At 36.4% G+C, this 60,948-nt stretch overlaps 1 protein-coding gene across 1 annotated transcript; it reads right to left on the bottom strand.

The window, feature by feature from the left end:
- Positions 1–21,609: 21,609 nt before the first annotated feature.
- LOC114290276 (aspartic proteinase Asp1) lies at positions 21,610–29,557 on the bottom strand. The gene is made up of 9 exons (XM_028234150.2): positions 29,313–29,557; positions 25,645–25,771; positions 25,287–25,525; positions 24,585–24,830; positions 24,311–24,455; positions 23,897–24,091; positions 23,533–23,599; positions 22,259–22,346; positions 21,610–21,995 (listed from the first exon to the last, which is right to left on the bottom strand). The coding sequence occupies exons 1-9, from the start codon at positions 29,492–29,494 to the stop codon at positions 21,938–21,940; spliced, it is 1,347 nt and encodes a 448-aa protein (XP_028089951.2). The 5' UTR covers positions 29,495–29,557; the 3' UTR covers positions 21,610–21,937.
- Between the last annotated feature and the right edge of the window lie 31,391 nt (positions 29,558–60,948).

The raw sequence follows: 60,948 nt of genomic DNA, 5'->3' as shown, positions 1-60,948 counted from the left end.
TTTACTAACAAAACCACAAATTTCTCTGGTCCAAAACTAGAGAAATTCTCTCCAAACTAGACAGATCAGAGAAATTCTCTCTATTTACAGCAAAGTTACATTTTTATGAACAAACCTTGGTGATTGTACATTGATCCAGGAAATTTGTACATTGATCTAGCACCGGTGAACAAACAACAATGATGATGAACATCAATGATGATCTAGGAAATTTCGGTTGAAAGTTCCTGTAACAAACAACAATGATGAACAACAAATTCAAAACCCAGATTTCTTCAACAAACCCAGATTTCTTTAATTTAAATATTCAAAAAAAGATTTCCTTTTATAAAAAAAAAAAAAACAGATTCGAAACAAACCTAAATTTAAAACAAACCTAGATTCGTAACTGATTTCAACAAGCACATATTTCGTCATTTTAAAAAAAAAAACCTTGGATTTAAAACCCAGAATCGAATCCCAACTCTTTAACAATAAATTCTTTCAAGAAATAATTATTCAAACCAAAAATAAAAGCCATGGAATAATAATAAAGAACCATGAGAATACGTATTCTGTACGAGATACCCAAAGCTGTGTTGTACAAACTTGGTGATTGTACATTGATCTAGCACCGGTGAGCACTGGTATGGTTTGAGGTCGACGCGGATGACCGCGACCGAGCTGAAATTGGCGAAGCAATGCAAACTAAGAGGCGCATGTGAGCTAAACCGCAGCACAGCAGCAGTTGGAGTAGGTCAACGACGCAATGTACTGACGGTCATGAGCGAATTGATGAGGTTGGAAGGATGCGCTGCTGAGTTGTCACGATGTTGGCGAGTAGGTCGACGAAGACAGTGCTGATTGGCGAGCTGGTATGGTGTCGGTGTGAGCCAACAGCAACTTGGGTCGCGGTGTCGGTGTGTTCGAAGTTACTGCGATGGGCGGTGTGCAAACAATGGTGATCCTCGGCAACGGTGGGAGATAGACGAAGCACTGGTTTGATGTAGGGGGGAGAGAGAGAGAGAGAGAGAGAGAGACCAAACTCAGTTTTTGAAGTCCTTTCGTTTCTTTTTAAATTTCTCTGTGATATATGAGTTTGGGGTTGAAGGACCTTAGACATCATAAAATAACATTGTGGATCTCTTCCATTATTAAAAGTGGGAGAGAGACCTTAGACTAATTTTTCCTTTTTTTAAAGTGTTATATTTGAATGTTACGTTTGAGAGAAGTACAGTAAGAAGCTTTTTATATGTTACATTAGGGTATTGCACTATGATTTTTTTTTTTGAGTGTTATATTGGAATGTTACGTTTGAGTGTTACATTGGAGTATTACAGTTTGAAATTATACATTTTGCCAAAACTTACCAGGTAGTTTTTATACTCCTTTTGAAATATTTTAAAAATCTCACATCCTTTTAAAATGTTTGAAAAATCTCATATTTTAAGTCATTTTTATATTCATTTTGAAATGTTTTCCATATAAAAAAGATTTTTATATAAAAATTCATCCCAAATTTGATTCTCATATTGTTGTGTACTGTCACGACCCAAACCCGGCCCTATGGGTTTAGCACCGTAACCGGCCAGTAATCCGAGATTACCGAAGGCCTGCTTAACAGAAATACAGTAAAACAGAGTACAGGGCCTGGCGGAAGCCAATACAATAGTTAAACAATGTCCAATGAGCTGTGATAGTCTGTATGCAAAAGATTTTCCATGCATTCATACATAAACGGTACAGAACAGTATGCACAATATTCACATCCATTCAAACTAGGGACTCAACCCTACATAACAGTACAGAAAACATTCCATCTGTACAAAACAGTACGGTCTATACAAAATTTACAGTCACACAGTACAGGGACCTAATCCCTGTATAACAGTACAGTAAACAGTCAGTCTATACAGAACAGTTAGACAGTACAGAAGACAGGCGGGGGAAACAACCAAAACACCCCCAAGCCATAGCATGGCAACTCGGAACCTCGCAGTGAGGCGCAAAGGCTGGCTTGACAAAACTGGAGTTACCCTGACGCTCCTAGCTCCGATCTGGTGCCTGTACACCTACATATATATATGAGCAGTGAGCTAAAACCCAGTGAATAACATAAAGCGTAAAGGGGTTTAGAATGAATGTCCTTACAGTAATGAAAACAGTTCAATTCAATCAGTATTTCAGTTGTTCAGTACAGTAAACAGTCATATGTGGTACATCCATTAGCACAACAGTAACAGTAGGTCTTAAAAGACCGAACAGTAATGATGGCCATCAGTCAGTAAACAGTAGTGGCTCCATGAGGGAACCGACAGAGATCTCTGTAACAGTAACAGTCAGTAACAGTAGTTGCTAAGGATGCCACAATACAGTTCAGAATAGAGGACATACATTCATTCAATTAACAGTAACAGTTCAGAAAGCAGTACAGTTCAATTGTTCAGAAGATAATCATTTTGAACATATCTTTACATAGTTGTTACTCACAGAGTTCTGGGCTACAGTATGCTAGAGCGTGTCTCCCCAGTTGCCAACCCTACACAGTTCACAGGTTGAACACACTAAGCTACACAGTTGGGAAATCTCATAACTTAATCCCTAATTTGCCTTGGTGTGTTCTACAATGATATCCTCAACAAGATGCCTTAAACTAGGCCTAAGAATGCCTAGGATGGGATGAGGATGCAAAAATACACTTAGAAAATATTTCGCAAAGTTTGCTGAAAATAGGAGCCTCGCTCGAGCGAAACTTTCTACGCTCGAGCGTAAGTCCAAAATCAAAGGCTTCGCTCGAGCGAGGAATCCTTCGCTCGAGCGGTCTGCAAAACAGTAAAAGTACTAGATGCTGAAATTTTACGCGCGATGGTCGCTCGATGGTCGCTCGAGCGGAGCCCTGGACAAAGGTGCTCGCTCGAGCGGGGAATCCTTCGCTCGAGCGAGGAAGCCAAATCTGGAATTTCCAGATCTGCCTCCCAAGCTCAAACCAAGCATTCAACCACTCCAAACTCGACCTCTTGGGCCCAAATTCTGGAAAACATAACTAAATTCAATGTATAACAAGTTTCAAAGCTCAATTTATGAATTCAAGCCCCCAAAGGTGAGTCAATTAAAACCACATTCAAACCCATTTTCAAGAACAACATTCAAACATGTCATGTATGAGTTTTAAACCAAATTAAAGCTCCAAAGCTTGATCAAATGAGCTCATTTCTTTTCAAACCAGTTGGAAACATGGTCTATAACAACAATATGAGCATGCATGTAACATTTTGTCATGAAAACAACTCAAAATCCATCAATACTACCATGCATGCAAAGATTGGGCTTCAACTCACCATTAATGAACCAATTCATGACAATTGGACATGAACCATGCATGAATCAACTTAAACACAAGTCAAAAGGATGAAATTCATACCTAGGTTCCTTGAATGCAAGTCTAGAGGTTCAAATTAACAATCCACACTTCAATCTTCAAGCAATTCTACCAAGTTCCAAGCAATGCAAGATGAAACTCACTCTCTCCCTCTCAAGGTCGGCTAGAGCAAGGAAAATGGCTGATCAAAATGTGTTTTGATACAAGGTGTAATGAGGCTCAAACATGTATGTTGAGTGGGCCACTAAGGGTGGCAATATGGTAATTAAGCTTAACTCTTTAATTAGCTTATTTAATCTAATTTAATCATACCTAATCAATTTTCAGATAATTATACCATAAAATCACATTAAATATGAGGGTCACGGAACATCAATCGGTTTCTAGTTCGGCCGCCGATAAGGCCTTCAATTAGCAGTTTAAACATATAAACATGAACAGATAATCAGACAATCAAACAGATAGAATGCAATTAACTAACATATACTCAGTCAATTCAGTTTCAATTTCAGTCAGTCAGTTCAGTATTTCATTCAGTTCGATTATCAGTCAGTTATCAGTTCCGTTTAGCAGTAATCGGTGATTATCGGTAATCAATCAGTCCTTAATCAGTAAATAGTATGAGGGTTGTTACAGTCTCCCCTCCTTATAAAGAGTTTAGTCCTCTAAACTCGAGTTACCTTCATTCTGGAAGAAAACAGGATTCAGTGGAAACAGTTCAGGATATCTTTTGGCCATGTCATCTTCCCTTTCCCAAGTGGCATACACGCCACCGTGGTTTTGCCAGTCAACTTTCACTAACGGGATCTCTTTGTTCCTCAGTTTCTTGATTCGTCTGTTTACAATCTGTATAGGCCGCTCCTCGTAAGTGTAGTCATCACTCAACACTATCCGAGCAGGCTCAATCACATGGAAGGGATCCCGGAGGTAGTCTCTCAACATGGAAATGTGGAAGACGTTATGCATATGCTCCATTTCAGGAGAAAGCGCAACTTGATACGCCACCGGATTGATTTTCTCAATGATCTCATATGGTTCGACGTATCTCGGTGCTAACTTGCCTTTGACTCCAAAACGAGTCTGGCCTTTCATTGGTGTCACTTTCACAAAAACGTGATCACCCACTTCATACTCTCTGTCCCGTCTTCTGACATCTGCATAACTTTTCTGTCTACTCTGTGCAGTTTTCAGTCTTTGCTGTATCAGTTTCACTGTCTCAATTGTTTCATACACAATCTCGGGCCCAAGCAGAGGCCCATCTCCAACTTCTGCCCAGCAAATTGGAGATCTACATTTTCTGCCATACAATGCCTCAAAAGGCGCCATATCAATACTCGAATGGTAGCTATTGTTGTAGGCGAATTCGGCTAATGGCAGATGACTTTCCCAGTCTCCCTGAAAATCAAGGACACACATTCTCAGTAAATCCTCCAGAGTTTGGATGGTCCTTTTTGATTGGCCATCTGTCTGAGGATGGTAGGCACTACTCAGCCTCAATTCAGTACCCAATGCAGTCTGTAGGCTTTGCCAAACCTCGATGTAAACTTCAAATCCCTGTCAGAAACAATAGACACAGGCACTCCATGCAGTCTTACAATTTCATCAATATAGATGACAGCCAATTTGTCCGCATTATAGATTGTCTTGACAGGTAAGAAGTGAGCAGATTTGGTTAGTCTATCAACAATAACCCAAATTGAATCCATACCCTTTCTGGAGCGAGGTAATCCAACGATAAAATCCATCGTGATATGCTCTCATTTCCACTCTGGTATGGGTAGGGGTTGCAATAGTCCGGCAGGTCGTTGATGTTCAGCTTTGACCTGTTGGCAATGAAGACATTTGGATACAAAATCAGCAATTTCTTTCTTCATTCCCGGCCACCAGAAATTCTGTTTCAGATCTTGGTACATTTTCGTATTCCCCGGATGGATAGACAATTTCGAATTGTGGCCTTCTTGCAGAACTCTTCTTTTCAGTTCAGTATCATTTGGTACACACAGTCTTTCTTGAAATTTCAGTACATTATTCTCAAATTTGAATCCCGGTCTCGGTTTAGATTCTCTTTCTTCGATGATCTCCTTCAAGAAGTCATCCAGTTGCTGTTTCTCTTTAATCTCTTCAACCAGTGCCGGTTGAGCAGAAATAGCAGCTAAGGTTCCACCTTGTTCTCTCAAAACAATTTCTATTTCAGATTTTTCAAGGTCACAAAGCAGCTCTTTCTGTCCGGTGAGCAAACATGCTAAGTTTCCAATCGATTTCCGGCTCAATGCATCGGCAACGGTATTGGCTTTTCCCGGATGGTACAATATCTGTAGGTCATAGTCTTTAATCAGTTCCAGCCATCTCCGCTGTCTCATATTCAGTTCTTTCTGTGTGAAGAAATACTTTAAACTCTTGTGGTCGGTGTATACTTCACATGTCACCCCGTACAGATAGTGACCCCAGATTTTCAGTGCAAATACTACTGCAGCCAGTTCCAGATCATGGGTCGGGTAGTTCTTTTCATGTGGTCTCAGTTGTCGGGAAGCATAAGCAATAACTTTCCCATTCTGCATTAAAACACATCCCAAACCCTTATGAGAAGCATCACTAAATACAGTATAACCATCCGTACCTGAGGGTAAGGTAAGAACTGGTGCAGTCACTAATCGAGTTTTCAACTCCTGGAAGGCAGATTCTCTTTGGTCAGTCCAGTCAAATGATGTCCCCTTCTGAGTTAACTGAGTCAATGGTAGGGCAATTTTGGAGAAATCTTTGACAAATCTTCTGTAATATCCAGCCAATCCCAAAAAGCTTCGGACTTCAGTCACATTCGTTGGTCTAGGCCAGTTCACTACAGCTTCAATTTTCTGCGGATCAACAGAAATTCCATTTTTGCTAACAACATGCCCCAAAAACATAACACGGTCAAGCCAAAATTCACATTTAGATAGTTTAGCATACAGTTTCTGTTCTCTTAAGGTTTGTAGGGCAAGTCTCAAATGATGTTCATGTTCTTCTATACTTTTGGAGTAAATCAATATGTCATCGATAAATACAACAATAAAGTCATCAAGGTACGGTTTAAAAATTCTGTTCATGAGGTCCATAAAAGCAGCAGGGGCATTCGTGACTCCGAAAGGCATAACCAAAAATTCGTAGTGTCCATACCTTGTTCTAAAAGCAGTTTTATCAATGTCTTCCGGTTTAACCTTCAGTTGATGATACCCCGATCTGAGATCAATCTTAGAAAACACTTGTGCACCCTGTAACTGATCAAATAAATCATCAATGCGTGGCAATGGGTATTTGTTCTTTACAGTTACCTTATTCAGTTCACGGTAGTCAATGCACAGTCTCAGTGAGCCATCTTTCTTCTTGACAAACAAAACAGGAGCACCCCATGGCGAAGTGCTAGGTCTGATGAACTTTTTGTCTAACAGTTCTTACAGTTGCACTTTCAGTTCTTTCAGTTCAGTTGGAGCCATTCGGTAGGGAGCTTTAGAAACTGGTTGTGTTCCGGGAATCACATCAACGGTAAATTCAATCTCCCTGTCAGTCAAATCTCCTGGAAGATTATCTGGGAAAACATCTGGAAATTCTCTGACTATAGGAATGCAATTCACATCAGTTTTAACGCTATCATCAGTAGACACAGTCAGTACAGAACACAGATATCCTTTACACCCCTTTCTAATTAATTTAACAGCTTTCACTGACGAAATCAAATACGGAGGAGGTACTACTCCACTCCCATTAAACACAAATTCAGGTAAACCCGGTGGACGGAAAACAACTTGCTTGGTCACACAGTCAATAGTGGCATGATATTTTTGTAACCAATCCATCCCCAATATTACGTCAAAATGATCAATGTTCAATGGCAGTAAATCAATAAACAGATGCATATCCCCAACAATGATTTCACATGCGGGGTACATATAAGCACATGTCATGGATCCCCCTACGGGTGATGATACGGCTAGCAGATAGTTCATAGGTTCTAAGGGTCTATTCAATTTCCGTGAAAAAGCATGCGATACATAAGAATGCGTAGACCCCGAATCAATCAATACATATGCATTTTGTGTACAGATAGAGAGGATACCTGACACAACGGTCTCAGTATTTTGCACGTCTCCCGGTACTAGGGCGAACACTCGGCCCTGCCTCATGGGCTCTTTCCCGGTAGCTCTGGGGTTAGGCTTTGGTGCTACAGTTGATGCTGCTGCGCTTGGTGCAGCTTTACTACTGGCTTGTGGAGCAGAGGGGCAGTCTTTAACCATGTGGCCCACCTTGCCACACCTGTAACAGGCTCCAGATATTCTGTAGCAGACCCCCTTGTGCTTCTTGCCGCACTCAGGACAGGGTGGTATGAACCCACTCCCTTGGCTGGGGCTAGTCGTCAACCCCGTGTTCTGTTTCTTGTTGGCTGGGTTGTGCTTGCCTTTCTTGAATTTGAAACCCTGCCTTTTACCATGCCATTCAGTTATTGGTGTTTCAGATTGTTTCACCGCTGCAATGTTCGACTCGGCCATCAATGCCCGGTCGAGAACACCCACAAAAGTCGGTAATTTCAAAACATTTATCCGGTCAAGTATTGCCACATTAAGGCCACCTTCAAATTTTCTGGCCTTCTTATATTCAGTATCCACCATGTGCGGCGCATAACGGGCAAGTTCAGTAAATTTTGTTTCGTACTCTGCAACGGACATTGTGCCCTACTTCAGCTGTTCAAATTCAGTCACTTTCCTATCCCTGACACATTGTGGGAAGTACTTTTCAAAGAAGGACTCCTTGAACTGAGCCCAAGTCATAACGGTATTTGTATCACGGATTAACATCCACCACCTTCTAGCCTCTTCTTGTAAGGTGAAGGTAGCTAACAGTACTTTGTTCGCTTCTGAGCACGGAAACACTTCGAATAATTTTTCTGTTTCCAGAACCCAAGCTTCAGCTTTTAACGGTTCAAGGCCTCCCTGAAAGGATGACAGTTTCATCTTGCTGAATTTATGGGTGAGAGCAATAATATCCCCATCATCCACATTCGCATTAGGTTCCAGCTGTACCGGAGGAGGAGGAGGTGGGGGCGGTTGGTTCTGTTGTTGTTCAAGTCTAGCAGTTATCAGTTCTATCATTCTTTCCATTCTTTCCATTCTTGCCTCGGTAGACGAGGATTCAGGTTCATTTGCATTGTCCATTTCACTATAAGTAGTTATAACAGTTTTAAACATAAGCAGTCATTTGTTTAACAGTTTAACACATTAGCATGTATTCAGTCATAACACATTAGCATGTATTCAGTCATAACATAACCACACACTTATCATGCTCATGAGATGCCCTAATAACTTTTCTAGGACACCCTATAGCTCATTTGGACACGTGTGTGCGGTATAACTCGTGGTTAAGTATCGCTCTGATACCACTCTGTCACGACCCAAACCCGGCCCTATGGGTTTAGCACCGTAACCGGCCAGTAATCCGAGATTACCGAAGGCCTGCTTAATAGAAATACAGTAAAACAGAGTACAGGGCCTGGCGGAAGCCAATACAGTAGTTAAACAATGTCCAATGAGCTGTGACAGTCTGTATGCAAAAGATTTTCCATGCATTCATACATAAACGGTACAGAACAGTATGCACAATATTCACATCCATTCAAACTAGGGACTCAACCCTACATAACAGTACAGAAAACATTCTATCTGTACAAAACAGTACGATCTATACAAAATTTACAGTCACACAGTACAGGGACCTAATCCCTGTATAACAGTACAGTAAACAGTCAGTCTATACAGAACAGTTAGACAGTACAGAAGACAAGCGGGGGAAACAACCAAAACACCCCCAAGCCATAGCATGGCAACTCGGAACCTCGCAGTGAGGCGCAAAGGCTGGCTTGACAAAACTAGAGTTACCCTGACGCTCCTAGCTCCGATCTGGTGCCTGTACACCTACATATATATATGAGCAGTGAGCTAAAGCCCAGTGAATAACATAAAGCGTAAAGGGGTTTAGAATGAATGTCCTTACAGTAATGAAAACAGTTCAATTCAATCAGTATTTCAGTTGTTCAGTACAGTAAACAGTCATATGTGGTACATCCATTAGCACAACAGTAACAGTAGGTCTTAAAAGACCGAACAGTAATGATGGCCATTAGTCAGTAAACAGTAGTGGCTCCACGAGGGAACCGACAGAGATCTCTGTAACAGTAACAGTCAGTAACAGTAGTTGCTAAGGATGCCACAATACAGTTCAGAATAGAGGACATACATTCATTCAATTAACAGTAACAGTTCAGAAAGCAGTACAGTTCAATTGTTCAGAAGATAATCATTTTGAACATATCTTTACACAGTTGTTACTCACAGAGTTCTGGGCTACAGTATGCTAGAGCGTGTCTCCCCAGTTGCCAACCCTACACAGTTCACAGGTTGAACACACTAAGCTACACAGTTGGGAAATCTCATAACTTAATCCCTAATTTGCCTTGGTGTGTTCTACAATGATATCCTCAACAAGATGCCTTAAACTAGGCCTAAGAATGCCTAGGATGGGATGAGGATGCAAAAATACACTTAGAAAATATTTCGCAAAGTTTGCTGAAAATAGGAGCCTCGCTCGAGCGAAACTTTCTACGCTCGAGCGTAAGTCCAAAATCAAAGGCTTCGCTCGAGCGAGGAATCCTTCGCTCGAGCGGTCTGCAAAACAGTAAAAGTACTAGATGCTGAAATTTTACGCGCGATGGTCGCTCGATGGTCGCTCGAGCGGAGCCCTGGACAAAGGTGCTTGCTCGAGCGGGGAATCCTTCGCTCGAGCGAGGAAGCCAAATCTGGAATTTCCAGATCTGCCTCCCAAGCTCAAACCAAGCATTCAACCACTCCAAACTCGACCTCTTGGGCCCAAATTCTGGAAAACATAACTAAATTCAATGTATAACAAGTTTCAAAGCTCAATTTATGAATTCAAGCCCCCAAAGGTGAGTCAATTAAAACCACATTCAAACCTATTTTCAAGAACAACATTCAAACATGTCATGTATGAGTTTTAAACCAAATTAAAGCTCCAAAGCTTGATCAAATGAGCTCATTTCTTTTCAAACCAGTTGGAAACATGGTCTATAACAACAATATGAGCATGCATGTAACATTTTGTCATGAAAACAACTCAAAATCCATCAATACTACCATGCATGCAAAGATTGGGCTTCAACTCACCATTAATGAACCAATTCATGACAATTGGACATGAACCATGCATGAATCAACTTAAACACAAGTCAAAAGGATGAAATTCATACCTAGGTTCCTTGAATGCAAGTCTAGAGGTTCAAATTAACAATCCACACTTCAATCTTCAAGCAATTCTACCAAGTTCCAAGCAATGCAAGATGAAACTCACTCTCTTCCTCTCAAGGTCGGCTAGAGTAAGGAAAATGGCTGATCAAAATGTGTTTTGATACAAGGTGTAATGAGGCTCAAACATGTATGTTGAGTGGGCCACTAAGGGTGGCAATATGGTAATTAAGCTTAACTCTTTAATTAGCTTATTTAATCTAATTTAATCATACCTAATCAATTTTCAGATAATTATACCATAAAATCACATTAAATATGAGGGTCACGGAACATCAATCGGTTTCTAGTTCGGCCGCCGATAAGGCCTTCAATTAGCAGTTTAAACATATAAACATGAACAGATAATCAGACAATCAAACAGATAGAATGCAATTAACTAACATATACTCAGTCAATTCAGTTTCAATTTCAGTCAGTCAGTTCAGTATTTCATTCAGTTCGATTATCAGTCAGTTATCAGTTCCGTTTAGCAGTAATCGGTGATTATCGGTAATCAATCAGTCCTTAATCAGTAAACAGTATGAGGGTTGTTACATGTACCTTACCTTTCTAGCGTGCACACACACACAAAAAAAAAAAAAAAAAGAAAAAAAAGAAAAAAAGAGAAGGAACATAATAGAAATAAGAGTATAACCGTAAATCTAATTTTTAAATAATATATTAAATCTACTTTTTCAAAATTAATGGAACTAATTGGTTTATAAGAAAATCTTTAGGACTAAATGGATCACCATTCCTCAAGATGGGATTTATAGATAAATTTTCCTTTATTTTTAGAAAATTTTATTATTTTATTATTTGTATTTTTATTGATTTTTTTTAATATTTTAATTATTTTTTGTTAATTTTTAGATATACCTAACATAAATATATACTTAAAAAGTATAATATTTGTGAAAAAAATCTTTGAAAAATTCACTAAATACCAAAAATATAAAAAAATATAAAAATTCAGTACATTTTTCATATTTTTATGTATTTATAGTTTAGATACGGAAAAATGTGTTTGGTTTTAATTTACTATTTTACTATTTTTTTAAAATACCAAAAATATAAAAAACTACAAAAATTCAGTACATTTTTCACAAATAAGAATAGTTTAGATGTAGACTACCAAACAAATGGTGGTAGTTCAATCTTGAACTACCACACTAGATTTGGATTGCGAAAATATATTTGGCAATGGTGACAGCCGCTTGGGAAAGGTAGATCATCACCTTCGGTGACCCTTTGTGGTCGTGATCGCAATCTTATGAGAGAGATCACTATCACCGTTGTCCCTTTGTAATCACAATTTTGCGTGTGTATATATGTGTGCACGAGAGAGAGAGAGAGAGAGAGAGCAGTTGGTGAGGATGAGGATGGTGGTTATGGTGATGTGTAGAGATGATGAGGGTTGTAGACCAGAGCTGGTGATAGCAAAGAGAGGCTGCTGATCAAAATGGAAATGTGGATCAGTTAGGGTTAGAATTTGGAAAGGTAGGGATAAAAATAAATTTATGATTTGATGTTAGGGTAAATTTGTAATTAAAAAAGTTAAAGAAGTAGGCGGTCCAAAAATAAATATTAAGGTGCTATTAGTTTCACTCTTTATTCATCAGTGATTTTATTTCTACTCACAATTTTTTATGACTTCACATAATTTTTATAAAGTTCGAATATCAACTAGTAAAATTATATAGTTCAAAAATCAAGGAAAACTATGGGATTGTAGACATTCTATTTTTGATCGCCTTTAAGACTTGGACGCCTCATGGTGAACTCTCAATGATGAATTGGTACGTTGTACAATCGTTCAATTTCATCAGCAAAAGGCTTCGATTTTTAATCTTTAGAGCCCAAACCTTGTACCTCATTCGGACCAAAATCTAATTTTTTTTCTAACTTGACCACTTAGAGGCCTGCTGGCCAAAAAGTGGCCGGCAAGCCAATTTTTATTAGCTTGTCGTCCCTCTTCATGGCTAGTCGGCCATGTCCAGCAGCCAACAGATATTTTGTTGCTAGTTGTTCCTCCATGTGCATGCCTTGCACCAGTAGGCTTAATACAGATATTTCCGACAGAGGAACCTGTTTTTCTATAAATAGATGACCACCTCTCTTGATTTTAGGTTAGAAAAATTTGTCAAAAGCCAAAAACTTGTCAAATACTCTCCATCTCTATCTTGCAATATACGTACATTGTACATACACTTTCCAAACCAAAAATTTGAGGCTTCTTGCTGAGATTATTGAGTCAAAATTTCAGCTCTTGAGGGTGATCACATTGTGGTTTGTGAACTAAAGAACATCCTCTCTTCAAGAGGTATAGCTTGTGTCATCTTTTCTATTATTTGTACTATTCTTTTCTTCTCTTTTATACATTGTTTTGGACTGTTTTTAAGTACGGAAACTTGTGATTAAAAAGCTACTAAAGGTGGAGGGGTTAACACCCTTTCTTGAACCTTATCCCATGGCTTAAATCTTTGTTTTTTCCCCACTTGTTTCTTTGCTTTTAACTACTGATTTTTAGAGTTTTCAGAGACTAAAACATGTGATTTTAAGGTCCAAAAAGTGGAGGGGTTAGCCATCCTTCCTTAGGCTTGCTTACTAACTTTATTCTCTTTCGCTTTTGCTTACTTTTTCTAGCTTTCCAAATTGATTTTAACACTGTTTTTATTAGATTTGGGGTTGTTTTAATTGTTTATTTAGTTTATGCTTTGAATACTATGCTTGTGGTATTGTAAGTCCTCGTAGATTTGGTGGTTTAGGCCATAGACACTAATCTATTTGAGTTGATAGCTTTCTTTACATAATTTCTATATAAATATCCATATTTGTCATCATTACCTTTGCCTAATCATCTCTGCAACCTCTCTTATTTCTTTGTTTTTTTAATTTTTAATTTTTAATTTTTTATTAAGAGTTGTCTTGAACACTAGTTTGTTGCTCAAGGCATGAGAAAGAGACTTTCCATGCTTAATGCTTTAATCTCTTCGAAGATTCATTACCAAGGAATTATATCTCTCTCATGCTAAGAACAACTTCTTGTTTAATACTTCTCTTTATCGCTTTTTGCACTTAGTGAACGTAGTTATCACTTTTGAACAAAAATGAATAAAGAATGACAAGGTAATGTAAAAGAGGTTAAAATTAGAATAAAAGTGGTAAAAAAGGGTAAATAAAATTGAGTCAAATTCAATCGGACGTTATATTGAACCCATTGATTCTTGAATCATTACATACTCGTTAGTGATATTAATGATTCAAGAAGCAATGTCTAACACTTCTCTTGAGGTAACTCCATGATAGAGAGGAGGTGTTGTGGTCTTGTATTCCATTCATTGAGCTTTTGTCCTATTGATTCATAGATTATCACGCAACAAATTTGCGACAATTGATGATTTGTGAATCGAGTCTACTCCTCTCTTGATCAATTTCATAATAGGGAGAGGCTGAGAGGATAAACATCTCTTGGAAACACTCTATTTTTGCTCTGTTTCAATTCTGTGGCAGCAGGGCAGTACCCTAAAACAGTGGCCGATCGATCACTTTTTTGTCCGGCCAATCACTTCTTGAGGCTGGCCAACTATATTTTGTTGCGCAGACAGTGTCATTTTTATGGCAAAACAGAGCAGAAGCTGGGACAAAAACAAAATAATTTTTTGACTGCAAACGAAATAGATTCTGGCAGCAAGACAGAGAGGTTTCTAGGAGGACGTTCTCGTTTGTGCATGTATGACGCTTCATTTCCTATGGTCCCTTTAAAATTAATGCTTTGATAGTAGTATGTTTAAATTAATTAGATTCATTCGAAATTGTAATAGCTAAGTTAAATTTAGTTATTTGTAATAGCTAGTTAAATTAGTTAATTTGGGGTTGTAATAATTAATTTAAATTCGGACATTCGGACCCTCTGGTATGAGGGCAAACTTGAAATATTGTATACGTCTTCCAACCCTCCATTCTTTCTCTCTTTTATTTGCTTGCTTATGATGGATTGCATGTAGTATCATATTTTTGGTCTCATATCATTACCGTGTATAAATATCCATTTTTGCATGCATTGGGTTCGATTCATCACTCTAAGGCCTTGTTTGGCAGCTGTCATTTTTAGTCAAAAAGTTACTAAAAAAATCAAAAAGCCAACAACCCATACCAAAAAGTCAAAAAGTCATCCCAAACATTCTAATTTTTTTTACATCACATTTTAGCCAAAAAATCAAAAAGTTACTAAAAAATCCTATTCCCAAACGAGGCCTAAATCCTACTTACTTGAATACGTGAGCTAAATGCATATTTTGAGTTGAGCCATATGTCATTTTAAAAAACCAAACCTAATACTTGCATTTTGTATGTGTTGCATTAGTCACTTGCATATTAGAACAAGCATTTTTCTAACTATTTTCTCCTATTTTGGCTTGCCTCAGTTGAGTATTAGGTGAACATTTTTGCTTTAGCATATTTCATAAATGTTTGTGTTGCCATAACAAGTATATTACCATGCGGCTAAGTGTTTTTTTGATATACCTCTTGAATGCCGGTGGATGAAGGATATTTTACTTAAGTTGGAATGCATTTGATTAATGTATATATGAGCCCACTTTTTCAAGTGACATATATTCAAAACACTTTTCAAACAAATATGAAATCAAAGTATTCCAAAGTGAGTGATTTAGTCTATACTTGTGTGCCTCACATAGTAAGTTAGCATAATAATCGGAACAAGAGTATATAATGTACATAAAAATCATATCATGATTAGTAGAAGCTGATCGTTGATTAGGTGAATGGAGTGCCCAATTCATGACCTTTCCATCTCATACTTAAGTTCCCGAGACAGACAAGTGGCCTTTGGCATGAGTCACGGGTTTTCTAAATTTTTCAAAAATGTGGCAATGCTCTGAAATCTGGCAATGCAGTCCATTTCTAGCATCTATGATGATAAATGAATTTTCTAAGATTTGCTGGATTTAGAGTCTCATTTTTTTTATTTTTTTTTATTTTTTCCATATTGCACTTGTGAAGCTATATTCAAAACTACGGAAGTCCAAACTGTAGAGCTATCGTATCAGAGAAAACTAAACTCCTCCGAGGAGCAGACAAAGCAAGCTAGGGGGATATCATTTGGTTAGAAACTTGATAGTTAAATTATAAGTTTTGTTTCAAAATTGATCGCCCAATTATATAATTTTATTTAATAGATGATATTAGAACTAAAATAGTGTCTAGAAATAGAAACATTTCAATTAAAGTTTTTAGTGTAGTTTTATTTTAAAGCCTCTTTTGAAAACTTACTATTTTATTAATTTTTTTTGACTAAAATATAAAGTAAAAAAATTAGTACGTTTGTGATAACTTTTTTAATTTTTTACAAAAAAAATATAAAAAGTAGAGAGGAGATTTTTTTTGATTTTTTTTATATAATTTATTGATTTTTTAACTTTTTAAATAATTTTTTAATTTTTAAGCTAAAATTCAAACTCTCAAACGAGGCCTTAATTAACATTTAATTTTCTATCTTTTAGGCTTTTAGTAGAATTTTTTTAAATTTTTTTTACCAAAATGTAAAAAAAATTAAAAATCAATAAAAATGTCAAAAGTCAAATAAAACATTTGCTGAAAAAGTTGATCCAACCAAGACTTTTGATAAGATAAGACTACTGAGGGCACATGTTGCCAGCTAATTGTTGATCCAAACAAGACTCCTAGATAAGCCCTCCTTTGCCATAAGTTAAACGAAAGTTTTTTTTTTTTTTTGGGTTAAAATAGTTATAAACAAATAAAATAAGTTTTTAGTTTAATAACATAAAATATTATATTTAAATTATAATTATTTTTTTTTTTACAAAAGTTAAAAATTAAAAGTCTATTTCGAACGAAACTTTTTAACTCCAGACTAAAATAGATAAAAGGACAAAAAATCAAAAAGTCAATCCACATCCTAAACCAACCCTTTAAAGTATTTTAATAGAGTGACATGACATGCTAGTAAATTATCTGAAAAAATAGATCCAAACAAGACTTTAATTTCAGTATAAAAGTTAATCTGCTGAAAAAGTTGATCCAAACAAGCCTTTAGGAGATTAAGGCCTTATTTGTCGTAATTTAAAAAAGTTAAAAAGTCACTATTCTGTTTAAGTCATATCATCTTATTTAAATCATATCATCTCTCTATCACATCATTTCAAACTCAACCTATATCCAACTTATATTTTATAAAAAATTAAAAAATATATTAATTTAAATCATCCAGATAATTTACCTATATCCAACTTATATTTTATAAAAAAATTAAAAAATATATTAATTTAAATCATCCAGATAATTTCTAAAGTTAACATCATTCCTCAGAATAAATTATCTGACCAAAAGTTAAGGTTTCCTATAATGAGCCAATAATATGATTATCACGTTTCATTTGTCAGTATCAGTAAGCCAATTGCATTGAGTAGTTGGCCATTAAAGCAATACCATAAAAAGATGATATTTAATTTTGATAAACAAACATAGGGTCCTGTTATGGTGTGCAACCCCTTAAGGTTGCATACCATATGCAACCAATACAAAAGGTGTAAATGGAAGGTGTAAACATAAAACAGGACAACAAACAGAAAGACGTAAGCGTAAGGTGTAAGTTGCACACTTAAGAAAAGTCCACAAACACACTAGCATTATTATATAGGGTTTGGTTATGGTGTGCAACTTACACCTTACACCTTACACTTACACTTTTTGTAAAAAATTAAACCTTACACTTACACCTTTTTTGAGGTTGCACACCATGTGCAACCCACTTACACCTTACACCTTACACTTACACCTTACACTTACACCTTATACTTATACTTACACCTTATACTTACACTTTTTGTGTAAGTGGCACATGGTGTGCACTTGCACACTTAAGAAAACTCCTATTATATATAGGAGAATCATTTCTCCAATTCAAATCAGAATTAGAGTGATCCAATCCTAAGCATAACATAATGTCATTAAATTTGTTTTTTACAAATCAAATATGTAAAGAGTTGTTTGAGATGATTTAAATAAATATATTTTTTAATTTTTTTAAAAAAATATGTAAAAAAATAAAAAAATGATATGATTAAAAAAAATAAAAAGTATATTATTTTAGAAAATGCCAAATAATCCCTTACTCATACAAAACATATCCACCTATTTAATATTAGTTTTTAAAAAAAAATAGATTGGATTTAAAATATGAGTTTTGTAAGTAGTTGTGACTTTAAATTATTATTATTTTAAATTATTAATGTGGGCCAATCCTTTGAACGGGTCGCAATCGAAAAAGTTGAATAGACAAAACTGACGAAACGTGGGGAACACAGATTTTGCTTTCACATTTGGAAAAATTATTACATGATTTAGGATACCATGGGATCATATTTTTGAGCAATCACAAATCATTATAGCTTTTGTTATTTTTTATTAACTCAACATAAAATTTTGAACTCGTCTTCTCTATAAATTATATGATTCGTTTGGGATTTGGGATGTGAGTTTATTTTTTGATTTTTTAATTATTTACTCTGAGATTAAAAAAATCTCATTTGAGATATGTTTTTTTGATTTTTTTAATTTTTATGAGAGAAAAATAAAATATTTGTGAGTTGAATGTGATGTTTAGTCTTATTGAGTTAAAAAATTTATTTTATCTTTTTATAATTAAAAAAATCAAAAAATTTAACATGCCAAACGAAGATATAATATATCATATACTTGAAATACTACCTGACATAACCAGGACCACGAAATAACTTCTCTTCACATTTGATTTTCCAAATGGTTACACCTCGTTTGGCAAGAGGCTATTTTAGCCAATTAGTCAAAAAGTTAAATTAGCCAAAAAGCCAGCAACCCATACCAAAAAATCAAAGATTCTCTTTTCTCTCTACTTTTTGCACATCTTTTCGTAATTAGCCAAAAAATCATCCCAAACATACAAGTTTTTTTTACCTACATTTTTAACCAAATAGCCAAAAAGTTACTAAATTAACCTGTTCCCAAACGAGGCCTTAGTTGTTGACTCCAAATGTGCAGAAGTCTACATCATATAATAAAATGGATGAGCCTTTTACTTCTCCATTAAGGATCTAGTGTTGTTATATTTCATTGTCAGGTCATATTCTTCATTTTATCACGATGGGTTTGTTGAGGTTCTTTATTCTTTTATTATTAATTAATAATTAAGACAACAAAATAAAGATACTGTGCAAATGAAGACAATGAATAAAGACAACGTGCAAATTATTCTTTTGTTGGGTTTGTCGGGTCATATGCTCGTGAATATAATTTAGGCTCCGTTTGGTAAGGGTTAAACGGGATTTTTTTGATTATTTTAGTCACAAAAGATAAAATAAGTTATTTTAAACACAAAAAATAAAATATCACATCCAACTCATAATCATTACATTCTTCTCTCACAAAAAAAGTCAAAAAAGCTAAAAAGCTAAAAAACCCTTTCCAAACTAAACTTTTTAGCCCAGGTTAAAATAGTCAAAAAAATTAAAAAGCCAAAAAGCCAACTCACTTCCCAAACGGAGGCTTAATCTCCAGTTTTGAAATATGCAAATTAAGGCAATGTTGTTTAGGAACCCTTTGAAAAGATTGGTAAAAAGTCAGTTTTTTAATTTTTTTAATTTTTTATCCAAAAAAGTCAAAAAAATACTTAAAATAAGTAATTTATACAAAAAATACTCAAAAAAATTAATTTATACTTCAGATTCTTTCAAAAAGTGTATATTTTACCAATTTTTTTGAATATATTTTTATATATAAATTCTATATATATATATATATATATTTTATTGTTGTAACAACCCCATTCATGATCATCTGCAGACCAATTTGTTGTTGCAATTGAAGGATTCATTATAGGGGTGAGCAGCGGATATATCGATCCGTCAAAATCGATCGAACCGAACCGATCCGCCGCATTTTGGACGGATGCGTGATGACGAGCGGATGGTTGCGGATTGATTTTCTCCAATCCACCAATTTGGTGGACGGATGGCGGATTTGAGATTTTTTTGGCCGCAACGGAACCGCCAAACCGTGAGCACCCCTAGTAATTTATAAGACTTTGTATTTTCAATTTGTTTAAATATTATGTTTGTGTTTTCAATTGAAAAAGAGTTTAAATATTCTGTTGAAAAAAAGTTTTCAGCTTGAATATATTTTTTGAATTGAAAAAAATAAACGTATTATTTATCTATATTTTTTGGTTTTTAAATCTAACTCTAAAAATAATAAATAGAAAATATGATATATGCTGATTGGTTTTTGTTTTCAAAAACATATATAGATGTAACAATACAGAGACATACAATCTCTACTACTGCTCTGTTCATGGTTTTGGTAGTTTGAATTGTTATTATATTTTAAGAACCACATATTGTAATACTTTATGTGGGTAAATCATGCTGTGATTGTAATATGTAGATGAGGCATGCAGTGATCGTGATATTCTAAAGTTTTAAACTTTCTTTCTTTAGATAAGACATACAGTGATTATAATATTTTTTTAAGTCATTGACTGTAATACTTTCTTTCTTTCTTTTTTTTATTTTTTTATTTTTTATTTTTTTAAGGAAGTGCACAAGTTGAATTACGTTGAAAATTTATAAAATTTTAAACCGTCAAACTGATTCGCATCCATCCGCCAAACCGCCAATCTGCTCAATCCACATCCGCCGGATTGGCGGACGGATGCAAATTGATTTTTTTTAATCTGCCAATCTGACGAACGGATGGCGGATTAGAGGTTTCGTGGCCGCAATCGACCCGCGCCCACCCCTAATTCATTATACTAACCGCAATGCTCTATATACTTTTTAAAAAGAAGAAAAAAAAGAAAGTGTAGAGAAAAGTATTTAGGGTCCGTTTGGGAAGAACTAAAGTGAGCTTTTTGATTATTTTAGTCATAAAAGACAAAATAGGCTATTTTAGCCACAAAAAACAAAACATCACATCTAACCCATAATCATTACGCTATTCTCTCACAAAAAAAGTCAAAAAGCCAAAAAGCCCTTCCCAAACCAAACTTTTTAGCTAAGGCTAAAATAGTCAAAAAAATCAAAAAGTCAAAAAATCAACCCACTTCCCAAACGGAGGCTTAGAATTCTAAATATAATTCATACCGCGTCACATTGAACTACATGCCATATACACTTCATTTTCTTGGCATACTGTAAACATTCTAAACCAAACAACCACATGCATTTCAATACAGTAATTTATATTTTATTTATTTTTTCAATCACTAGTGCTTTTCTTTTCAAAATCTCTGCTAAAATTATGATGTAAACAAAGTAAGGATTTTCTATTCCGAAAATATCCATGACAGTTTGAAAAACTATCATTGTGAAAAAATTATTCAAATTTTCAACTATTCATTTTCTCTATTTCTCAATCACATACATTTACACACACATTACATATGTATCAACTGTTAATATATATATATATATATATAAAGCGCGATTCTTGGTATGAACCATTTTGTTGAAACTTAATTTATTTCTAAATTACATTTCCTTCATAACGGTTGAATTGAAACACATAATCATTTGTAAATTGTAACTGTCAATTTGAAATTATAAATTTCAAACACTTATTTAGATGTGCACATCTTCTAATACTAGTAGGTGACACACGTGATATGTGTGCAATTCAAATAAGTACAGATAAAACAAAATACTTAATATATAATGTGTGCCACTCAAGTGGTAAAAATTTCTTCAATTAACTCAATTTTCTAAGGTTTGATTCTCACTCCCCCATCTAATTAATTATTTTTTTTTAATAAAAAAAATAGAAACATGGATACTTGATAGCATAAGAAGCCAAGGTTTGAAAACATCATAAAGTATATTCACTTTATATATAATTTAGATATAGGTATATTCATCGACAAATAAAAACTTTATTAACTTGAAATGATGAAATACATTGACATAAGGAGGATTAAGGAAAAAAACTTCATCGGTACGAAGCATATTTGGCACATACACAAAGCAAATTCCAAGTTTCTTCCAAAAACACCCCTCACCCCCAACACACAGACAGACACAAGCAACATCACACTTGGCAAGCTACCAACAAAAGCAAACACCCACAAACAAAAGCCAAGAAAAACTACCCCCAAACTACACCTTGTAATCCACACATTAAATCAGCAAACCCCAACCTTCTAGTATATATATGCCTTTTTATTATCTTCATAATGGCCTTAAGCATCTTCAAGGGGAGACAAACCATTGCTTTCTTGATCATGATCAACTTCAACCCTGTTAGCAAGCATGAACAAACATTAGTTCAGGTAATTAAGGATGCATTAATATAAGTCACATGAAAAAGAAAAAAAAAAAAGTGTTAACAAAGGTGAAATGGAATGATTATTTTATCATAATATCTATTATCACGTTTGGTTCAGTAAAAAAAAATTCATTGTTCATAGATATATCATTCACTATTCTATAAGGAGGTTAAAAAATAACTGTTCCATTCTATTCTAACTTTAAACCAAACATAGAAGAAAACAGGTCAATACCTGGGGGGATAAATGCATTTTGAAGAAGCCCATCCAATCAGCTTTCTCTCATTGTTGTAAACCACTAATTTATCTTGAAATGCAATGTCTGTGAATGGAAAGTGTTATACAGCTGTGCCATGGGCAGAGAAGATTTTCATAAAATGTGACACAAATGTAACACAAATGGTGTTCCACATATTTATCTTGTATTTGAGTTTTAATATGTCAAATCATTAGTAGTATAAAAGAAAAAGGGATTATTTTATGTTTGGTATCTATTCTTGTTCCTAGAAACAGTAAATAAATAAAGGGAAAACTACAAAATAAATAAATAAATAAGATTTGGATCTTATAACAAAATAAATTTTAAGTTTTTAATTTTGTTGATTTAAATCTTTTGATTTGTTTTCAATCTAAATTATTTGTCTATTTTTGTTAAAATACAATTGATGGAGAAATTATATTTTAATCATTAAATTCAAAGGAAATTGATATTTTCCATACACCTACATTGAATATAATGTCCAAAATATCATTTTTCTATCAATTTTACTTAATGAAAATAGACAAATGATTTAAATTGAAAACAAATTAAAATATTAAGGTTTAAATTGACGAAATTAAAAATTGAAGGTTCATTTTGATATAAGGCTCAAACCTTGGAGTTTGTTTTTTGTAATTTCTCCATAAATAAATTATTGGAAACACAAATAATTTATTAATATAAGATTAAAAAAAAATAAACATTGAGTTTTTAACTTCATCAATTTGAACTCTAATATTTTGATTTATTTTCAATTTAAACCATTTGCATATTTTCGTTAATTAAAACTGATAAAAAAAAATAATGTTAATCATTAAATTCAATGTAAGTATAAAATATCTAAAACACCAATTTTCATTAGTTTAATGACTAAAATATCTATTTTTTCATCGATTAAAACTTAATGAAAATAGACAAATGATTCAGATTGAAAACAAATCAAAAATTCAGTATTTAAATTGATAAAATTAAAATCTTAGAGTTTATTTTGTTATAAGGGTAAAACTATGTGATTTTATTTGTAATTTTCCCTTTTTATTTTTGTACAAAAATAAATTTAAAACAAATGTAAACAAGTTTTTAGTACTTCCCAAACAATGAGTTGAAAAAAAATAAAAATAAAGAACCAAATAAGTTGTGTTTTCCAAAAAATATACACCAAACAGGGTGGATTTTATGAAGAAGGACTTTCATCATCATCATATATATATATATATATATATATATATTAAATTTTAGCAATTCTTACCCGCAATTATGTTCTGACCAGCTGACTCGGAGTCATACGAAATCCCAAAGCAGACATTCCCTGAAGGCTGAAAGCCAACAGCTATGAGCATATATCATTATTCATTACAAAATTTGCTTTCTCATTTAAACAAATCAGCAATACTACGAGCACAAAAAGAAGAAGAAGAAAACAAAAAAAAAAAAAGAAGAGTATATTGAAATTACTGACATCACATTTTATTAGCATCTGTTATTGCGAAATTTTGTTCTCAACTACCACGTGTCGATATTTTGTGAGATGTCAGATAATTTTGGTGCGAGCGGTAATTTTTTCCTAACACAAATTACAAGACAAAGAAGTTAAGGTTGGAAGAGTTGCTCACTGAGATGATAAGGTAAGATTGAGGTGGCAATTGGAATTGCACAAAATTCCTGGCATTTGTGAAGTTCAGTGCCATGCTCTTGAAGTATTTCTTCACTTCATCAATAGATTCGATCCGCTTACTCCATCCCCAACATTTTTCAAGAAAAGCATCCTCAACCAGCACCAGGGGTGTTCTGTCTAGATTCCTTTGTACCTGAAAACATGAAACACTAGTTACCTTTTGTGTTCGCAGAACAACCCTACTTGTACATCAAAAACAAAAAAAAATATAGGAAAATGCATAGAAAAATCAATGTGCAGCATGAATTTGGACAACACATTGATTTTTCTATTCACGCAACATTTTTTTTTGGGTTCAAATAGACTAGGGTATGAAATGAAGACATAATAATATTCTTTGTAAAAATCTCACATTTTTAAGAGCAGCTTTGTAAGCTTGGCTAGTTAAGACGACATAGGTAGCCCCACTGTCAAAAACTACGTCAAGTTTCTTCACAGAAGTAGGCTTGTTATCAAAAAGGAGATCTGCCCTCCCCGGCGAGTAGTGGTTGTTATCCCTGAAATAAAATCAGAACAAAGAGTCCGCGAGCAACAAGAAATGACTCATGAGAGGAATAGTTATGCCCATGTGATAATACAAGATTGAAAAAAAATAAAATAAAGTAAAATAAAATTTTGGACTATACTTTGATAGGGTAACCATTGGTGTCCACTCAATACTTGAAGAAGAAGAAGGGTCAAGATAGTCTCCAAAGAAAAGGTATCCTTGTTGATCTTTTTCGGAGTTGAAACAATGGCCAATTTTGTTTAGCATCAGACCCTTTTCACGTAGCTGCCGCACAATGCTCAATTTACCGTTGGCAAGGCCAAGGACTCCATCTCCGAAAAGCTTTTTATTTGGATCAGTTTCTGGAGGGTGATATGTTCCACACCTGAGAGGAGGATCAAGAAACATGCTCTTGTGATTATTTGCAATTCAAAAACTCAACTACCACTTTTCAAGAGGTATAATAAAATTTCACAAAATTTCCAAGCAAAACTAATACTACAAAGTCAAACTCAATCTCTCCCATGCCTTTTGAGAACAAAAACTACAATTTGAAGAAAATGGTATGATCCAAACCACCTAGGGGGCAAACACATACCAGGAAATTGTCCTCAAGTTCTTTTTTTTTTTCCTAATATCAGAATTGATTTCAATTCAATGTCCAAAGTATAGCACAACTTTTTACTAGAGCGGTGCTAATACTATTTGATCCAAAAATTGGACTGATTGGTTGGTGCCATGGGCCACTTAGACCGGTCCAACCAATTACAACACGACACATCTATCTATCGTGTTCAGTACAACTTTTGAACCAAATATCATTCTAGGAAAAGTAACCCACCCAAAGATGAGGGAGGATCTAAGGATAGAGCCATTGGTGAAGCGGGTATGGAAGTAGTCTCTGACGAGGGTGCCAGTAGAAGAACTACCATCGCCATATTCAATCCGGTAGGGACATGGATTATCATTAGATAATAATCTGCATGGGTCATCTCGAGGATGTTTAGCATAATTACAGAGAGGGTCGTCACATGATATAACTACCCTGGACAGCTTGTATGGATCATGGTGAGATTGGCCCTGCACACACACACACACACACACACAAACACAAACACACATGCACAAATATAAGAGAGAGTATATTTATATATGTGCGGAAATTAATTTTAGAACTTGTTTGGAATGTGAAAATCTACCTTTCGAGATTTTAGAGTTGGTGGTGGATATGCGTCACATATGACCCAAGTGAGTTCACTGCCAGTATCAATATCAACAACGTAGGACTTGCGTGACTTTCCTATTCCCAGGTTTGTATAATAGTACCTGCATATATAATGAAAGAAGACTGACACTGAATATCTGATTAACTGGCAGAGGAAGAAATTTTATTTTTACTTCATTCCAGGGATTTTATTGAAAAATAATTACAAATTAATGATAAACTTTATCAATGTTAATAATTAAAATTATGAAAATATCATAAACTTTTCCACACACATGTAATAATTTTGGCAAATACCACCTGCAAGTAATTTCCCCCTTCTATTATCAAGAGCAGTGTCAACACTAGATCAACAATTTCAAGATAAAAGCAAAAGCAAAATAAAGGGGAACATTAGAGAACATCTCTCCAGGTTCACTTTTGGATTTCAATTTCACCCTTGAGTTAGTTGACTGTTGACCATCTCCTATTTTATTCCAAATTTGAGTAAAAATTGATTTGTTATGAGTTACTCCAATCCTTTTATCAAATTTTGATCAAAATCTTTCAAAAAAATTACTTTCTCATCCCAAATTTCACTTTTCATCAATTTTGGTGAAAAAAACTCAACTCCAATTCTGTATCTTTTAACAATTTCATCAAATTTAGGTAGAAAAAGGTTTGTTGGAAATCTGATAAAAGATTTGGTTCATCCTTGATTTGATGAAAAATTTGCTATTCCCTTGATTTGATACAAGTTTGATGAAAGAATTGGACCTCATTTTGACCAAAATTTTCATCAAATTTAAATTCAATGAACGATTTGGTGAAGGATTGGAGATGTCCTAGGGCAGGAAAACCAAAACAAAGTCAGAACTACATCACACAAACATATGGACAACATGCACCCAAATAGTTTGCCATTAGATTGTATTAGTGACTACACTTGCCCACTATATTGCGATCGTTGACCATGGGTTACTGAACTGTTGGGACAAAATCACATACAAGCCAAGCCACACCTCTACCAGAGCTATCGAAGATCGCAAAAACGCCATTGCCACTCACGCCACTCTCAACCCTGCAACAAGACCCATCACTACCGCCACAAGCCCCACCCCATTACCACCGCCCCTCTAGAACACCATGCATGCCTAGTGCAACTTATGACCCAAAAATAAACAAATATCATAGAGAAATGAGATTGGGGCATTTCGTCGAACACTGTGTGTGCGTTAAACGACATTGAAGCCTTTCAGCGTCAGAGGAAGAGGGTTAGATAGGTAATACAGGCTCCGTTTTGTTTGCCGTTAAACTACATCGCCCTAAAATCACATAGCCTCAATTTGGTTAGATAGGTAATACAGGCTCCGTTTCGTTTGCCGTTCGTTTCTTTATCGGATTATGTTGAATGAGATTATGAATATAATAAAATTGAGTGGTAAAATTAATAATGTGATAATATTAAATTAGAGATGGAAGATAAAGTGAGGAATAACGTGGTGTTATTAGTTATTTGGGATTATATTTCTGAAATTACGTAAAAAATAGATTTTATTGGATTGGATTTTATTAAGCAAAACAGACATTCTACTTCAATTCAAGGGGATTGGATTAGCAATCTCACCCCTTTCTAATCTTATACCCCTAAGTAGGATTGGTAGTCTCTTAGCATGTGGCACAAACAAATATGGGTTTAATGTGATTCACGAGATTATTAATTTAATCCCACCACCTAAGAGGCCAAACAAATATGCCCGAAAGAAAGTGAAACAAACAAAAATAAATAAATTTTTATATGTTTATTTAGATAAAAAGTTTTAAAAAGTAATGAAAATTTTCTATACAACTCAAATTAGATCGACAAGTTAATAATTTCTTGCAAAATATACAAAAAATAATTTATTTATTTTCCTATAAATCTTGACAAATTTTATTTTATTTGTTCATTTTTTTACAAAATTTTTCATCTATTCAAATGCATAGAAAAATAAATATTTTTTCATTTTATTTTCTATCTCCCGTTTTTACCCAAAAAAAAAAAAAAAAAAACCATCCGTTTCGTTTTAAAAAAACGGAGCCATAGAAAATCGCAGTAGAGGACGATGCGAACCGTTGACGACGTGACGGAAAGAACTAGCGCCGCCGCCATCAACCCTCCCGTTCGCAGTATGTCCATCGAATGATTGTTGAAAGAAGGATTTTTGGAATAGAAAAAAAAACCTCATTCTTATAATAAAATAAAATAAAATTTTAATTTTATTAATTTAAAAATAATATTATATCTACTTAAAATCTTAATAACAATCCTATTCAAAACATCCAAATATATTATTATTTTTTTCACGACAATCACATGTAATCATTTCTATTTTTAATAAGATTATTAATATGTGAAAAATTATTCTAATTTAAATCTTAATTTTTTAATTTGTTTTTAATCTAAATTATTTCTATATTTTCGTTAATTAAAACCAATGAAAAAAATAGTATTTTAATCATTAAACTCAATGTAAATATACATAAAATGTTTAAAAGATTCAATTTCATTGAATTTAATGACAAAAATATTTTTTTCGTCGATTTTACAAAATAAAAATTGACAAATAACTCAGATTAAAAATAAATCAAAAGTTCAGAATTTAAATTAATAAAATTAAAAATTCTAGACTTATTTTGTTACAAGAGTCCAACTCTTTTTTTTTTCCTTTTTTTTTGTGTGGTAATTTTTCTTAAAAAAATTAAAAAAATACGGAGTTAAAAATATAAAATACTAGTTTTGGTTAGCTCTCTTAGGGACGTTTCTGTCATTTCAAAAATTTATAATTTGTGCAATTATTATAAATCTAATGAAAATTTATATAATTTACCCAAAATAAAAATAATAATAAAAAAAATGAAGTTGGAAGATGATTACCAATCAAGCCACGCAAAAAAAACATGTGAAAAATTATTTAAAATTTAAGTTTTCATTTTCTACGGACCACGAAATAAATTTGATAGTCCAACAACCTCTCTTGAATAATAATAATAATAATAATAATAATAAATCTGGACTAGTATGGTGATCTTTCTATTATCACCCAACTTTCTCAAAATTATGTCTCTCGGTTGAATGAGAAAGACGACATCAACTTTTAAAAATTTAGTCAGATAATAAGGGTTCATTTTGATGTTTAAACCCTCAAAAATATTGGGCTACTACTGGAAAGAGAAATAATGCGCTCTACTCGCAGTGGTGTTACATGCATTAATTAATGTATATATTAGTGTATCAATTAGCGTTATGCAAATATTACTGATTCCAGCTATTATATAAATTATAAATACTTAATGGTGTGTATGGTTGAGGGTTTGAGGAGAGATTTGAAAAGGAAAATGGAAAAGGTAAGTGAAATGTGAATAAAACATACATATATTTCACCTAATTTCACACACCTTTTCCCTTTCCTTTTCCAAATCCCTCTTCAAATCTCTCAACCAAACACAGTGTAAAATTTTTAAAATTATATCATATCATCTCTTAATATATTAATTAGTACATTAATTAATACATATAATATTATTCCTCCACCTGCAGTAATAAAACTACATTTTCACATATTCTGTGTGTGTGGGTGTGTATGAGAGAGTGGGAGAGAGAGAGAGAGAGAGAAAACATACCCCTCCTGAATACTTCCTTTAACGGGGAAGAGTGTAGAGGAGCCAAAAGGGTTGGGAGATATTGCTGGAGTCTTCTTCTTGTGCAGAGGTGGAGTACTAGTAGTAGTAGTAATAGCATCTGAAGAGCAGTACTGAAAAGTTGAAGAAAGAATTACCAAAACAAACAATTTTGAGCCTTTCATTACTACTTTATTATTAGCACTAAACAAGAATGATGCCTAACCAAGGTGTGTAAATTTGCTTGTCTATGTACTCTATATATACTAGTATTTGGGTCGGGGGGGTGTTGGGAGAATGACTTGTGGCGGTTTCTGATTTGTTGATTTTAGTTTTTAGCTTTTAGAATATTTGCTAATTAAAATTAAATATTGGAAAAAAAATTTTTAATGAAAATTAGGTGACCACTTGCGATATTTCCACGGGTTGAACTACCGTACATGAAAGAAGTTTCACGTATGATACCAAAAAGTGGTTTTCTAATAAAAAAAAGGGTATGCCACCGGTGATGTGATGCGACTTTATAATAATAATAATAAAAATAATAATAATAATAATATTATTTTTTGGTACTAACAGGTGATATAAAAAATTTATTTGGTGTTCAAGGGCTATAGTTACGTGATGTTCTAAATATATTGTAATTAGTAAAGGATATGAGATTTATAATTTTATATTAGATGATTGAAAAATAACAGGAATATAGTGGTTTGTGATTAATAAGGAGTAAGGTTACGTGGCGCTCCTGAACTAAAAAATAAATTTTTAATAATATGACATTTATATATATGCTTCACATTAAATTATTTATATAAAAAAAATTAGATTAATCTTTTTTAAAATTTAAAAAATATATTAAGTACCATAAAATTTAACATAATTATATTGAATTTCTTTAAAATTTATTAATTTAAACAAAATTTAGCTATTTTCCTAATCAATGTATTTGGTTTGACTTTTTTGGATTAAGTTTTTTGAAAACTAAGTTTTTTGATTTTTGTATTTTTTTGTTTTTAGTGAATATTTTTAAAATTTTAAATATTTTTTTTTACTTTTTTATATGCACTTTACTTAAATGTATCTAAAAAATAAAAAAATTGTGAAAAAATATTTTAAAAAATTAATAAATACATAAAAATACAAAAAATGTACTGAATTCTCTTCTTCTTTTTTTTAATTTATATTTTTGGTATTTAGTGAATTTTTAAAAGGTTTTTTTCATAAATTTTTTACTTTTTAGGTATATTTATGTTAGGTATTTCTAAAAAGTAAAAAAAAATTCTTAAAACATTAAAAAAATTCAGTAAAAACAAAAAAAATACAAAAAGCAGGAAAGTAGAATTTTTTAAAAAGTATTTTTAAAAAAATGGAACCAAACAAAGTATAGTATTTTTTTAGTTACATGAATAAAATAATGATACTATTTATTTAATATTAGAATATATACAGTACATTCGTATTATTCTTATGTTTATAGGAAAATTTTATAATACACAATCTTTTTCTGATATGTACTATATGTATAGTTATGGATTTTGTGATCTTTGATTATAACTCGTTTATTACTCAATCAAATATGACTTACTACTCAATAAGACATCACTTAATTGGACTTGACTTACTATTTTATTAAATCTCACATACTACTCAATTAGATTCTATTTACTATTTTATCAGATTTACCATTGTCCCAAAAAAGTTGAAAAACACTCATTGAGCTTTCACTTAGTACTTAATAAGTTTTCACTTACTGTTTCACTAGACTCCACTTATTACTCAATTTTGGTTTCATTTACTACTTAATGAGCTTTCACTTGCTATTTCACTATACTCCACTTACTACTCAACGAGCTTCTACTTACTATTTCGCTAGACTTTACTTACTATTCAATGATTTTCCATTTACTATTTCATTACACTTTACTTACTATTCAATTTTAGCTTCACTTATTATTTAATGAGTTTCCACTTACTATTTCAATAGACTCCATTATCTACTTAGTTTTGGTTTCACTTACTATTCAATGAGTTTCCACTTACTATTTCATTACAGTTCATTTACTACTTAATGAGACTCTACTTACTACTAAATTAAACCCTACTTACTACTTAATGAGACTTCACTTACTACTGTTGATACTCCACTTACTACTCGTTAATTGTTTACTTACTACTCCATCAAACTTGACGTACTATCCAATTAAACACTATTTATTAGTCAATGAGACTTATCTTACTACACAATCAAACTCCACTTCACTACTACTTAAAAAGATACCACTCAATTGGATTTGATTTACTATTCATTAAATCTCACTTACTACTCATTTAAATCTCATTTAATTGTATCATATTAAACCTCACTTACTATTCATTGAGAGACTCCACTTACTACTCAATTAAATATATGGCTTACTACTCAATAAGACACTACTTAATTGCATTTGACTTACTATTTAATTAAATCCCATTTACTACTCAATGAAACTCTACTTGCTATTTTATTAGGTTTTGCGTACTACTCAATTAAACTCTATTTATTACTCAATAAGACTTGATCTGCTATTCAATTAAACATTACTTATTAGACTTTACTTACTTCTCAATTAGAACAAATAATAAGTATTATGTTTAAGAGTGATAAGTATTGTCAATTTGTCATAATAAGTGATAAGTACTATCATAATTGATAGTAAGCCAAAGCACCTTATGCATTGTCGATGTCCTTTTGTATGAACCCAATATTCTAATAGCCACATGCTTGTTCTACCATACAAGATGTTATTACTCAATGAGATATTTCAATTTTCACTTACTACTTTATTAGACTTTAGTTATTATTTATTGAGTTTTCACTTACTACTCAATCAAACTATGGTGGTGTTTGTTTTGGCTTTTTTTAGCCAACTTATGGCTTCTGGCTTTTGAAAAGCTGTTTTGGACTGTTTGATTAAACTTATTTCAAACAGCTTCTGATTCTAACAACTTATTTTAAGTCAAAAAAGCTGATTCTGAGAAGCTGCTCACCCCTTGCTTCTGATTATCAGCTTCTGCTTACGATTATACTTTTAATTTTTTTAATTTTTTATTTTTTTAAAAATAGAAAAAGACCCAAATGGACTATAGAATATTATTATTATTTTTTATGAGAAATATAAACAAGTAGTGAATAATAAAAAATAAAAATTAATTGAAAAAGCTACTTCATAGCTTATTTAACAAACACTACTCGGCAACTTAAATCTATAATCCAACAGCTACATCAAACAGATTAACAGCTTCTGATTAAAGTCATAATCTATAATCTGTTAAGCTATAATCTAAAATCTATTTTAACAGCTACACCAAACGGGGCCTATACTTACTACTTAATTGAATATGACTTACTAATCAATAAGACACTACTTCAATATACTTAAGTTAAAAGTCAATAAAATTATACTTAAATAGAAAACAACAAATATAAATGTTAGCAAATAGGCCCTTAAATAGTAATTACTATTTTGAGGTGCTGTAGGTTAAAAAAAAAAAAAAAAAAAAAACTATTTTCAATTAATTTTTTTAAAATTAAGTTTAAGTAACTTATAATTTAAAAATATTCTATTAACATTTTTTTTCTATTTTTATTTATTTTTAATATTATATTGAAAATTAATTTTTCACAATAATGACTATTTAAAAAAATTAGTAAATTTTAAAAAAATTTAATAAATTAATATTTACATATCATATTCTACTTTTTACAAATCATAACAAGTCAAAATATAGAGAGAAAATAGTTAAATATGTAATGTCATTAGTTTTATATATTTAAAATTAATTTAAAATATAAAAGAGGATACAATATTCAAGAATTGAAGGTGACCTGAACAGGTGATATTTTAAATAGTAAATTTATTCATAACAAATAGTAAGTATATTTGTAGTAAATGTTTTTTTTTTTTTTAAATTTTAAAGTTAACCATAACTACTTTACTTTTTAGAAAACCACATCACTTTTTCTTCTTAATTTTACTTTTGATTCATCCAATGACTACTATTTATCTTATCTAAATCCGTGAGTCCATATTTTTTTAAGAAAATGATTTAGAGCCCTAAAATTTTCCCCCCTAATCCCCCTAATTTCTATTTTGGGCAACTTTTTCCTTTTTTTTTATTTTTTATTTTTTTACTTGATATGGACATTAAGAGGATTAGAGGGGAAAACTTTAGGGAGATGTAACAAGATCCATTTTTTTATATATTATATATAAAAACCACTTTCATGTATGGTAAAATTTTCCTCTTTCCACACCTATTATATATTATAGTACTCGAACCTTTTGAAGAAATTCTAGTACATTGTGGAAAGAAAATTTACTTTTGTATTTAATAAGTTTCCAGATTTTCGTGCATAGAATAAATAAAATTTTAATCTAGATTACTTTAGTAATGATAGTTTTGAAATTGTGAGCTATAGAAACAAATTTCAGGATAAATTCTACTCACTTTGTGAAGTTTGAAAAAAATACAATTTCATAAATTTTTATTATATAATTACACTAATTTCTATTTGAGTGTATCTAAAACGACTGAAACTAATGCAATGGTGGGTACATATGGAAATAAATAAAAATAAATATATATTTATTCATTTGAGTATATCTAAAATGATTGAAACTAATACAGATGGTGGGTAGGCATTGAAATAAATAAAGATAAATATATATTTTAGTTAAAAATATAGACAATATTATTTTTCATTCATACAATTAATGAGTTATTAATAAAAATGATCTAATTATTATGTGAATTAAAACTTCAAGGAAGACTTGTGTAATCATGTCAAAAGTATAGGACTAATTATATTTTTTTTTTCTTTCTAAATCTTAGGTTAAGTGAGTGTGGGTGTTGATTTCCAACTACACAACCAAACAGGAAACTCAGTTGGAGAGCATCGGCAGAATAGGCTAAACCCAAACAACCTGTTATAAAAAGATAAGAATCTAGCGGTGGTTCGTCCACCCCGGAGCATTCCAACGATCAAGTTAGTAATTAAATATCTCTCTGTACGGGGAGCAAATATTCCGGCAAGCTCGTATTCCTTTCTTCCGAGCTCCGTCGATGTCTGTTCACCTGCGAGCAAGTAATGGTGAGCTACCCGGCGGTGTGTGGCTGGAAAAACCCTCCGACGGTCAAGTTAGCACACACCTTAGGATGGATAGAGAGAAGGGAGGGAGTGTTTGAGTGTAAGAAGTCCTTACAGATATGTTCGTGTGTCGCGTATGGGGGCGCAGACATGCCTATATACCTTCTGAGCCCCTTACCCACTCCCAGTCATCTCCTGACACGTGGCTCTGCTATCCCATCTGTCAGCGTAGACCTTGCTGAACATCACCTAATCTCAACTGCCTAACTTCACAGCTGGAGCTCGGCAGCCGAGCTGCTCTACCACGGCCATGCCATGCTTCATACCCATGTGCCTAACCGGACAAACACATGGAGGACCGGGCTAGGCGGCATCCCGACAAAGCCTAGCCCGGGCACGTCCTTTGGTCGGCCTTCCTGCCGGTCAATCAACTACCTCGGCTGACTACGCCTTTCCGGGCACCGGTCACTCGGTCTGTCTGGCTTCGACCATCCTCGGACCGAGCATCCTGGTCCGACCGGTCACTTCCTGGCCGAGCAGTTTCTGTACGGTCCGGGGTGGCACACAGTCCAAATTCTGCTCGGCCCAAGTTCTGGCAGCCCCTTTCCGGGCGGATAGTTGATCAGCTCGGCCCCATGCACCGTTGGGCCCTCAACCTGCTCGGCCGTTACCTCGGCCCAACTCCAGATCATAAATTACCCTCTCAATTGCCCCTTAATTCTGTCCGCGAAAGCGTGACTGAGATTACTCACTTCGACCGAGATGACGTTTCCCCGGTTCCCAAGATGCCAAAGCTTCACCGAGCTAATCTGCAATCCTTCCCCGGTCATGTTCCTCGGCTTACAGCCTTTTCGTCGAAAGTAGCTCGGTTGGCTCTTCGTCTCTTCAACCCGTCGCTTCAGTCCTGACGTAGCCATAAATGGTGACACGTGGCGAGCTCCTATTGGTCATCGAGAAGCCAACCCACCGTTTTTGTCAGATTTTGAATTTGGGCGGACTCCTTCCTGCCTATACATACAAGGCCTTCCCAAACTCACTTTCCTCTTACTGCCATTTTGCTATTCGACTCTAGAGCTCCTGTGCCTTCATCCAGACTTTGCCTCCATTCTTGGTGCTTGAAGGAGCAGCTTCTGCCTTTCAGAGGTGAGACCTTTAACCCATCTATAGTTACTGTTTTCTTCCATATTGTATACGTTAGGACACAAAAACGTAGCTCTTAGGGCATAGGCCATAGAAAATGTCCTCAAACCTCCCATTGTTCTTGGGTGTTCTTCGTCTTCTTGAAGAACACTGAAGAACTGGGGCGAACCGGGCTCTTAGTCTTCTTTTGATTTAAAAAGCCAATCAAACCGGGCAAATAACAAGTTTGTCGCAATCCTAGCAAAAACCGAGATCATGAAGGGACTTGGTCGCTCAACCGGGCTAACATCTGGTCTGCTTGGGCGGCCGGGTTCCTTAATTAGATTAGACAACCGAGGTGGTTTGGCACTCTAAATGACCGAGCTAATGTCCAGCTCCTTTTGCGCGACCGCGCTCGCACTTACACTTGCCATCCTTTTCCTGCAGAGTCCAAGGGGACCACTGTCGTTCCTGAGTCACTCAGAACCGAGCAGCGACCAATTACCTCAGTGCCAAACCCTTAGACCGGGCTATACCAAGCCGGCCAGAAATGGGGAAATTCCGCTTCCTAGTGGATACTCCGGCTGCGCTGGCTGCGTTCAGGGAGGAGTACGGCGTCCCGGCCGATGTCCACCTGGAGCTCGCAGAAGTGGAGACCACACCTTGGGGTAGGGAGGAGTGCCCCTTCACCGTGCTGTCCATCGTCGAAGGGGGCCTTCGTTTCCCACTCAATCCACTGATAACCGAGTTCTTGCGCCGAACCGGGCTGGCACCCACCCAAGTGTCCACCAACACTTACCGGATAATAAACGGCGTGCACGAGCTAAACAACCGGTTGGGTATAAGCCTAGGTTTAGCCGAGATCCTACGCCAATACACTCTGGGCCACACCGGCGACGGTCTCGCCTATTACCTCAAGATTAGACCAGGCAGAGAGAAAATCGTAACCGGCACACTAGACAAGGATCTTCACGACGATGATTTCTTCTGGGTGTCTGGCAACTACGAGACAGCCGAGGTACCGGGCTGGATGATTAGCAAAAATTTTGGGAGCACATGTAAGCTGCGTAAATTATCCCGGTCTATACACTTTCTCGATTTTTCTGTAGTTTAATCATTCTCTTGTTTCTTTTGCAGCCATCCAAGCCTTGCAAGCTAACTACAATTTCCCCAACGTTGAGGCAATCAGGACCGCGCTTCGCTACCGCGACCGAGATTGTAACCAATTCCTCGGCTACAGTCCCACATATAGATACTCCGCTCCCCGCCGGAGTAAAGTGACTGACTTCCTCCGAGCTCCAACACCTCCACCGGATCCTACTCTGCCAGACGTTCCCCTCATTCGCCTGACCGAGGAACAAGAAATGGCCAAGCGTAGCAGAATCAAGAACCTGCTCACCGCCACATCCGCCGAGGTGCCGAGCGTCGTAACTCGGTCTCCAGCCACCGGTCAATCCAGTGGTGCAGTGGTTGCCCTTGCCTCTCAATCCGCCGGGCAATCCAGCCGAGAACCATCTGCGCGGCGCGCCGGAAAAAGAGCTCGGGTAGACCCATCCGCTGAATTAGCCGCCGAGCTAACTACTGAGCATCCAACTGACGCCCCCGCCCCAGTACCGGCCTGGCGCCCCCACTTGAAGCACCGGGGTCAAGATATCCCGGCAACGGCTTCGATCAAGGCTGACAAAGAGCATCTGCTCGCCTTCGATCTGTCCAAAGCCCTGTTGCTACCGAGCGACGTGGTCGGCAGCGACCACGTCCCTGACACTCGGTTGGTCAAGTCGTCAGTGAAGTCTATGGCCAGGGTAAGTTGATGTTCCTTTAAAAATTTCATAAGTGTTTGCTCGGTTCCCTTTCTGCTCGGTCCCCTTGCTGATCTACTTTGCTTCTTTGTGCAGGCCATTCAAAAACAACACTTGGTTTTGGAGCGCATCCACCGGCTTAGGCAGAAAGCCAACGACACAGCCAGCCAGGTTGAAAGCCTTCAAGCCGAGCTTGGCCGGGCTAAGTCTTCGCTTGAAATGGCCAACTCCGACAATAACAGGCTGCTCGGCCAACTGGATGCGGCCGAGAAAAAACGAGATGAGCTCCAAGCCGAGGTGGACATTCTGAAGAAGTCGAAGAAGAAAGCGTGCCGGGCTGCAAACACCGCTGGCTTCAACGAGGCCGAGGAGAGCTACAAGAAGCAGGTCTTTGCAACGCAAGACATCTACTTCAAAGCAGGCTGGAAGTCTGCCTGCGAACACCTCGGCCAAGGCTCCGGCACCGACGTATTTGCCAACCCTCCTCCAGCTTCGCTACCGGTCTACCTTGTGCCTTACGCGAACGACGTATTCAGCGCTCTGCAAGCGGAGGCCGAGGAGGGACTTGAAGATGGAGAGGATGACACAGATTCGGAGGCAGAGGAGGCCGAGGTGCCAGAGCAGCCCGGCAGTGCTGAGCCCGGTGCCCAAGAAGTCAGCCCTACCATCAACCTTGATGCCGGCGAGGACGAGTTCACCAATCTCTCCCCCCTAGTTTAGTTTTCTTTTTCCTTGTTTTTGCGTTTTTGCTTCCAACTCTTTTGATGTAACCGGGCTCTGTCCCCACCTTTTGTAATGGATTTCTTATCAATGAAAAATTCTAATTTTTTCAAGTGTTTGCACACCTCGGTATAACTCATAGTTTGAACACTTTGTCGACCGGAATACATAACACGGTCGAAGCACTTCGGCAGAACAAGACAAATTCATGAACCGAAATAACCACCTCGGCTGTAACAAAGTCGAACAAATCAACACTTCCAACCGGAATACATCATCGCGGTTGGGAATCCTAAGTTGGACAAGATCCCAACTCTTCCAACCGGAGTACATCATCTCGGTTGGAAATCCAAAGTTGGACAAGACACCAACTCTTCCAACCGGAGTTCATCATCTCGGTTGGGAATCCAGAGTTGGACAAGACACCAACTCTTCCAACCGGAGTACATCATCTCGGTTGGGAATCCTAAGTTGGACAAGACACCAACTCTTCCAACCGGAGTACATCATCTCGGTTGGGGATCCAAAGTTGGACAAGACACCAACTCTTCCAACCGGAGTACATCATGGAGAGCTCCAACTTTGAACGGTCTGGGGTGCACTGTCTTGTTATACTTCTTGGAGAGCTCCTGTTGGTAGGCGGCCACATGGATGAGGGCTTTCTCCCGGCGCTCTTCCGCTAGGTCCAGCTCCAAGGCAATAGCCTCGGCATTTAGCTCGGGCTCAAAACTCTCGGTTCTGGGGGTGGGCATTTCAACTTCCAAGGGTATGACCGCCTCCATGCCGTAAGCCAAAGCAAATGGAGTTTCCCCAGTTGAACGTCGCGGGGTTGTTCGGTATGCCCAAAGGACACTGGGCAATTCCTCAGCCCATTTTCCCTTGGCCTTTTCCAGCCATTTCTTCAACCCATCCAGTATAGTCTTGTTCGATGCTTCGGCTTAACCATTGGACTGCGGGTAGGCCGGGGTGGAGTTGTAGAATTCTATCTTCAGATCTTCACAAAATCCTCTGAATAGGCGACCGTCAAACTGGGTGCCGTTGTCAGAGATCAAAATCTTGGGGACGCCAAACCGCGTGACCACGTTCTGCCAGACAAATCGCTTCACGTCTTTCTCTTTGATGGTTGCCAAGGGCTCAGCTTCAACCCACTTTGTGAAGTAATCTGTGGCCGCGATGAAGAATTTTCGGTTGCCCGGTGCTGTTGGCAGTGGTCCCACTATATCTAGCCCCCACATGGCGAAAGGCCAAGGACTGGTGAGGGGAAGAAGTTTCCTGGCAGGCTGGTGGATCTGATGGGCGAATTTCTGGCATTTTTCGCACTTGCGGACATATTTTTGTGCGTCGGCCTGCATGCACGGCCACCAGTATCCCTGCGATATAGCGCGGTAGGCCAAGGACCTGCCTCCTATGTGGCTGCCACAAATGCCTTCATGAATTTCATACAAGAAGGCCTCCACACTATTCGGGTGCACGCACTTTAAATAAGGACCAGTGAAGGACTTCTTATATAACGCGCCAGATGAAGAGAGCCAAAACCGCTCTGACTTCACCCTGATTTTGTGTGCTTCTTTCTTGTCAGTTGGAAGAGTCCGGTCTCTGAGGAACAAAATCAAGGGGTCCATCCAAGAGGGACCAAGCGCGGCGCAGAGTACATCTGTCTGCCCGGCGGGTTCAATGCTTGGCCGCGGAAGAAAGTCAATCAAAAGAGGGTTTGGAAAAGTATTATCCACCATAGAAGCGAGACCGGCCAGTTCATCAGCTCGGCTGTTGTCTTCCCGGCCAATTTGTTGGACTCTAATTGCCTCAAACTACTTGATATGCTCCCTGACCAGAGCTTGGTACTTCGCCATCCTTTCATCCTTTGCTTCATAAATCCCAGAAACTTGGTTAACCACAAGCTGGGAATCACTGTACACCAGGAGCTCGGCAGCCTTCATTTGAATTGCGCTCCTGAGCCCGGCGAGAAGTGCCTCGTACTCAGCCTCGTTGTTAGACGCCGGGAAGCCAAGCGTTATAGAATGTTCAATGGTTAGGCCATCCGGGGATATAAGAACAATACCTAGGCCGGCACCATGGCGGTTGGACGCTCCATCAACGAAAAGCTTCCACATGTCCCCCACAAAAAGCTTCCAGCAGTCAGATGGATCCTGAGAATTGCGAAGGGCAATGGCATCACAACTGCGCGGCTGTGCGGTGTCAAGTTCGGTGTTGACCGGTTCAAATTCAGTGCCCCTTGGTGATTCGACACCGGACTCAGCAAGTTGTTCTGTAATGCTTAAGTCCGTAGGCGAATCATCAGGTTGCGGTGTGAAGCCGGCCGCAGGTTCTGAGCTATGTGGAACCATGCCCAAGTCCGTAGGCGAATCATCAAGTTCTGAGCGGTGTGGTTCAATTTCGTCCCCCCTCGGTGATGCGGTACCGGACAGAGTGGATGAGTTGGTGATACACAACTGCGTCATCGCATCACCGGGTGGTATGACCGTGCAAACTGAGGGAACTTTGATGGTGCGCGCTAACTCCGCGGCGCTACCTAATTCAACTGGTTGTTCCTCGGTTGGCATTGCGTGCATCTCATCATCTGCCTCGGCAATGTCGACCGGGCAAACCGGATGAGTGCCAGGTGAGAACTCGGCGACAAAATCTGCCAAGGTTTGGGCTTTGACGGCGGTGCGCGGCTGGAACTTTACATCAAACTGTCCCAACTCGACCGCCCACTTTAGAATTCGGCCTGAAAAGTCCGCGCGTTCAAACAAAGCCTTGAGGGGAAACTCGGTCAAAACGATGATGGTATGGGCGTGAAAATAGTGCGCCAATTTTCTTGAAGCCATCATCAAGGCCAGGGCAAGCTTCTCCAACGGCAAGTACCTTGATTCTGCCGGTAACAAAGTTTTGCTGACATAAAAAATTGGGAGGTGCTTGATTCCTTCAGCCCGGACTAACACCGCGCTTACTGCGTGCTGGGAGACGGCAAGGTAAAGGTAGAGTTCCTCACCCGGCTCTGGTGTAACCAACAGCGGCGGAGAAGACAAATAATCCTTGAGCTCGGCCAAAGCTCGGTCACACTCTTCATCCCATGAGAACTTTGACTTCAATGCTTGAAAGAAAGGGCGGCAGCGATCTGATGACCGGTTTATAAATCGATTAAGTGCGGCGGCCATCCTGGCCAGATGCTGCACGTCCTTAGCCGAGCTGGGCTGCTTCAACTCTTGCACGGCTCTGATCTGAGTAGGGTTTGCTTCGATGCCTCGGTTCGTGACTAAGAATCCCAAAAATTTTCCGGATCCCACGCCAAAGGCACATTTTGAGGCGTTCAAGCGCAGCTTGTGCTTCTTCAGAATGGCAAACATCTCGGCTAAGTCGGACAAATGGTTCGCCTCATGTCCGCTCTTTACCACCATATCATCGATGTAAGCCTCCATTGTCCGGCCGAGCAAAGGAGCAAACATTTTGGTCACCATCCTCTGAAAGGTTGCCCCGGCGTTTTTCAAACCAAAGGGCATAACTCGATAGCAGAAGAGTCCCCTTGGAGTTGTGAAAGAGGTGATTTCTCGGTCAGGCCCATGCATGGCGATCTGGTGATAGCCGCGGTACGCATCCAAGAAACTGAGCCTGTTGTGTCCAGCCGTCAAGTCCACTAGCTGGTCGATGCGCGGCAAAGGGAAGCTGTCTTTGGGACAAGCTCGGTTGACTGTCTTGTAGTCGACACAAACTCGCCACTTCCCATTCTTCTTAGGCACCACTACTGTGTTGGAAATCCACCGAGGATAGTGCACTTCCTGAATTGCTCGTGCGTCAAGCAGATTCTTTACCTCCTCAGCAACTACCTCGGCGTGATGCAACGCCGATCTCCTTGTTCGCTGGATGACTGGCTTTGCTCCAGGGAAGACATTGAGGTGATGGCAGATAAAACTTGGGTCGAGGCCAGGCATGTCGTAAGGCGACCATGCAAAGACTTCAATATTCGCCATCAAAAACTCAATCATCTCGGTCCTCTCTATGGCCGTTAGACCTGAACTGAGCAAGAAAAATTTGTCCGGCTGCTCGGTATCAATCTGCACTTCAACCAATTCTTCTACAGCCTTATCCTCGGCCTTGGTGCCTACATCATCCAAGACACCCTGGTCCTCCGGTCCCTCAATCATTTGAACGGATCCTTTGGCAGCCCGGCTTCCGTTGACCGCCACGAAGCACTGTTTGGACATGACCTGATCGCCCCAAATCTCCTCGATTGCCCCCATAGCCGAGGGGAATCTCATTACTTGGTGAAAAGTTGATGCCACAGCTTGCATGGCGTGTAGCCATCCCCTTTCAAGGATAAGGTTGTACGTCGAAGGCACTTGCAGCACCCAAAACTCAACTTGCTTGACCACGGATCCCGCTTTGACCGGCAGGATTATCTTTCCCAAAGGCCACTCCGGTTGCGAGTTGAATCCAACCAATGGCGAAGTAGCCGGAGCCAAGTCCGTCTCATGGAGTTTGAGTTGTTTGAACGCATCATAATACATGATCTCGACCGAGCTTCCCTGATCGATCAAGATCCGTCTAACATCAAATTCTTTGACGCGTAGTGTTACTACAAGAGCATCGTTGTACGGCGTCTGGATACGCTCTAAATCCCTTGAGGTGAAACTAATCACGTCTTTCTCTTCTGTCTTCCCCCTTTTGATGGCAGGCTGTACCGACAAAACTTCCCTCATATGCTCTGCCTTCTTGATCATGCCCCGGAGTTCGTAAACACGCTCCGGTTCCACGATGCCGTGGATGACATTAATAACTCCTTGTGGTGGTGCATCTCGGTCATTCTGTCCCCTCGGATCGACCGGAGCCTGATTCGGTTTCACGCCGCCATCAATGTAAAGGTCCAGATGTCTGGCCGCAACCAGTTCTTCCAAGTGTTGTCGCAAAGGCAAACAATCCTCAGTCCGGTGGCCTCTCTCCCGGTGGAACGTGCAACGATACCGCGGATTGTAGCCCTTTTGTCCATCGCCCAACTTAGCAGGAAACCGGACATACTCCTCGTCTCGGATTTCACTAAGTATGCGATAGATTGGAATCTTGAAGACCGTGGTTATGCCAGTCCTCGCCTTCATTCTTCTGTTTGCGTCCTCTACGTCATCCCGGGGGTAGTCATCCCGGTCATTCCGACGTCCTCTACCCCGGTTTTTACGATTGGAACCCCGGTCTGGTTCCTCTGCTCGGTCACTTGAGCGGCTGGACTCTTGCCCAACTGCGTGCACTTTGCCTACTGTCTTCTTGTCTGTTATGACCGGACTGGCTTTCATGGTAGAAGCCGACGCGTCATCCTCCACACGGATGTGCTCATTGATGCGCTGCATGAGCTGGCCCATGGAGGTCGGCTGGTGCATGGTAAGCGAGTCCCGCAGTCTATGTCCGACCGGGAGACCGCGCTTATACTGCGTGATTGCAAGGTTGACCGGGTAGTCTAAGATCTCGTAGAAGGTTTCCCAATACCTTGAATTGTACGCCTTCAGTGTGTCGCACGGTTCCATCTTGACACTTAACAAGTGATCGACTTCCTTTGGTGTTTTTGTGTTGGTTTTGAAGCGCATAACAAACGCTTCGGCCAACTGATGCCACCTTTGTATGCTCCCTTCCGGCAACCTCTCGAACCACTTTAAGCCCAGCTCGCCCAAACTTGACGGGAAGATTAGGCACATAAGTCCGTCATTCCGCCTATGTCCGGCCATAACCTGACGGAAGTGACTCACATGCATGTAAGGGTCGGTTTTTCCGTCATAGAGTGTGAACTTAGGTTGGTGGAAGCCTACCGGAAGTGGTGTTGTCTCAATTTCCAGGGAAAAAGGAGTGGCACTCAGCCTGGCCAAGTCCATATCTTCGAAGAGTGGAACTACTATGCGGGGTGGAGGTATTCCGACCTCCTCACTGGCGTGAACCCCATAGGATAACCGCTGGAAAGCAGGTATCCTCTGTGCTTCGCGCCGGCGGGCCCGCTCCTTTAAGACCGCCCGTAAATCCTCTGACTGAGCGGAGTATGAGTACCTCGACGTCGTCGCCGGACGTGAGGGTTTGTAGGTGCTGTCTTGCGCGCTAGACTTTTCTGCATGCACGTCGGAATCACCAACCTGGTAACTTCTGGTGATGGAAATGGACTGAGTACGTCGCTGACTCTGATCGCCTGACCGGCGGGATGGGGTGCGCTCACTGTGGTCTCCCACTCCAGCTACACCTTTCCCTTTGACATGCCGCTTAAGATCCTCCATCTCCGCCGCTATCCGCCTGATGACAGCGTCTTGGTCCCTTAACTTGTTTTCCAGTCGGCTGGCGTGCGAGTCTCTCCTCCGCCGGTGACCGTCTGGACTCCGTGAATGACCATGACTCCTTCCGCGCTTATCCCGCGCGTCTCCTGACTGTCCGCCAATGGGCGTTCCCAAGTCAGCCATTGGGTGGACAGCAGGAGGTCCCTCTCTCCTTCGGGTATACTCCGGGGTGGCTCCGTCGATGGCGGACAACGGAAACTCGTCGTTGTTTGCCATGGTCGGCGATCAGACGAACCTGGAAGACAAGGTTTTGTCTGTCAAGCTTCCCACAGACGGCGCCAATTGTACGGGGAGCAAATATTCCGGCAAGCCCGTATTCCTTTCTTCCGAGCTCCGTCGATGTCTGTTCACCTGCGAGCAAGTAATGGTGAGCTACCCGGCGGTGTGTGGCCGGAAAAACCCTCCGACGGTCAAGTTAGCACACACCTTAGGATGGATAGAGAGAAGGGAGGGAGTGTTTGAGTGTAAGAAGTCCTTACAGATATGTTCGTGTGTCGCGTATGGGGGCGCAGACATGCCTATATACCTTCTGAGCCCCTTACCCACTCCCAGTCATCTCCTGACACGTGGCTCTGCTATCCCATCTGTCAGCGTAGACCTTGCTGAACATCACCTAATCTCAACTGCCTGACTTCACAGCTGGAGCTCGGCAGCCGAGCTGCTCTACCACGGCCATGCCGTGCTTCATACCCATGCGCCTAACCGGACAAACACATGGAGGACCGGGCTAGGCGGCATCCCGGCAAAGCCTAGCCCGGGCACGTCCTTTGGTCGGCCTTCCTGCCGGTCAATCAACTACCTCGGCTGACCACGCCTTTCCGGGCGCCAGTCACTCGGTCTGTCTGGCTTCGACCATCCTCGGACCGAGCATCCTGGTCCAACCGGTCACTTCCTGGCCGAGCAGTTTCTGTACGGTCCGGGGTGGCACATAGTCCAAACTCTGCCCGGCCCAAGTTCTGGCAGCCCCTTTCTGGGCGGATAGTTGATCAGCTCGGCCCCATGCACCGTTGGGCCCTCAACCTGCTCGGCCGTTACCTCGGCCCAACTCCAGATCATAAATTACCCTCTCACTCTCAAAGATAGCAAATTGTGCTTAACTCACAAGAAATAACAGTATATCACACATAAAAACATACCTTAAACCCACGAGGCTATCTTGCTTTTATAACCAACACTAACCTGATCCTTACAGAAGCCTCACTTAAGTAGACTCAGGTTCAGTGTTTATCCTGGACTCCCTAAGAGCTTTATCCTTATCCAGACTGAGATCTTCCCCCGTTTTAGGACTCCTGTACCTTATCCGCTTTGCTCGGATTCCGATATCTTCGCAGACAACCTCAGCCTAGCTGAGATCACTTTGACACAAAGACCAGACCATGTGGCACCTCGGCTGACACTTCGGCGTCACCTTGGCCACACGTTGTCATTCACAAAATATGTCTCCACAGTGAGTGTAATTTACTTAAATTTTAAGAATAATGAAAGTGTTATGTAACGTCCCAACTTTTGGACCGTTAGTAAATGAAATCAACCTCAAATTTAAAATTTTAACTAATTAATAATCTTAAAAATAAAAATCGTCTCCAAAATAATTACACAAATGTCTCCAAAATAATATATACAAATCTCAAAAAATAATATATAGTGGTGGCTCCAAAATATCTAACGCAGTAAATCTTTTAATGCTCAAGCTCTAATCACTACTAAATTTGCTCCACATCTGAAAAATAAATTAATTCGAGAAGTATACAATATGACAGGAATAACAATGCTTGGATAGAGAATAAATTAATAAGGATCTAACAATTTATGACATAGCACAAACGATATGATAATCAAGTAATTTACCAAATTGCACAGACAAATCTACTCAACATGTAACGTCCTCGCAATAATAACATTAAAACCCATCAACTTAGACATGCATTGGTATAAAAGATAAATATTCTTCTATTCATCAAAGTAGTTCCTTACAAAAGTATTACATGTTAACAACAAAAGCAAATGCCCTACGGGCTTACAGCTTTCCAAGTTAACACTTGGTTACAAAAAGAAGAGTGCTAACTCAATACATACTAAGCCCTTGGCTTGAATTTATATGTAATACATCAAAAGAAAGCAAATAACAAAGCAGTCTGTCTGCCTCTAGCCTCCCAAGCTATGTCCTTGGAGGTGGCATGCTACCTGTACCTGAAAATGATGTCCTATAAAGGGTGAGCCACAGCCCAGTAGAAATACACTAAACCAGCCATGAACAATGACTAAAAGATTAGCAATTGATAGATGGTCAACACAGATACATCCACATATATCACATTTCGATTTCATGACATTAAGTCCATGTTACATTTCATTTCCCATGTCCTTTCCAACTTTGAGTTTGAAAACAAGGCTTAACACCTAGCCAAATAACTTAATGAGGTTTAGACTCATCTTTAAAACACTTTCAAAATTCATGAGGGATACACATTTTAATGCTATATCAATAACACATAAACCATTCCCACACTTTGCGAAGGATACAAATTTCGGTGCTGTATCAACATAACATAGAATCACTTCTATACTTTACTATTGATAACGATATACATTTTGGTGCTATATCAAATCAATTCAAACACTTCCATAATCAACACTTGATACACATTGTAGTGCTGTATCAATGTCACACAAAATCCGGTTCAGAGGTCCATCCCCTATCTTTCCCCTAAACCGTGGAGTACATCCCCTATCTCCTCACACACAACACATGTATATAAACACAGATCATATACAATCAATCAATACATAGAATTAATGCATTATTCCAGTCGCTATATTCAATAGCATACTCAATCGATTAGTTTTAGTTTGCCTAATCATCATGCAGTGTCTACAACAATCAAGACTATCCTCCACCGATAGCCCAAAGCAGTTATTTCTATACCGAAATAAATGCACCAAATGGATATGTAATCATCATTTCAACTAGGTGAGCGATGAACGAATCTGCTACACCCTTTAATCCCATACACATCCAATTCCAACATTCTCAACTTAATTCCTCTTTTCTTCAAATTAATTATACTAATTAATTTATCAACGTAATTAGAGCATTTCTCATAATTAACATCACAACCCTAAGGTTCCATTTTCACCAACAATCCAATATTAATCTCATTTCTCTATGCCAAACATGCATGTAAACTTATATAAACAAACCCCAACTTTTGTAAAATTACACAAAGGCCCAAACTTTTTCAAAGTTACCCAACAACCCCCAACTCATCAAAATGCTAAAATTCAAAGACAAAACTCATGAGAAGAAGTAGGATATCCCTACCTCGAAGTTAGAGCTCAAACGGAGAAGTTGAAGAAAACCAAAATGCTCCAAACTCAAAGATCCACGGATCAAAATGGAGCCCTCGATGATCCACACACTTTTTACAAAGGCTGGAGGATAGTGAGACACTCTAACTAGATCAAACCCTAGAGAGAAGGGAGTTTCTAGAGAGAGGAGCTCTCAAAATGTCTTTTTAGAAAGTAAGAGAGAGAGAGGGAATGTAAAAAGTGATTTTAAAATGCCCAGCTGCCAACTGATATACGACATTCCCGCTCGAGCAGAGAACACAACGCTCGAGCGTCAAGAACAAAAAACTAGGTACGCTCGAGCGCAAGAAGGCCCGCTCGAGCGCCAAGACACAAGAATAAAGTACATCCGCTCGAGCGCGAAAACCAGTTCGCTCGAGCGTGGATTTCCCCCTCCCAAAACTTACACCAAAAAGTACTACCCGCTCGAGCGCCAGAGCACCCGCTCGAGCTCGACCGCTCGAGCGTAAAGAAACCCGCTGGAGCGTAAAAATCACACCTGCAGAAGTTTTGCAGGGACACGAAATACTGGGAGTGTGCAATCTCCGCTCGAGCGCAACATGGCTCGCTCGAGCGCAACGACCCAAAACCTGGCAACAAGATTTTAGACCAAGGTTCAACCCACCTGCTCAAAACATGCCCAACACATCCTAAAACTCAAACAAATGGAATTAAAGGACGACAGCAAGATGGATACAACTACCAACTCTACGGAACCGAGTCCGGAATACAACAGAACAGTAAAGGGACAACCGGGATCGCTATACAACATATGATAACTTGTCTAGGACCAAATACCCGGTTCTATTCAATACATGATCAGTGACCGGCCTCACCCACCTCACCCAAACACAACCGCTTATCCGAGCATATTGGTGCAAGCTATTGGCAAGATCCTCTTGATCTATGTATATAGAATTTTCATGTCATTTAGTCAGACATATCAACATTTCTAACACTGAATAACATCATAGGATTTATCAAATGACTAGAGTAATCAAGCATATCAACACAAAATGATTTCACAGAATTTATCAAACGATCAATATAAACAAACGGAGTACAAATTTGAAGTAATTAAAATGAAATTCTTTGCAAAGAGATTTAAAGGAAGTATATTATTTACTATCCGAATTACCATAAATCAATCTTCTTCTTTGCTAACACTCTAATCAATCGACAATTTTCCATCGATCTCCAAAAATGATGGATCAAAATTCTAAGGCATAAGGTATGTAAGATTTGACAAAATCTATAACTCTCTTATTCTCTCAGTTGTGGGGTGTATATAGGTGGTGTATGAGTGTGTTGTTTGTTCCAAAATGTGGAGGCAAATGGAGTATTTATAGAGTTCAAATCTCCATAATTTTTCCAAAGTTTCCTCAAGAGTCTATCTAAGCTTCCTCAAGAATCAATCAAAGCTTCCTTAGTAATCCATCAAAACTTCCTCAACAATCCATCAAGGCTTCTTCCACAATTCATCAAAACTTCCTCAATAATCTATCAAAGTTTCTTCAATAATTCTTCAAAACTTTCTCAATAATCTTTGTTCAAGGTGTACACCACACTCTTTGATTTTTCCAAATATAATTTATCTAAATTATGAGGGTTAGGGCTTAATTTTATGATTTGGAAAAATTTGTTTAAGTGTAGAACTTAATAAATCACCAAAATACTATAATAAATCACCAGTGCTTCTCACTAAAATATTAACGAGAAATTCTATTTTCACATACCTAGTTAGCTCAGGGCACACATTTAATGAAATGTTAATTTAATGATAATTATATCCTAAATAAAAATGACCATAATAGACATCTAGCAACCTCCATAATATTATGTGAAATAATTCTCTGTATACATCTTTTAAGAACAAAAAAAAATCTCAACTTACACCTTTTGAGTTAAAAAAAAAAAAAAACCTAATTTTTTTATTGTTGTCACACTTTATACTTCTCAATTGCTTGCAAAACATTAATTTAGCTTTTCATTTTAAGGTTGAGCAACAAGTGAATAGAGTTTTCCTCAATTTTTTTGGCTTCAATAGGACTACTGGTGTGTGAAGAATAAAGGCTTTGAAGGATTCGGGTGGATGGTTAGAGAGAACCACAGTTGAGGGGCTCATATCCCTGGATGGAAATTCATCTTCCTCAATCGGATTTAGGTGTCTTTTTTTTTTTTTTTGACTGTTTCTATTCTTGCACGTGCAGATCAGCAATTGGAAGAAAGCAAAAGTGTGTGGAAAGGAGGGTAAAGTGGTGTGTGTACAATGGTTATAAGTGAAGGATATAATTGTAACTTTAAGTATATAGATTGAGAAAATTAATTAATAATCAAATTAATAGGTGTTTGTATTGAGAAAAGATGTACACCGAGCTAATTATGTATATGGAAATAGAATTTCCCAATATTAACACTTGAAAAATGCGAGATTTCACATGTTATCTTGATTTCTAGGTAATAGGTATGAATTATCGTACCGTTAACGGGGTGACTACTGTTGTGCGGCCATATGGACTTATTTTTAGGTCTGTTTTTGATAATGTGAATCGTTCACTTTTTAGAGTATATCGAGTAGAATATATTTACAAAAAATTAAGTTGATCAGATATCATTAACCATTTAATTGAATTACATTTCTATTAAATTTTATAATTCAAATTACATTTGTTATTTATTTTTGTAGATACAAATGCAATTCAATGAAATAGTTGATGATATTCGATCAACTTAATTTTTTATATATATATTCTACTTGGTATATTTTAAAAGGTAAATAATTTAAATCATCAAAACAGATCCCCAAAATAAATTTATATGATTGCACAACAGTAATTGTTGTGCCTTTCACACAACAACCACTCCATTTCTTGATGTTGGATTACACATTCATTTTATTGGGTTTTTCTTATCCGTATAAAAGAACTTAAATTTTGAGGCCACTTTATGATTTTCTTTTTTGGTCAATTATTTACAAATATTAAGAGAGTTAGATCAAATTAAATAATCAACTATAGAAAGTCCAATAACACATGCTCAAACCTATCATTGAAAGTTACAATATTAATATTATAAAAAAACTCTATAATAAGAAAAAATAAACAATTAATAAAAACAATATTTTAATAGACAAAAAAAATAAAATAATGAGTAATGTTATATGAAACAAAAAATTTATATATAATTTTCATATATAATGATTTGGTTTACTATGAAATTTTCACTTTAAAACAAAATATTACTGAAGATTAGTTTTTTTATAATAACGATATTACCACATTATTTTTGTGAAATTTTTATATAAATTTTATGTATGGATAGAATTTTTAAAAAATAATTGATCTTACTTTTGATAATCATTATTAACCCCTAGCTTCACAGTTAAGATTAAGGCCATGTTTGTTTGGGTGGACATAAGCTTGGGATTGGACTAATAGTCCAATAAAATTATTAATCCGATGTTTGGTTAAACAATTGAAGTACGGACTAATTATTTTAAACTTGACTATTAGTTAAAATAGGATACATAATCCAACGAATTGGTAGTCATAGGACTATTAGTCATGGGAATACTAATCCAGTCCGCCCAAACAAACATGGCCTACGAGTATGCCTGATCAGTTGAACACAATTACTTCTTTTTGAATTCAAGGATCTAAACATTTTCTCTCTCTGTTTCATAAATCTAACGAATATTTAAAGTAACTATAGTGGATTCCAAAGGAGAGATGATACTTTCCAGGTCCAACCTTATCTACTTTATTTACTTTTGAAACAATAAAAGATTTGAGTTCAGAAAATTATTAAGGAAATAATTTTGTGGTTCAAATTAGACTCTTATTTAGTAAAGTTCACATGTATAATCAATTTCAATCATATATTAATTTTTCTATGTAAATTTTCAGACATAAATTATGTGTACCCAAAATTGATAGTTTGGAAAGTGGCTATTTTAAATAACAATAATGATTTAGACCATTAAAAAATACATCACTAATAGCACTAATATATTGGGAATGACAAAAAAAATAATAAAAAAATAAAAACAAGGCATAGAAAGTGGGCGGGGCCCACTGCTACATCATTAGTGCTCCCTCTAGTGATCTCTTTTTAGTGCTCTCAAGCATTTTTCTTTTAAATAAAAAGTCAAAAATTCACTAAAAAATTCAAAAACCCAACTCATACTTTCACATTAATTCTTTTTGGAAAATACTAAGTATCATAAAAAATGCTTTATGAAAATGATCATGAAAGAATCTTTATCCTTGTATTACATATTAGAACTTATTGTATATATTACCTAAGGATCAAAAATCTTTCATGATTATTTTTATGAAATATTTTTCATAGTACCTAGCGTTACTCCTTTTTTCACCACATAAAAAAGGAAAAAAATTTACTTAAATAAGTAAATTGTCAAACCTACCCTAATGTAAAAAATCTTCGACAATTTATTTGCATGCATGATAAAATTTGAACTCCCTAGAAAAATTTATAGGGTGGTCATGCCGCATTACTCTGCACTACTTACAATTAACGACTTCTCATCTTATTTCTTAAGACACCGACATAAATGTTATGATTCCACAACTTGAATCAATTAATTCAAATTGGGGACACCACATGACGAGAAATTATTTAATATTTTAGGAGTAAGTTTAGGTGATATTCTAAAGTAGTATTTATTAGTCTAAATTATGAGATACACTATTTTTGTATTTAAATTTTAATAGATAGTGTTAGACCATCTCCAACGCTATATCAAATGATTCAACAAATTTGGATTTGATAAAAAAGAAATCTTTTTTCAGCTTCAACAATTTCACCAAACCGATATCAAATCAAGAATATCAAAACTCTTTCACCAAACAGAGGATTTTTACGAGCTTGTGCCATTTCACTATTTGGTGCCATTGGTTTGGCAGCACCAATTGACTGGCTGGACGTTCGGCCAGTTGTCCCCCTAGTCATCTGATTAGTAGATAATTTCTCACAGCAATGCATGCTCTCGGACTACCGGACGGATGTCTTCCCAGACATTCTCTGTGTATACAGGCTTGCAAAATTGTGTGAATTGTGTGCTAGCAATACCAAATTTCTAACCAACAATTGAGCGAAGTGCCAGCAGTAACAACTTCCTGTCAGCATCTGTATCATACTAGCACTATTTATCTCATAAAGACTCACAAGTGAAACAATTTTTGCATCATCACTTTCATCATCAGAGGATGAGGAAGAAGAGGATGATGAAAAATCAGTGAACAAATAAGCAGTTGAAGAAGTCATTATGCTCTATTTTTCAGTGATGGGTTGGTTATAGATACAATGTTGTTTGTTGTGTGTATTTACTTGATTTAATCTGTTTATACATGTATATTTTTTGAGGGAAATAATTAATGGAGGAAAAAAGGAATGGAAAATAATTAATGGAAGAAAAAACAAATAGCAAAGGAATTGAGAGAAACAAAAATAAAAAGAAAAATAATTTTCCAAACAATTAACCATTAGAGATGCTCTTATATATCAATCTATAAATGAAATGGAATATTATTCTGTGAGCATTGAATAAATCTCTCACATGACAATGTCCCAAGATGACTCAATCACAGCTCGCTAACATTACTCTACCTTTAATATCTAAAGGCATTTTTAACACATGATGATCTAATCAAAATGAATCATATTTTCATGATGTCGACTAATCTTGACCATTAACATTAAAAATTCATATTTTACAATTTAAAATAATTTTTTTTAATTTTTTAATTTTTGCTATACGTAAGATAATAATTAGATTATAACGTAAGGCAACATTTCTCAATAAATTTAAATCTAAAACTTAATTCACCTTGACACTTACGTATCCTCTCCACAACCGCTTGGGTAATTAGCTAGGGTCTGGATAAAGGACTTACACCACATTTTAGTTTTATCCAATTCTTTCCTAGGCAACATGATTGCTGTCTGGATAAAGGACAAACGTCACAGTTTAGTTTTATTCAGTTCTTTCCTAGGCAACATGCAGATCAGTTTGGAAAGAAATTATTTTATTTAAAAAGCTATTAAAAAAAAACAACTCATATAAAAAAGTTAAATACTGCTTCTTCTTTTTTTTTTTTCATTTTATTTTTTAAATGTCTTTTTTGTAAAATATTAAAAAATTATTTCTAAACATATTGACCCTCAATTCAAAACATAAATAAATAAATGGAAGCATATGATTTTCGGGTTTGGATTGGACATCAAACATTTAAATAAGCAAATTAAATTATTGAAGAAAAAAAAAACTATAATTAAATGTTAAAAAAAGAAACACACAATAAGGATTCTAAAAAACAATGCATTATGACCATGGTAAAAGCTTAAGAGTTGAAAAATTAAGACCATCAAGAATAAAGATTCTAGAAAACGTGGAAATATTCGAAAGGAGAGCAAAAAGCAAAGGTGAGATATCCGTTTGGGAACCTAATGTAACTAAAAAAATTAAAAAATTACATCATTATTTTTATTTTTATACATTTTTTTTAAAATAAAAAGCTTAAAAATTAATTAAAATAATCAATTTCTAAACGAAGTCATAAAAAGAAAATATAAAGCATAAAGGGGCAGACTCATCTCTAGTTCGTAATAGGATTGGAGAGAGCTGTTGGATTATATTGGCTCTAATTCGGGTTCATATCAAAATTCAAATCATTCAATGTGTAAAAATTTTTGAGTACATTATTTTTGCAAAAAAAAAAAAAAATCATGTTAATCGGATATTGATTCCTATTTAATTAGATCACATTTATATCAACGGAAAGTATGATTTTCAAAATAAATTGTTGACAAAAATGTGATTTAATCAAGTGACTATTAATATCTAATCAATTTGATTTTTTACAAGAATGATGTATTTAACGTGCTCTACGCATCAAACAGTTTGATCATCAAAATAGATTCGGATGATAGTCTACTATAACTCAACAACACCATCTAATCTAATTGTGAATTGGAGAGTAGCATGTCCCACAAATAAAATGCAACGATAGACGATGGCAAAATTATCTGATCCGATTGAATTTGTTCCAACCCGATTTTAATATGAGTGTTACTACTAACACCTACCTTTATTCTTTGGACCCTCTAATTTTAACTTTTTTTTTTAATTACAAGTATAACTTGAAGTAAAATTACAATAAAGGACAACCTCCAATGGAATACCCACCCACTAAATCAGGTCAATTAGAATCACACTCTACATTGTGCACCCCTACTAATGCTGTGTTTGGTTAGGGAATTTGGGGAGGGATTTAGAAAAGAAAAGGGAAAAGGTGTGTGAAACTATGTGAAATGTAGGTATATTTTTTTCACATTTCACCTACCTTTTCCATTTCCCTTTCCAAATTCCTTCTTAAATTCCTCAACCAAACACAGCATAAAAGAAATCACCATTCGACAGATGGAGGACCATGACCAACCTAAACGCTAATCAAAATTCATCTTCTCATCACCACCTTAAACCCTAATCATTGTCACTGTTGGTTCATATCAGACATTTTATCGGCATTTGTTTAGATCTAAAGAAATCAACAACTGAGTAATGGAGGACGATAACAACAACTCGGATGAGATTGGTGTTGCATTGGTAAGTTTATTTATCTTTTCGATCCTTGCATTAGTGATTTTTTGTTGTTTTCAATTAGTGCTCTGTTATTTGAGATTTTTTGGTATGAGTTTGCTGACTGTTAATATTTTGTTCGATAAGTGTATGTCAAACAAAAACATTTAGTTTGGAAGGTGAGTTTTAAACAGTCCTTATTTGTTCGGCACTATTATGCCAAACAATCTTTGTTTGTAGGGTTTTTCCCTTGTGTTTTTTCTGAGGATTATTTTTCCATCTAAAACTCCCTTTATTGAGGGTTTCCCCTTGAAAAAACTCGTGTGAAATAAACCAAAAGAAGAATAGGGGATCGGAGATGACTTATTGATGGAAGAAAACGATGTAATGGTGCTGATAATGGGTAGTCAGAGCCTACAAAACTTCTTCACCGCCATTGACGGAGAGGGTGTGACTGAGGATGTATCACTAATGGAGTTGGTGTGAGCCTAGATATCTTCTTCTTTACCATCCTTCTGTTTTCTGATGTGAAGGGTGTGCAAAATGAGGTGGGTGTACAAAACTTGGATAAGAATATTATAAATAGGGATAAATTTGATATTAAGTAGGGTGCTGAAAGAAATATTATTAAAATTTAGAATTTAGGATGGAGGTTCAAAGAAATGAAGGGTTAAAAAATAAATGTAATTGTTAATAATAGCACTCTTTTAATATAAATGGTTTGAGAGAGCATTGATTGAATAGAATAAAGTATAGCAATAGATAAGTTAAAATTATTAAATTTATAATAAAGTATGATATTATATCACTAAAATAATTAAGGAAAATTTACCCATAAGTCCTAGTTTTTGAAACGTTGAACCATTTAGTCCTAAAAGTTTTCTTATGCTCCATTTAGTCCCATTTTTACATTAACATGATGTGAATGATGTAAATGATCTAATGTTTCATTCTATAATTTCAAAATTTATTGAAATCTGATGAATATTAGATGTTTTTCATCCTATATTTTCAAACATTATTGAAATTTGATGAACATTAGATGTTTGAAATCCAATGTTTGTAACATGACTCTGATGTTATTAACATTGTATCTGATGTTATTAACATTGTAATGGGACCTTTCAGTCTATAAAAAAACTTTTAGGACTAAACTGTGCATAAGTTATTAATTTGAGATTTATTGGTGCATCCCCCAATAATTAAATTTAAAAACAAAAATTCACACGCAAAATTCAAAAAACTCGATCCATGACATCTCTAAATGGGCATCCTTCGCAAATGTCAAAATGTAAAAGTGAATAGAGCCTTGGTGGGCTTCCTTTTACGTGGTAAGATTTTATTCACTGGAAAAGGGTTGACACCCCTTTTTTCCTTGACTCCTATCACTTTTTGGGTGTGTTTGTTTGGACGGACTAGATAAGGAGGGATTGTAATTTATCGGACTATTAGTCCTAGGATACATTGTCCGGGAACTACTTGGTTGGACTAAATTTGTATCCTATGTTTGTTTAGTCATGAGATTATATGTCTGGATTGGACTATTTTTAGTTATTCAATGTTTGTTTGGGATATTATGGAGAATGATAAATGCTCAAATGACTATTTTATCCTTTTCAGTTATTTACTAAGTAATAACAATATTAAACATAACTTTAATATCTTAATTATTTTTAGCTAGATTAAATAAAAATTTGTTTTATTTTAATTTTTGCACAATATTTTAATTATTTTAATTTATTATTTTCAATTAAATTTATAATTTATAATTTATAATTTATAATTTAAATTTTTTATTTAATATATAATTTTAAATTAACGACAATAAAAATAATTTTATTTAATATATAAATTAAATTTTTAACAACATTAAAAAAATTTAATTTATAAGGCCATAATTTATAATTTATTATTTTAAATAAATTTAATTTATAATTTATATTTTTTATTTAATATATAATTTTAAATTAACAACACTAAAAAAATAATTTAATTTAATATGTAAATTTAATTTTTTAACAACACTCAAAGAATTTAATTTATAAGGCCATAATTTATAATTTATTATTTTTAATTAAATTTAATTTATAATTTATAATTAAAATTTTTTATTTAATATATAATTTTAAATTAACAACTCTATGGACAAAGATTTTTAATATATAATTTTTATTTAATATAATTTATAATTTGTGTGCTTACATAAAAATTATTTAATATATAATTTATAATATATAATTTATTTGTAACTTTTATTTAAATATATAATTGTTTATAATACATAATTATTTAATATATATAAATATATATTAAATATATAATTTATTTATAATTTTTATTTAAATATATAATTATTTATAATACATAATTATTTAAATATATAATTTATTTATAATACATTAAAATTTATTTAATATATAATTTATGTGCTTACATAAAATCTATGGACAAAGATTTTTAATATATAATTTATAATTTTTTATTTTTAATATATAATTTTTATTTAATATAATTTATAATTTATGTGCTTACATAAATTTTTTTATTTAATATATAATTTTTTATGTAAGTACAGCTCTATGGACAAAGATTTAAATTTTGCTTCCCTTTGACCCCCTTTACTCTGATGAGTTATGTCCGGTTTGGTTTGAGACCGTAGGTAATCTCATGATTACTGGCCGGTTATGTCCTTAACCCTTGGGGGCGGGTTCGGGTCATGACAGAGTGATATCAGAGCACGAGTTAATAACTCACACACTTGTCCAAAAGAGCAATAAGCGTCTAGAAACGATTTAGGATGCATTCATATGATAAGTATGAATTTGATAGCATCGAGAATGCACCTAAATGTTTTAATGTGGACAACTATGTGTTATGAGTTTGTGATTTGCTTGCATTGCAAATTATTTGAATATGTATGCTCTTTAATATATGCATACTTGTGAATCTTTTGTACAAAGAATAATGTAAGTTTAATCAGATGGTGAGAACAAGAGGTGATGAGATAGAAGAGTCCTCTACTGCCAGAATAGATAGAATGGAGAGATTGATTCAGGAAATGGCAGAAACATTGAGGCAACAATAGGAATGGCAACAACAGTTGCAGCAACCACATCCTCCACCTCCACCTCCGGCACCTCCTGTGCCAGATAATCAGAATGATGATCGGATAATAGCTCTCACCAAAGAGTTTAAGAAAATGAAACCACCACAGTTCCATGGTAGATTAGATCCGTTGAAAGCCGAAGCATGGGTCTTCGGCATCGAGAAACTATTTGAAGTGTTCCCGTGTTCGGAGACACAGAAAGCACTTCTAGCCACTTTTATGCTAGAGGACGAAGCAAGAAGGTGGTGGATGTTGATGCATGAGAATCACAAAGATGTTGACTGGGTGAAATTTTCGGAGATTTTTTATGACAAGTACTTCTTACAGTGTGTTCGGGATATGAAAGTGTCAGAGTTCATGGAGCTTAGGCAAGACAGTATGACTGTAGCCGAGTATGAGGCCAAATTCACTAAATTGGCCAGGTTTGCACCACATGTGATTGATACTGATTATAAGAAGGCGAGGCATTTTGAAGGTGGGCTTCGAAGCGACATATTAGAAAGGGTGAATGTCTTGAAGCTAGAAACCTACATTGGGGTGCTAGACCGGGCCATAATATCAGAAGCCAATATAGCTAGACAAACTAAACCAACAACTGACTGGAAAGGCAACAAAAGGCAAGGCTTCTTCTCAAAGAAGAAATTTTTGAAAAAGCAAAACACGGACTCCTCAAATACTTCGAATTCTTCTCGAGACACATCTCCTATGTGCAACATTTGTAGTAAAAGGCACCGTGGAGTTTGTTACCGTGTATCAGGAGCCTGTTTCAAATGTGGTAAACAAGGGCACATGGCTCGAGATTGTAATCAGAACAGTAGGAAGATAGCTGCTAGTTCCACTGCATCGATCCCGAAGCCAGGAAATACCATGAGATCTACTACCACCGGAGATACCGTGAGGCAAGGGAGAGTTTTTGCGCTTGTTCCGGGCAATACGCGGAATGCCAATGCAGTTGTCTCAGGTACTATTTCTATATGTAATCAGGACGCCTTTGTGTTAATTGACTCCGGATCAACACACTCTTTTGTGACATGTGCATTTGCAACTAGACTAAGTAGACCTCTAGAATTATTGTCATATTTGCTATGTATATCTACTCCATCCGGGGAATCTGTATTATGCGAATCTGTATATCGTTTTTGTGACATGCGTGTTGGGAATGCCATTTTGTATGTGGATTTGTTACCCTTGAACTTTAGGCACTTTGATGTAATTTTGGACATGGATTGGTTAACTAAATATTGTGCCACCATTGATTGTGTGACAAAACGGGTTGTATTTAGACCACTAGAACAGGAAGAAATCGTGTTTGTGGGTAACGGGGTAGTGCCTCCACCATATTTGATATCTGCAATGAAAGCATGTAAACTGATCAGGAAAGGGTGCCAGGGTTACTTGTGTTATGTGTTGTCTGAACAATCTGTAGATGTTGAATTGAATAATATCCCTATTGTTAGGGAATTCCCAGATGTGTTTCCAAATGAACTACCATGGGAATTGGTGGACAGAGAGATAGAGTTTACAATTGAGACTATGCTAGGCACCCAACCTATTTCTAAAACTCCCTACAGAATGGCTGCTACTGAAATGAAAGAATTGAAAGAACAATTGCAAGACTTGCCTAACAAAAGGTTTATCCGACCTAACACTTCACCATGGGGTGTACCTGTATTGTTTGTGAAGAAGAAGAATGGAACCCTACGTTTGTGTATTGACTATCGAGAATTGAACAAGGTAACAATAAAGAATAAATATCCTTTACCCCGTATTGATGACCTGTTTGACCAGTTGCAGGGCTCACAAGTGTTTTCCAAGATTGATTTGAGATCCGGGTATCATCAGCTAAAAGTAAAGGCAGAAGATGTTGAGAAAACCGCATTCAGAACGAGGTCTGGTCATTTTGAATTTCTTGTTATGCCATTTGGGGTGACTAATGCTCCGGCAGCATTTATGGACTTAATGAACTGAATTTTTAAAACCTACCTTGACGAATTTGTTATGGTTTTTATTGATGATATTCTGATATACTCTAAGAATAGACTTGAACATGAACATCATTTGAGAACTGTCTTACAAATACTTCGGGAAAGGAAATTATTTGCTAAACTAAAGAAATGTGAGTTTTGGTTGGATGAAGTTGTTTTCTTGGGGCATGTGATCAACAAGGAAGGAATTTCAGTGGACCCACAGAAAATAGAGGCAATTGTGAATTGGCCTACACCGACTAATGTGACAGAAGTCCGCAGCTTCATGGGCTTAGCTGGGTACTACAGGAGATTTGTGAATGATTTCTCAAAAATAGCTGTACCTCTTACCCAACTGACATGCAAGGGGCAATCATTTGAATGGAATGATGAAAGAGAATCTGCCTTTCATGAATTGAAAACGAGACTGACCACTGCACCAGTATTGACATTGCCCACAGGTACGGAAAATTTCGTAATTTTCAATGATGTGTCTTATGAAGGTTTGGGTTGTGTATTAATGCAGAACAGAAAGGTTATTGCTTACGCCTCCCAA

Source organism: Camellia sinensis, chromosome 3 (genome assembly GCF_055761805.1).
Source record: "Camellia sinensis isolate YWXY chromosome 3, ASM5576180v1, whole genome shotgun sequence".
NCBI classification, from domain to species: Eukaryota; Viridiplantae; Streptophyta; class Magnoliopsida; order Ericales; family Theaceae; genus Camellia; species Camellia sinensis.
Note: the sequence above shows the minus strand (reverse complement) of the source record. Positions and strands in the feature narration are given on the sequence as shown.

Coding starts and splice junctions, on each gene's coding strand:
- LOC114290276 (XM_028234150.2), bottom strand. CDS start 29,494: ATGAAAGGCTCAAAATTGTTTGTTTTGGTAATTCTTTCTTCAACTTTT. Junction 25,526..25,644: donor CAACTCTAAAATCTCGAAAG/GTAGATTTTCAC, acceptor GTGTGTGTGCAG/GGCCAATCTCACCATGATCC. Junction 23,600..23,896: donor AATCTTACCTTATCATCTCA/GTGAGCAACTCT, acceptor GTTGGCTTTCAG/CCTTCAGGGAATGTCTGCTT.